A 72,089-nucleotide genomic window follows, 5' to 3' on the forward strand; every position below is an offset into this window, starting at 1 on the left:
ATATTTTTATAACAACTGAATAATACTATCATCTGAATTGTTATTTACAATGAAACAATGTATATTTCAGAACTAAAAAAAAAAAATTCACAAAATGAAAAAACAAGAAAAATTTGTATTTGAAGAAATATTTCAATTAAAGTTAAAAAGATTGAGAAGTAAAAACGATAACAATTTAGTTTTGAATCTACTCCAAAATAGCCTTTTATTCATTTAATTTAATCTTTTTTCTTTTTTCTTATTTTTTTAAATGATTGCCAGCTAGAAGAAGTGCTGAAGAAATTTTTAGATCCCAAATTTGTAACACAACAAGATCGTTCGTTTCATTGATATAATCATTTGGAGTATACGATAGTTTCACGTGTACTTGTGTACCTATATATAATTTTTCATATCTTTTACACACATTTAAAATTATAATTGCTTCTTTCCAAATATTTTTGAGACATTATTGTATAGCATATATTAATTAGATTCTGATAAAACGCAAAGTTATTTATTGCAATTTTAACTTATCCGTTGTAAAATGAAAAATATTTAATTAAGTAAATGAATAATCAATTATTTTTGCCATTTTGAGACATAAACTAATGAATTTATTTAGAGCGATTAGTAAAGATATTATCTTATTTTTTTACCTATTTTGTTGTTGTGTCCATGTGGGAACCAATAAATGCAACTGTTATTATTGCGACACACACAAATCAAATCCATTTCGTCGTTTTCATTGTCAAAATGAAATCTCCAAAAGAAAAAAAAAAAAACAGTAAGAAAAAAAAAGCAGGTATAAGTTGGTTAAATATTTTTAACTTTAATTTTATAAAAGCATTCTAAGTAAACAAATATTTGCTGAGAAAATAAGAAAGAAAAAAAGAAAAAAGAAAACACTTTGTACTTCTTTTAATATATTAAATTGCATATTTGCAATCTTTTAGGAAACATTTTAAAGACTAAATTATTATATAAATGAAAAAATTAACTCATTTGATAATAAAAAGTTAATACTCACTTTAAATGCTTATGGAACTGAACAGGTAAATGACGCTGATGCATAGTAATACCCATGATACCATCAGCTGATGATAAACTAAGTGAATGCATAACCAATATCTAAAGTAATACATCGCTTGTTATGATCATTTAATAAAATTACAACGATATCTCAAAATGCTAATCGTTAGCAATGTTAATTTTACAAATACTCTTTGTAGTAATAGTGATAGTAACAATAATAATAGTGATGATAATAACAGAAATAGTAATATGATAGTATCGGTTGCTACCTTGAAGAAGGATCCATCTCTAAGAACTAAACTATCCTTTTGTGATCTTTTTGATCATTGAAATAAATCAATTTTAAGTTAATTTTTGCATGCAGACTAGACAATCAGTTCACATTAAAATTTATTACGTGGGATTTTTTGGATGAAAATGTCGTCGCTGATAATAATTCCTTCGATGAAACAATTAAACACATCTAAAATAATAACCAATTCATTTAAAAAATAAGAAAAGAAAAAAAATGAAACGAGATAACAAATCAGAAATTTTGATATAACTCGTGGATAAACCAAATATTATTTCATTTGCTTTTAAAGTAAATAAATAACATCAAAAGGTCATTGAATGTATTCATTCTGTTGCAGTGTTGCAGATAAAATATAATCACTGATAGTCTGTTTGGTATAATAAAAAGAATAACTGATAAAAGTTTAGAAAGATAAAAGAAAAACAGAATTTTATAAAAAATTATGCAACTAAATACGTTTCGATCAATTTGACCAATGCGATATAAACAAATGTTTGATATTGGGAATGTATTAGTATTATCTGTGAATTTCATATTATGTTCCTTCAATAATGTCATTGTCCAGCATTGAATTTTCATATTTAAACAATCAAAATAAGTTTCTATCGAATCCATAATCTATAAAAATTATTTGTCAAAATTAGAAAAACAGGAAACATTTGTTCAAAATTGCAAAGAGATATTTTATGTAAATATGATGATAACGAATAATCACCGCTTTTTTTGAAAAGACAACTTTTAAGATGATAATATGATGATATGATATGATGTGATATATATATATATATATATATATATATATATATATATATATATATTAAGAGTATTTATTGTTCTCAAATCTTTAAAAACAGAGCAATATGGGAGAATAATGTGTAAAGATTTAATATAAATATTGAAATGACAACTTGATGATAAGCTAAAAAATAGAATTTCTTAAAAGATTTAGTTGATGTGACAATTTTGCACTTTTGGCAAAATTTAAAATTTCGAAAAAAAATTACGCAAATTAAACCTTGCAAGCTTGTTCGTGTAAATTATTGTTAGGTAAATCCTTGACACGTCTTACTTCAAAACCATTTAAAATCAAGTGTAATACCTGAAATATATAAGCAACAGTAAATTTTATTTGCGCTAAAAAACTAGTAAAAACGAATTTTTTTTTAAAAAAAAAAAAGATTCTATGAGAATGTTTCGATTTCAATAAGGAAAATAAATTAAGCAATTAAAAAATTGGTTCAACAAATTGAAACAATTTTCTGACTAGTAAGTTTATAAACTAGCCGTGTCACAAATTTGCTAAAATTTGTGAAAATATATCTCATCACCAATTATAATTAATTAAACTAAACATCAAATTAACTTAAACAAATGCGGCATATGATATTAAACAGTATTTGTGTGAATTCAAAGATTAATAATTTAAACAAAATTAACTCACTGCTTCTTCATTTCCATTCATTATGCATTGCTGTATAGGAAGATTTTTTGCACAACTAATATTAATACCTTAAAAAAATAAAGAAAAAATTAAACCTTAAAAATATACTGAGCTCGTTTTCATTGATAAATTAATCCTTGACTAATAAATTAATTCATAATTAATGACAATTTTAACAGTAATAATAAAAATAGATAAATAAATAATAATTTATTGTAAGTGGATACAAAAAGATGTGGGATAAATTTTATTTGATCATAACTATTTTTATTATTACAACATAGCTCGCTTACTAATTAATCAATGAATTTAATTTAAGTTTCATTTCCATCTTTTGTATCATTAATCTTTTCTACTTATTTGTAAATTGTTATCAGTATATCAAAGACATAAGTATTCCTAGATGCATTTGTTTGTTTTTATACTTTAAGTTACCGTATTTGATCAATGTATCAAGAAGACAAAATCCGCCACCGTTGCAACCAATTCCTATGACAATATCCAAAAGCTTGCGTTTTGTTTCATGATTTAAACGCTCAAACAATTTAGCTCGATATTTTAATGAAAGGCATGACAATAAAATTTTGAAAATCCTGAAAGACTGATAATATTTATTAGAAAAATTGGTATCATTTATTAAATTGCAAAATAAAAAAAGATATTAATTTAAGTATTTACCAATATTCATACAAAATATTAAAACGAATTCTTACCTACATCTATGATGTTTAGGTGCACAGCAATTATTTGATAACATCTGGATAAATTTAGAAATATTTTCATTAGTTGTAAATAAGGCCTAAAAATATTGAGTTAAATTTATAGATGTTGTCTACTTATTCTTAATTATAGTGTTTATTTATTTATTTGTTTATATACTTCATTGTTTTAAACGCTGACTTTTTTTTTGCTAGCTTTTATCTTTACGACTTTTACTAATTGTAATTTCTATTCATGTATTTATTGCCTGTTAAGTTTTTTATTTTTTCGTTGATATGGAAATATTTTGTTATTTGCAAGCTATTTTAATGTATTAGATAAAAATTCATTTCAAAACTAATTCAGAATATTTCCATACATATTTCCATATATATTTTTTAAAATAATATACTAATTATTCATTCTTAATGATAAGGGTAATAATTCTCCCATATCAGTATGTAAGGAAAAAAAGAAGTCATATGTAATCCGAAGTTCATAGCTCTTTTTTTTTCCTATCTTGAAAATTTTTAAAATATAATTTACAAAAATTATTTCATCGAAATTTTCAGAAGCTGAAATACACCACTCATTCATAACTCGTAACTGCTTCAGAAATTCCAATGCATTTTGCTCACTTAAACATTTACGCAATAGGAAATAATGCTTTTCGAAATTTTTACTCTGAAAAAATGTTTTGTTTTAAAGCAACTAAAAAAGAGGTATATTCTAAGTTTTTTTTTTCGACTTCAATGAAAATTTTGCAATACCTCGTCTTTAAGAAAGAGAGAGAGAGAGAAAGAGGAAAGTTTAGATATCACTTTATCACTTTAAATATATTCTTCAGTTCTATTAACTGAAATTTGAAGTTAATTTTTATTCCAGAAATTATTTAACTAAGACAACTGAATTATTTCATAGATCCCAGTAATCCAATTCAATTACTTAACCCACACAGTCCATTCATTAAGATAGTTAGACTATTATCATTTTTTTTAATTACTAACTACGATGCTGTAGGATAAGAAAAAACTAATCATTGATATTATAAAAAAACTAACCTCCTTAATAATCCTTAAAAGAGTATAGTCCAATTCATATGCTTTTGCTTTTCGTATTTGTCGTAAAGGTGAGTGAAGATTGTATTGATGAATTTTCCTGAAAATAGGTAAATATACATTCGGAAAACAAAGTAATTCAAAAATAAAGCATTAGCATTGTTCATCTAATTATTATTTATTAAAATTTGCTTTTACCTAATGAAAATGCTTAAATTAATTTGATCTAACTGCATTATAAGAAAAGATGGGAATTTTTGATGCAGGCAAAGTAGAATCTGATGAAAAAAAAAAGAAAAACAATAAGAGAATTCAACCGGTATAAACTCTCACCCAACTTGAAAAGGAAAAAGAAAAAAAATTCAATGTAATTAAAGACTAACTTCCAATAATTGCAAAACAAGCTACTAAACAAACTCATATAACTAATAAAATTTGCTTTTACCTTTTTTTTTCTAGAAAAGAAAAGGAAGATAGTTAATATAAATAATTAAGGAAAGCCGAATAGTTGTTGCTTTACAGAGAAGGCGACGCCTGATCAATGTTTATTTTATTGAGATAAAGATTATCGTTGATCATAGCTATTGAGCAATATTAGAAAGCTTGAGAAAGTAGCTGCAGGAAGGCAATGAATGCCAGCAGATTGCTATCCCGAAAACCTGACCTCAATAAAGGAAAGGTAAGCATCAGCTCATAACAAGGTGATTTACCGCAAAGGAGGTCAGCTAAACAAAGAACTGTTAACCTTGTCAAATTCAAATATAATTTACTGTTAGTAAAGAACCGATAAACAACAAAAGGGATCAATTAAATAAGAGCTGATAATAGTAGACAATCTAATTAGTAACAAATTCCAACACGTATTCTTAGTTGACAAAAAATGTAAATAAGTTTAATTACATGAAGGTTTCATATTAAATAAATGATTGCTTACATGGCACTGGAAGATTTGTCTAAGGAATGTTGAAACAAGACAATCTTCAGTTTTATGAATTTAATATAAAATTACATTTCAACATATAATAATTCGATTTTTCCAATAGAAAAATCCGAAAGAAAAATGACGTAACCTACATCCAAAACATACGAAGAATACAGCCTTCTTCTAGTTTTTTTGCCACAAATGATAATTCAGATTGTGCTATAGCAACGGATATTTTTGTTCCTTTCAGAAAATTTTGATCATCACGGAAATTTTCATCATCAATTACACCATGCAGTTGTTGTTTCTTAAAAGACAAATTTATTTGGTAAATTTTCATTTTGCTCTGAAATATATTCCATTCATATCATGTAATACAAATAATTCTTGCAAAATTTTCTGAAACAACCTCATTTACTTTAGATTCTATTCACTACAAAAAAATTTTAAGAATGAAAACTTAATTTTTTTCTCTTTTCTCCTTTATCGTTTCCTTTCAGTATGTAAACGATGAAAAAGAAGAAAAATTTGTTAAACTAACAGGAGATTAAGATTACAATTGAAATTAATCAACTAAAGAAAAAATAGGTATAATTTTAGAAATAAATCACTCCTTTTTTTTTTTTTTTAAAATGCATATGCCATTTAAAACGAAAAAAAAAAAAATGAAAATAGAAGCAAAAATAAAATAATGATAATGCATTAATGAAATTACTCGTAACACTTTATCAATAATTGGTGAAATAGATCGAGTACGATTAGTTGTTGCAGTAAATCCATCTTTGGTCATCTCAATGTATTTTCTAATTGATCTACGACACCTCTGATTGCTGTCTTTTCTTTCTCCCTGAAACTTTTACGAGAAATAATGTACTAATAAAGAAACTAGTAATCATAACACATAAATTTAAAAATGCTAATTGTTGTTATTGTCGCAAGGAACCAAATGACAACGTATGTAAACACTATTTCCAAATGAAATTTATCTATGTCAATCTTTATGCAACAAAATACTTTTGAATTAGAAATAAAAATAAATATGATCATATTCATAATAAATATGATTAGTTTCATTATTCATTGGAAGCTAAGCGAAGTGATCTCCAGAAGGTTAATTTCGTATAAGTGGATTGAGAAACTCGTTTGTAAGATAATCATACTTATGCAACTCTTAATGATTGCCTCATATTAGAAATATTGTGAGATACGAAGAAATTAGCAAATAAATGTATTTAAACATTAAATTTTCGAACTGATTCTATAAGTTCTATCAATAATTCAAATGCAGGATTTTGGCACTTTTTTTTTGCATAATAAAGCATTCAACCAATTACTTCTTCTTCTTTGTTCTTTTCGCTCTCTGAGATATTAACTTTAAATTTTTCTTTTATAACAAGCTACCTTTTTCACATCTTGATAATTTGACGTACAGGATACATTGTATTCCCTTTCATGAACGAACAATTTTTGATAACCAAATTTCTTTTTCTTCTGCAAGATAAATTTTTGAAAATCTTCATGCTCATATTTTCTTCTCAAAAAGATTAATTGATTCTTTTCAATACTAATCTAACATTGATTCTCATAACAATAATAATATGGAAACTAGTGCTCATACTTCTCGATTACCTTTGTAAGCTTATCAGAAGTTTCTTCTGTTACGCATATAAATCATATTTAATTCAAATTATAATACAATTAGGAACAACAAAGAAATCGGAGAATTTAAAAAAAAAAAAACTTTTTTTTCAAAATTTAAGCGTTTTGAAATGAAAAGAAATTGCTATGATCATTCTAATCCTTTATACATTCCATTATGCATGCGTATCATTGATTTTGTCTAATTGATGATGATAAAAGATGAAAAAATAAAACAGGAATAATTGTTAGCAATTTACATCGCTAGAGCGAAACCACCACGTCTTTTTAAAACTCATCTGTCGTGGACATTTCACTACATCATCATCATCATCATCATCATCATCATCATATTCATGACATTGACATTTTCGTTTATTTCTTCGTGAAATTACTATTTCATCATTTTCCTGGAATTTTAAATCGAATACATTTGAACAATATAAAGGAAAAAAATAAATAAATAAATTATTGCGACATCTGTGAAATGCTTTTTTCTTTTTATCGAAGAGGAAAGGATATTGATGAAGATTGAAGCAAATGATGAATGACTGACCGCAAAAAAAACAGTGACAGTAAGAAAAAGAAAAAGGAAAGAACACATTCATTAAGCGTATAAAACTATTAATTTCTAATAATAAAATTAAATCTGTGTGAAATTATCTCGTTTATCACTCCTTTCTTTTAACTCAAATTCATCTTAAACTTTAACAAATTTTATAAAAAAGAGAAAAAAAAGATCCAGGTATATGAAAATATTAATTTTAGATATATATTTAAAAAATTTAAATAAAAATTTAGGCATATATATATATATATATATAATCTCAAAAAAATCATAATTTCATATGAGCTTACCACTTAATTTTTTCTCGAAAGTTAAGATAAAAATTGCAAAAAAAAAAAATTCTAGATAAGACATAACGCAGAAAAATAGAATATTAAACAATTAATCATAATTGAAAAAAAGGATTTAAGATACTAACGGTTAAATACCTCTTCGGTTTCTGGATCAATCAAAATCTCTGCTTTTTTTCTTGGACATTTTCCATTATCGGTTTTAGAATTTCTTTCTCCTTCTCCTTCTATCTTCCTTCTTTCATCACTATCAGTGCTTTCTGTTTCACTGCTATCACTGCTAGGTGCTGAATTGAAAAAACAAATAAGTGAAAAAGATTAATTGGAAAAAAGAAACAAAGAAAGGGAACTGCTGGAAACGAAATTATAATGCTTTATACTAATACTAATTAATCATAATTTTATCAAAAGTCGAAAGTTCTGTTTTTTTTTCTCTCTCTTATTTATCTTTTTTAGAACGAGTAGAAATATTTTTTGCATGGAATTTCTCTTATTCTAATCTGATTCATTTTATTTACTATCCTTGAAAAGTTTTGAATTTGCACTCATTCATATATAATTTTTAATTTTCATATTTAATTATGTTAATTGAGGAAATCTTAATACTTTTACAGGCAGAATATGGATAAAAAACAATCTCCCATTGCTATTATTCATTATTTCACGGGATAAATTGAAATTTTAAACAAAGGTAGAAACAAGGCAAGCTTCAAAGAAAAAACTCAAATAAATGACATATAATACTTGTGATATTACTCAACATTATATACAGAAGTTAGTTGTTCTGAAAAAGATTAAATTTGAAATACTGCCATCATCTGTTTAACAAAATATCTTGTTATGTTTGCTCGTTGTAATCACTGATAACTTCAAATTTAGTAAAGACGTAGAAACTTTTTGACTATTAATTAAGATTAACTTTGATTAAAATTATGCATAATTCCAAAATGTTACTATCAGTTAATACATGTATCTATTTAAAACTTACGAATTAAATGAATGAGATTATGCTTGTGTGCATATTCTTTGAAGACATCAACATGTTGAATGGACTGTAACGGTTCCCAAGTATCTTGACCTGGAAAACCCTTCCAGTGAACCTGAAAATGCATTACATTCAAAGTTGCCAGTTAATAAATATAAATACCGAACATCATTTAATACAAAATAACTCATAAAAGAAAACAATCATCATCATCATCATTATGGATTCATAAAAGCAGATATCCGGTTTAGTAAAACTTCAAATGTTGAAAAAATGATAAAATCTCGAGTAAAATCATACACGGAAAAATGAACTATTATAAGAGACATTTCGTCGATCGATCAATTTTTTACGTCGTAACTCACCATAACTAAAATTAAAATAATGAATTCAAGTAATTAATTAATTGGAAGCCGTTGAAAAAAAAAAGCCCATAACTTTTTTATCATACTTTTGCAATACACAAAAACTCTTAATTATCAAACGAAGGAAAAAGTGGTGCAAAATTTCATCTTAAAATACAAATAGTATTATAATAATACTTACCATTTATGGTCAACAATTTCTTGAACAATAAATACTCCATCCGGAAGAGTTAATTCATCATCTGTTACTGATGAACTTGATTCTGATTTTTCTAATTCTAATCCAATCTTATCCATTTCATCATCCGATGAATTAAGAATCTTCATTAAGATTATAAATTTGCCCCCATTATACAGTTTCTGTTGTAAATAAAATCTTGTTAAAAATTTAAAAATAAAGATTTTGTTGCTCCACAGCATTCAAACATTAATTTTGAAAATAAATTAATCCACGAAAAGAAATAAAAAAAAAAAAAAAAGAAAAGAAAAGAAAAGAAAAAGAAAAAGAAAACATAATGAAGGATATCAATTAATGGAAACAAAATTATATTGTAACAATAATTGTGCACTCAAAAACTGATTAAAATTTTTTGCAAAATATTCCAAAACTAAGAAAACAAATTATCACTCATAAATCCATCAAATAACAGTAATGAATATTGTATATACAATCATATGTGTATACACAAACAGATTTTCATAGTTAAAGAGAAATGTTTAAATTTGATGAAATTCCATATAACATATATAATAATGGAAAATATTACGATTATCCATTAATTTACTTTATTAACTGACACAATCAAACATGATAGAGAAATATTTACGTAATTAATATAAATAAATAAATAAATAAATAAATATATATATATATATATATATATATATATGTATGTATGTATATAAATATAACATAAATTCAACAAATTAATTAATGCTTCCATTTTTTTTTTCGTACCACTGATTAATCAACCGTTACCTGGTAATAGATTAAGACTAAATTAAATTTTATTAAAGTAATTCATTACCACTGAGCAAAATATTATTGAGTGCTGCAATTTTTATTTTTTCATTGCAGTTGTTACGAGTTATTTCTTTATTGATTACCGTAATTATTTTTATCAAAAAATCATTTTGCATTGACATTTCCGCTCATGTTAATACAACAGTACATAGCATAAAGGCATATTTCGCTACACCCAGTTAATTATTTGATTTCATTTTTTTTTCACATTCATCTTTGATCACAATCTTTCAACTAAATATATTCAATTAATTATAAATTAAATCGTTTCAAATTTTTTTTCCAATATAGGTTAGAATTGACACAATAGCAAGCATACTTTTCATCTAGCTGTGTCTTTCACTATCATTTAACCATATCTTACATTATTTCAGTACAAAAAAAACTATATTTTCTTCAAAATGAATTTTGCTGATGTATTTATTTCAATAACCAGAATCATTATGCATCATTTGCAATAACTTCAAAAATGTAGTTTTTATTCTTTTCTTCTCCTTCATCTTAGCTTTGCCTTCTTTTTTTTCAACTTCTTTTCCTCTCTTCTCTATTTTTAGTGTTGGAAAATAACTTATACATATATTCATAATTCAAAATTTAATAAAAACAAAGACAATGAAAAAAGAAAGAGTTGGTGAAAAAAATAAAATTTAATGAAAAGGAAGTAAAAAAAAAATCAAACAAATCAATCTTTCGGAATATCAACAATCTCTCATTACTCAATAAAATTACTCATGATTCTGTTTTCCTTTTTTTTTTTCTTTTTTTTTTTTTTTTTTTGCATATTTTTTACAAAACATATTCCTCCAAAGAGAAGAAAATCTCATCGATTTAAATTATTACTTTTTGCTGCTCATTATCAAATTATACCTTTCTTTTATTTTCATGAAATCATTTATATTTTCTCACTTACTTTATTATAACTGCTGATTTTTGTTCATCTTTTATATCATCATCATTATCAATTTTATAACAAAACGGAAAACAAGAATGCTGTTCTAGAATTCAATAATTTCTCTCTCTCTCTCTCTCTCCATCATTCGTGTGATAATTATTCAATCCGTATTCTCATTACATTATAATGATGATCAAGATGAGAAGTTGTTTCATATTAAGCAACTAAATAATTCATCTCATTTGTAAAGGAAATGACAAAGTTAACTAGACAGATCAATGTACTGAATTTTTACCACAAAAAGACTTCTTTTTTCATCATTAAATTTCTTTCACCTTTTATCCCTATATTTCCCAAATCATTCCTTTCTTTAAGGAATAAAAGAAGAAAAAAAGCGCCCTTTTACAATAAATTTGTATAATTTATTTTCTCATGCATTTCTTACTTATTCAAAAATTTAAAAAAAAAAATTATGTAATTTAGCATTACTTTATTCTCTTCATTCATCAAAATAAACTATTTTAGCTTTCATATTTGCAATTATTACAAATTATACAACTACTGATTGGATCATTCATTCATTAGACCAAAAGAAACTGTTCTATTTAAACCGAAACTGAAGATGTTTATATATATATATATATGAATAATCTGAACCAGTAATACTAAGCTATGATCAATGATCGACTGATTATAGATACTATTTAATAGATTAAATGTTTTCCTTAATAGTAGAAAAAAAAAAAAGATGATATCATTTGAGAAATATCACCTAGTTCAATTAATAATTATGACAATTACAGCTGTAAGATAAATCACTTCTACGATCTTGGAAGTTACGAAAATTCATAACTGATAAAAATGTGAAGAATCTCACCGTTGCACTAATAACGATTAGTTTAAAATACGTACGAAACTACAGCTTAAGTAGAAAGTACGAAGACATCAGATTATCCATCTTTCTATTTCTTTTCATATCCATGATATTAATTGATCAAAATTAAACATAAACTTCTTTAGTCAATACATATCTATTTTCTGGAGAATATCATTTTCAGGAGATTCTTTTCCGGAACATGGATATGCTTTGTTTACATTGTTCAGTTCTTTCTTGATCCCTTACAATCGGATTTATCTAATCTTTTTACTTTTAAATGATAAAAGATAAGTTACTATACCATAAACAAGACTGATTATATCTAAGTTTATCAATAATTTAACAAGAAATATTGTGAAAAAAAAAAAAAAAGATTGTAAAGTGGAGAAGACATTCTATAATGCAATTTACTTTCAGGATTAAAAATATAAGTTCCTGAACAATTTTTTTTTTAAAAAAGGAGAAAAAATTATTACGAATTATTTTATTAAAGATAATTTAAATAAGAATTAGTATTGGATTTATTAATAATTTCATTTATCAAACTTGTCATTGTTATTGTAATATGTTTCATAACAAATTAATCAGATCAAAAGATACATAAAATATATAAATTACCTGGTATTTTGTGTCACAAAACATCAGACCTTAAAAAAAAAGAAAACTCATGTGGGGATTTTTGATAACAATAAAAAAGAGAAATTTTTTTTTGCAAGTAAGAAATCGTTAGAAAAAAGTAACACACTAGGAATATTTTTAGAAGTACATTTTATTTCTCTCATATTTTTTCGTTTCTCAACCAAAACATAGATAATTCAATATTTCTGTTAAGTATTATTCTTATTTTTTATTTTTTAGAAGAGAACTCTGTAATCGGATGAGAGTGATTTCAAATTTCCAAATCTTCAATTGCCTCATACGCTTATCAGATTTGTCCATTACCATAAAAAGTTATGTCCGAGCCTGAATAACAAATACACACGGCAGAAGAAACTGCTTAGCATTTTTTTTCTTAATTTTTTGCTTTCCGAAATGGTACGCAATTTATTGAACAGCTAAAGTATAACCAATCAAAACACTAATTTTCAATAAATAATATTAAAGTTGATTGATTGTTGATCTTGACTTAATAATGTCAAAGCCTCTATTGCTGATGGTACATGCATGGATTAGAGCAGATGCTGACACTTAACACTGCTCATAAATTGCAAACATAACAAAACTGAAAAAATTGTTTTCAAAATCAGAGAAAAAAAAAAGATTCTTCCGATACATCTCACAATTTCACTAGCCACTTATAATATAATGAAGGACAACATTGGATAGTTGTGCTTAATTAAATGACATCATGAAAGCAACCTTAAGCATATCAACATAAGTTCTTTTACATTATATTTGTGAAATACAAACTACCACAACTTATCGCTATAATATTTAATTAACTTAATTCTAATCCATTAGTCATTTTCCGCATCATTTGAACAAAATTTTGCCTTTGAAAGAATCAAAATATTTTTTAATAATTAATAAATCAAATCTTAATTTCTCTTCATAGATAGATGTCCATGATAATCAATGACAATGAAGACTGCTCTCTTGGCGATGATTCCATACACGTAAATTATCTCCCTTTACCTCATGATAATAGAAATTAACAATAGTTCGAAATTTTTTACATTTTTCAATACTTATTTATTGCTTACCTAGTCAGCCCATTTATCTATACCTTTAGGTCGACGTTCATGTAATGTACTAAGTTTGGGTATTGGGTATGGTATTTGGATATCACATCGTTAATTAAATGTACACATATATGAGTGCTAAGTACCCAGCATCACATTTGGCCATTTGCGCTCTGAAACTTGGCCAAAATACAGGTTTATTAAAGAGGAAAAAGAAGTTGAAAAAAAGTTTGCTTTTTAGACAGTCCTGCTCAAACAAAATTGTTACAATCCGAATTGTTCCTAAGATGATCGAAAAAATATTTGCATTTTCTTTTTTCGTGTTATCTTTTTTTCACATCTACTAAATTTCGATAACCACTGTCAGCCATCGAAAATCCAAATGAATGATCCAAACAATAAGAACAATGAAGAATTACCGTACTATCTTCAATTGAACTAAGATTAAGCATTGAAGAAAATTTGTTTCATTTGATACCAAATTGTACTGTAGATTTACAAAAGGTTAATAAGGATGAATCTATTCAGAAAGAAAGAAATTTGAATGCAAAAACATTTATGAATGAGCTAAGTTATTTGTAAACCCATCAAATTTAACGAGTTATTTGTTCCATTTTGGGCAACACTTCTGTAATGTAAATTACGTAAAAATATGAAGCGGTCAAAATATCTCACCCATCAAATCCCTTGTATAAAATTTTAAATATTATCGACCTCTTACTTTCTACAGCTTTTTCATTTCGAGTTCTATTCATAGCAAAAAAAGTCTTCACTTGTATTTGACATATTTTTTGAAATACTATCTCACTGTATATGTGAAAAAAAAGTGATAAGTAAAGATATGACAAAAATGATAAAAAGCTTAGTCATAATGGAAAGAAAAGATGACGCAGTAAAAATTACATCAATAAAATAAAGTGTATACTACTTTACTACACCAGATGTTGTCGAGATTGAGCCAACCGTTTATTTGAATGCAAAAACATTTATGAATGAGCTAAGTTATTTGTAAACCCATCAAATTTAACGAGTTATTTGTTCCATTTTGGGCAACACTTCTGTAATGTAAATTACGCATGAAAGCGCTAATAATGACCCATGAAAGCTTATGACCCATGAAAGCGCTAATAAGACAAAGCATAGCAACTTCAGTAATTTTCAGAATAACCTAACAGGAGTGTGAATAGAACTGGAAAATATTGCAGATAGGTTAACAATGAACCACAGAGGTAGGCTAATAATCTTATCCTGAGGAATACGGTAAGTATTGTAAATACTGTAAGTGTCCAGCATATCATTATAATTGGATAATAAACTGTCCTTTCCACAACATTATATCACTCATAGTTTAACATTCAAATTTCTTTTTCATTTGCAAAAGAATTAAAAATTTTAGAAAGTCTTAAAACCATCACAAAATAACAAATCTATCCTACCCAATCATCCCATTCTCATTCTTCTTATGAAGATTTAGGCAACCAGTGAGCTCTTAATAATATAAGCGGAAAGGATGCAAAAAACGTTGATAATTCAACACGTAGTATTTGGTACCGTTTGCCAAAATCATTTAGCGCTAATCTTTTTACTATTGATTTTGCATTTTAGCGTGGATTTTAATAGAGATATGTTATCATTGATGTTTGCGTGATCATTTAGCGCTACATGTGACTTATGATGTTCGCGTAGATAACACGTAAACGGATAAATCTGGTGTAAAACTAGAAAGAAACATATATCCGGATATTATCCATTACCAGCACAATGGCATCCCCATTTCACAAAAACCTGGTCTGTATCGCTCTCACTTATGACCGACAAAGTAATTGCGTAGCTGGTCGCTGTGCAACTCAAACATCCACTGCAAGCAATTCTCATATGTTGCGAATTAAATTGTACCCCTTATCAAAACCATATAGAAACGAATCCTAGGAAGTTTCGAAGTTTCTAGCCTCCAGGTAGCTCTAGACTCTATAATTATTCTTTAGGAATAATTAACCATCAAAAACCTACTCGACCCACCTCTTTTTTCCTAAATTTGTTAATTTGAAAACTCAAATCCGGAGTTGTATACAGCATGACTTCCCGAAGTTCTGTTGTATTCAGAAAACGATGTATCAGAATACCAGTAACAGTAGCATATTAGAATAAGCGTTTCAAAGGTAATACGGTACAATTTGATGGCTTCCATCATATGGAGGAATGTTCGAGGCAGAATAATAGGCATAAGCAAATAATTTGTACCATCCAGAATTTCAAAATTCTGGTAATAATGAACTTTTGTCAAATCTCGAGATTTAAGTGTTGTGCATTACGAAATATTGGGAAATCTGAAGTTAGTATGCTTTAGAAAAAGAGAAATGAACATCAATTACGACATTCGGGGAACATTGAAGATATGTAAAACGAGAAGTAATAATGAGGTTAAAAGAATGAAACCCAACAAAGAAAGGAACCAATGGATGCAAAATTTTGCTCCAAAAATTGTTGTCTAATAGCAATTCAAAAACCTCATTTAGAATAGCAAAGCAAAAATCCAGTGTTTTACAGGATGTTATTCATGAACATGGAATTTCCTACACATAGTATTTAGTGAAACATGTGGTATTTCGGTTTTGAAAAAACTTATCATAGCTGATTAACACTAATTTAAGATTTGTGATTCAGCACATAAGTTCAAATTACTCCAGTCTAACAAAATGTCACTATCAATTAATCGCTACTAAGCTGCATTTCGTAATCTTCATCGCTATCACTCTCAATCACTTTTTTATTACGTCTTTTCTTTGGAACCACAATTAAGTCATCCTCTGTCTTTTCATCCTCGCTGTCATCATCAGCGCCGTCATCAACATTGTAATTTACGCGAGTTCTTTGGCGTAAAGGAAGTTCTTTTCGTTCTGATGGTCCCGCTTCGTCGGAAGTTACTGGATCTGATTCATTAAAATGCTCCTGCTGCCGGTGTTGCTTTTTTTCAACTTTCTATAAAAGTGAAAAGATTTTAGTAAAGCATCAGACAAAAAATTTACCAAAATTACCAATTCTTGCAAAATTTTCTTCCCTACATAACACTTCAAATCTATCTAAACATAAAGTACAGTGAATATGCATACAGATACACGTTTGGTTTAACATGCAGTTATCAAAAATGCTAAAAAACTTTTCGACTGTTCGAACAAACCATGTCTATCAATAGCAACGTCTCTGTACGTCAAATATAATCACTAATTATCAATTTAACAAACAAAAAAGCACACTATCGACCGTCACTCTTGATCAAGTTCTCATGGCAAATTTTGGTCTTTCAGCTATTCTGACTTTAATGTTAACTTCCTAAAGCAGTTAAGATACTACAAAGTTATTAAATTTATTTAGAACTATTCCGCTATTTTAGCTTACGAATTGGATTCTTTCTAGCATAAACGAAACTACCACTGGTATCAAAATTTTCTTATCCTACCATTTCTAAAATAAATCAAATTCTATCTATTTGTAAAAAGCAAACAGTGAATACACACCGGCCCAAAGAAATCCTCCATGTGCATCACTGGAGAAGTCTGCTCTTGCTTCGACTTCTTAATCCTTTCTCGCTTACCACCCTTTTTAGTCCTTTTATTATCTTCTGCAGCTATATTTCGCCGAGCATTTTTCTTTTCAACCTACAAAATGCTACATTGTGTCATAATGTAAACACTGCCATCATACTATTATCATGCCAACTATAGAACGAAAACGACGAAAAAATGGAAGGTTATTTCACCACTCATAATTAGACTGCTCCATCTCGTCATTTTAAAACAGTTCAGCAACTTACATCATCGTTCTTAACGATGTCTTTCCTCTTATTAGATGGCAAAGCAATAACGCTATTATCACTGCTCTCGTGAACGGATAGTTCTTCGACGATATTATTTTCATCTGACTGGTCATCTTCTACAAACGAAAAACGATAATTATTTTAATGACTTAAAAGCAAAAACATTCTTGGATTTCAGTTTGCTTACAAACCTTATGTGCAATTAAGATTTTATCTAGAAAATTTTATTAGTCATATAAACCATCTGATTTTGTTCAGTGTATCACTCTATTTAATGCAGAACTATATATCAGATAAGATTATAAAATGCGGAAAAAGACTTTAGAGAAAATCGCGCCTCATTAAACTACTGATGAATTTGCTACCTTACTTCACTAAAATTAAAGAAAAAATGTACGAGGTCATTAGGTCAATGTATAAGCGCAAAGGTTAGTTTTAAATAATAGAATAAATGGTAACAAGAAAATTCAGTTGACCATTATTTGATTTTCTTTGCTTGACTTTCATTCCCGATTGACTTTCCTGCCCATCGTTTTTGTCTTGAATGAAAAATTTGCGTACATCAGTTCCTTTCGGCTTTGATTCTTTCACCACAGGTAGTTTGCGTCTTCGACCTTCACAAGCCTTTTTCTGCTCGTATTTTTCTTTTACTGCATCAATTTTTGGAACCACTCGCTCAGCAAATGGATCAGGTAACACTTCCTGCATATTTCTGAGGTAAAAAAGACGGAATCAGGTAAACTAAGGGATAGAGAAAATTAGATAAAGCTGGCAGAAGTACAAATATAGAAGAAGATGCAATTTTCAATTTATTTAAGTGCAAAAAAAGTAGAGCGAAACTTAAGTAAAGTAATAAAGGAAATATTTTTTCAGGAAGATTTGATTAAACCACAAGGTTTCCTTTTCTAAATCCGTTAGACATCAATTTTCAAGCATCGAAGTAAGAAGCAGGAATAACGAAATGTAGGAAATAAATTAACTTGCCCTAACTAGACCAACAGGGGCTTTCTTCCGATTAGCACCGATAACATCAGACTGTAGTTTTTTTGCCGCATTCTTAATCTGTATGTCAAGATCAGCTTGTTCTTTTGCTTCCTGAAATCAGAAAGTATCCAGCATTTGAAAGGTTCTCTTTTTTTGAAAGCAACTCAAGAAACTTTATAACAGTATTAACCCTCTGGATAACAGATGGATTTTAATGCAAGTAGTACACTTTTATCCATCATATGAAATATATATATTCTATCCATCATATGAAAGCAATTCAAGTTAAATGATTTCGCTTACCGACAAAGTAATACACATATACCATACCTGTTTCTCAAGCTCGGCAAGAAAACAATTCAAATCATTATTCCACAGATCTGCCCAAGTCATTTCTTCTAATGACTAAAAAATATTTTTTAAAACATTTTTTAATGCAATTTTTAAGCGGATTTTTTTTAATAAATCGAACTTCGAGAAATTGATCAAAAAACACTAGCAAATTTTGCTCAGAATAAAATTCTCGCTTTCTTGACACATATGTAGTTTAATTAAAGATTTATGTAGTCTTTTACTTTTTTTTTATTTTTATTTTTTTATGTAGTTTAATTAAGGATTTGTAATCTTTTAATTAAAGATTTATATATATTTCATTTCATTATATGTCACAGTACTTTAAAAAGTATTACTTATAGAAACGCTTATTTATAGAAACAAGTCAAGTATTCCTCATAGAAAGTCGCAACTGCTAAAAATGGGACTTATGCTAAAATAATAGGACATTTGCAAAACATACCTTAAGTTCAATCAATTTTGCTTCACTTTCCCTCAACAGCTTATCTTTTTCCTCTTCGGAAAGTTTCAAGATTGCCATACCCACCAAATAATCGTAATCACTTAATTTGTTGGCTAGTTCCTTACTTTGATACGCATCCTGCCGAAAAAATATTAATTACTGACTGTAGTAAAATAAAAAATTAACTGCTTACATCAGTAAATCATAAACTTGACTTTGAAACTAAATTAACCTCTTCGTTTTCTTCTTGCTCCTCCTCATCTTCATCTTGTGTTATCTCACCCGACATTATTAACTCCTGTTTTTTCCTCTCCTCTTTCCATTTCTTGACTGGATCCGGCTTGAAGCTCATTTTTATCAGCTGCTCAACAATTGCAGCTTTTCGCTTGTTTTCGATTAATATTTCTCCTTTTATTTTAGCCAAAATAAATCTTGCCTGAATTTAATAACTGATCATGTTTCTTAAATCTAACAAGCTGGATGAATTAAAGAATGAATAATTTTGACTTCAATTAGTATGAATCCTTTAGCGTAAGTTTAAGGAACTCCAGCCAACATACAACTCTCTTCTCTCACAATCATGACATGATTGCGCTTGTGTCAGGTAGTTCTGATAATGTGTTTAAAAGCTATGTAAAATATATTTCAATATAATTACATAACTTTATTGTTGAAAAAAAAAAAAAAAACTTATTTGAAAAAGAAAGGAAAAACAAATTACTTGATTTGAGAGTCGTTCACTCTGTGCTCGTAACAAGCCTTCTTGAAAACTTTTGCGCTCGATATATTTCTTCTTACGTATTTCAAAGAATTCTTTACAAATATCAGTAACATTTTCAAACCGTCGTAAATATCCAAATGGATCGAAGAGCACCTGGCAAACACGACTATAATGTTCATAGACCTATGAACTATAAGAGAAACAATTGTAAAATATAAAAAATCATTTCTTTTTTATTGAATCTAAAACCTTCCAACATTCAACTAAAATAGGATGATAAGATAATGCCATACCATTGAAGTAGTGTTAATAACAGTTTGCAACTTGAAAACTTTGTGAAGGCCTTCCTCTTTAGACGCTCGTAATTTATCACCATTCATTTTGATAACAAATTTTACAGTTGTATCAGTATGATATTCTTTGAAATCCCTAAAATATTGATAAACATTATTCATGAAACTTATTTACACATCCAAAAAAGCAAATAAAACCTTTATAAGTGCACCTGCTTATTTTATTTATCGAATCAATCTTTAGCAGTTAGGAAATGTGCCGAACTCATGTTTCCGGTTTAAAACCGGTCCATTCAACATTCATCTTTGATTTAAGTTTCAAGCACAACAGAACAGCAGAACAACAAATAGGAACTTCTACCGGACATAGTTTAAGACGATAAGGTTGAATATCAGATTCAGGAATAAAGCTTTTTTTTCTGTAGTAACTATTTAATATCTCCAATTGGTACTTAAAGTGTAGCACAAAATGAAGTTTACCACATCCTTCACCAAGAACTTATTAAAAGATTACAATTTTAGAAAAGGACTAAAATTACGTTATGAATGCTGGTTGCTTATCATTTCCATCCATCATAGGTACTAGTACTGTCTCTTTATAAGTTTGCGTCCAGGTGCGAATTGGTAATTCAGTTATTTCAATAGTTTCATTGTTAATAACTGCCACTTCACCATTACAAACAAATCTTTGGTCATCAAGCTGTTCTATAGTACCACGAAAATGTTTGTACCATGGTATCTACAAACATTGTGTTATTTGACAAGAATTGAATTTGCGACATTTGACCTTTTTTTGTATTAAAAAGAGAAAAATGAATTATACGAAACGATGCGTAAGTATGCATGCAAACTGCAACGAATTCCAAATATTCAGTAGTAATAGGAGTTAATCAACAGAGAGTGTGATATGTATAAAATCACAGGAGGTTGCTTATCTTTCTACTTCCTGAATTTTCCTTACCAAAGGTTTCGGCTCTTTCCCATCAATCAAAGCGCGCATATTATCCACTATTTCACGTGGGTTATAACATGGTACTTTTGTAGACCAAGCTGTACCAATACCTTCTGCACCATTAACTAATACGGTAGGAATAACTGGGCAGTACCTCAAATAGTTTTCATGAATAAAAAAAAAATCTTTTCATTACAAAAAATTATCTCACGGCTCGAAAATTCAGGAAAGTTTTGAAATTCCATTAACAGATAAATCCCCAATTATGAGTCAACTTACAATAACCGTGAAAAAGATTAAAACTGCATCACCGGTTACTAAGAAAATAATAAGACAAACTAAGTAAAGCAAATCATACCATTCCGGTTCGATCTTCTGATTTTCTTCAAACAAGAAGCGAAGAACGTTTTCATCAATAGATGGGAATAATGCTTTAGTTACCGGACTAAAATTATTTTGGATATAAATTAGATGATATTTATATGCTATAATTTTAATGTTTGTAGAAATATTTGCACGATTTTTTTCCATGAGATATATAGTATGCTTCAAATCATAAAGCAAAATAGAGATGCAAAAATAAAAAAAAGTCGAATTATAAAAAGCAGAAACCAAAGATATTTGCAAAGTCTCCACATTAACAATTGAGAACCTGCTTACTTAAGTTGAGTAAAGATATAACGTGGACTAGCGCTATCTTTGCCACCTTGCAAACGTGTACCAAACTGTCCAATTGGCAACAAAAGGTTGATATTGTTTGAGCCCACAAAGTCTTGTGCTAGATTCACAATCGTTGACATTAGCGATGCCTGAAATATCTCTAAAGTGTTACGGCATACTAAGGACTGTTACGAGATATTATAAAGCTAGAAATTCAAATTAGAAGTTCTAGACGTGAAATTTAATTGGTCATTAAGCGAGCTAGAATCGACGCTGTAACTTCGATAGCTTACAGACATAATCTTCTGGTTACAATAGTCTGATCTCCAAATTCAAGAGCCAAAAAATTTCAACACTTTTAAGCGCAAAATTATCGGAGGTTTTAAAATATAGCACATAAACATACCAAGTGCGAAGAGGACCCTGCAAAAACGATTGTAACTAAACTATGGTGTACTATCTAATTCCTGTTTTATTTTTTCCGCTTTTCTCCTAAATTATAATAATAGCTTCCTTAACATTCGGAAGCAATGGGTATCTATTAGAGAATGCAGCGTGCAGCGCTAAATTTTGTTGGAATTTCCTGAAATCTCAAAACAAATGAAACACATTAACCAAAGATTACGAATCCTAAGCCTTATCATCGACCAAAAACCATAAGTTTTGAGAAACTTGACACAAAAAAACTAACTTCACCGTGATGATAAGCAGACATTTCACCCACAGCACCAGCTAATTGAGCTACTTTCACCTCTTTCTTATCTGCCCGTTTAAAGCACGTAAACAAAACCTTAAAAAAGTAAATATTCCAAGTCACTGAAAATTATGATAATAAGACTATATAAGTAATCAAGTGAAGAATTAAATTGAAGCTCATATAATCTGAAATTAGAACCCATTTAAAGAACTTACTACAACTTTAATGTGGACATCATATAAATACTGTATTTACCTTTCGCTGTCCAGGTTTCAAACCATCCACCAAACTTGGAATCGACCTTTCGTTATCACAATTCGAAAAAAGGACAAGCTCCTTATTGACGAAATCTTTAAACGAAACAACGTAGGTGTTTTTATCATACAAATATTCCTCCGTTAAACCATCCTCTCGACGATTTCTTCGTTCCTGAACATGTAAGACCATTGAATTGCTCTTAAAATCCTCTTTCTACAGCAGTTAACCACAGCTTCTCAGGCGTCGGAAAGATTACAACATGCTACAAATGATACTCCTTAAATATTTTTCATTGAATGATAGCTTATCTAGCAAGAAAAGTTATCATTCTAACAACTTTTAAACGGAGACCAATAAACAAAACATACAGCCATCCAATTTGTAAGCCATATTTTCCGTTCTTCAACCTTTTTCTTGCTAAAAGCCATATCTAATGCCTGATCATCTTCTTCACCACTATATTTGAATTGTATTCTATGCCTTCGCATATCCATAAAATATTCCTTGGCTTCTTTCGATGTAGAAGTACCCAAACCTGTAAAAAGGCTGCTCACAAGAGAATGAAGACATTAGCTGTTACCTTTCGTACTTGGAGGGGATCTGAAATGAAAAAGAAAATTTTCGAAATTTGAATATCTTTCAGTTTCACTATGCACTGAACATACCTTTGTAATATTTAATCCGATACGTTTTCCAATTTTCTGTATTGTTAAGCCATTCTCTGTATTCTGGTAATGAAAAAAATGAAATCTCTTCCTTGCCTTTCGTTGCCTGTAATTTGATAAATGAGCAGGATTTTACATCTTGCTTTATTAATGTGAAATTCAACACTCTAAGATCTCAGACCTTGACAATTGGAGTAATGAATTCCTCAACGAAATTTCGCCTAACCAATGCTGGCCAATTATAATGTATGAAATTGATAACCAGTCCCTTGATATGTGAACCATCTTGATCCTGAAGTAATATATTCGGTTTACTACTAAGTTAGTTGTTGACAAGTATACGATGACGCAAAAAAGTTACAGTGATATTTTTGCTTCATCAACCCTTCTTTTTAAAAAACTTTCGGTCCTCAAAGCAATCTTAGCCCGGTAAACTTGTCCATATCAACATGCTAGCATACTAGCATATAAAACATCACTAACTTTGAAGATCAAAAAAAAACTGGAAATATGCCATAATCATATCAACGGCTTTCCATCTGGCAGAAATAATTTATTCTATCCAAAAAAATGACATCAATTAAAAATTTGACCATTTCAATGGTCTTCCATTGTCATTATTTTCTAGAAAAGAATCTGACTATAAAAAAATTTCATTTGAATAGAATGTTTTTTGATAACAAAACTTTTCAGAAAATTTACGTGACTCCATAGAACAAACCTGATCGGCCATAACCATAACTTTGCCATATCGTAGAGTTTTCATATCTTCGTCTTTGTCATATTTTAAACGATATTGCAAACCAATAATTTTCAGAAGAGCGTTCACTTCAGCGTTTTCCATTATCTGGAAAAATTTATTCATATATTGAAAAATAAAATTTTGATGTATGTTTCATGAAGTATTTGACAATATTTCTTCCTTTAATCTAACCGATTACCTGCTTATGATTGCCTTCTCGAACATTAAGCATTTTACCACGAAGAGGGAACACACCGTACTTATCACGTCCAACAACACCGAGACCTGAAACAGCCAACGATTTGGCTGAATCACCTTCCGTAAGAATAAGCGTACACTGTGCCGAATTTTTCGTACCAGCATCGTTAGCGTCTTCCAGTTTTGGCACACCCTAAATGAGCTAATTTTAATTTTGTTTCAGTAAAAATAAAACCGAATGGTAAAAAGAGATAGAATAAAAGGACCGATTCATCATTTTACAACAGTATCCATCTTAATTAAAAATAACTTTCTACTTTTCGCATCTAAAAATAACATGCCTTTAATTTGCTGGTCTTTTTAGACGAACACTTCTTATCTAATGTTTCCTGTTGCTTGAATCGCACCCATGCCATAATTGCTTCCACAATTCCGCATTTCATTGCTGCTTGAATAAATTTCTCGGAAAGCTCACATGTTGAACCAAAACTTTTCGACTGCAACGTCATCGTTTCCTTTGTTTGAGAATCAAATGTTGGATTTTCGATAAGTGCATTAACAAATATCCACATGTGATTCTTGATCTGAAATATACAGAAAAACCCATGGCTGTTTAACTATTGAGTATAAAATGCATATGGTAAAACGACTTACTAAAAAGGATTATTAGAAATAATCGTCATAAACTCATTTCTTCTAGATAATTTATTGGCATCAATTTCCGGGCTCTACACCAAAAAAAATAGTCTTTTTTTTTATTTCCTTGAATAAATAAAAGCTAGCTATAAAAATCACCAGAAGCTAGAATTACCTGAAAGGGCTTTACATTAATGCCGCCGCTTTTGCCAATTTTCTTTTTGATTACATCAATTAATTTGCTCGCAATCTGATCCACAACGTAATCAACGTGACGACCTCCCTAGAAATTGAGTAAGAATTAAACAGAGTATCTCCTTTTCTTTCATTTTTTTATTGAGATATCTTCTTAATATGAAATTTAAAAATAAAAGTGAAGGATGAGTTAAAAAGGGTGAAAGACATATTACGAAGCATTAAATGCAGAAAAGATCAATATTTTAATCATTTCCAAAAACTGACTATCTGTATTAGAAGAAAAATAAATACCTTTGTAGTGGCGATACTGTTTGTAAATGAGACTTGCTGAAAGCCTTTATCTGAAATTGTAAGTGCCACTTCCCAACGTGGGCTAACTGATTCATAAACTACTTTATACGCTTCACCATTACTGTCGACATTGTGTTTCACGTACTGCTCTATATACTGCTTGAAGCCTTGCACCTAGATTTTGATAAAAATGTGCCTTATGCATTTTAAACCATAAGAGAACCTAAAATATAGATCGCCTACGAATTAGGAAGAAAAGAATTTCGAAGTAGATAGGTCTCCTATTAATATTCTTATGAAAGTAAGAATATTATTCATTTAATGGAAATGATGGGATAAATACTAAGCAAATAGAACTCGCAAAACATTTTCAGAAACATACAGGAATCTGTTTATTGTTAAGGAAGACTTTTACACCACGTGTTGAACCAGCAATATCATAAGCCCTGCGACACATTAGTGCCACAATATCATCATCCAATTCAGTCATTTTAAACTTCGCCAAATCTGGCCTGAACGTTACACGCGTAAAATCTTCTTTGCTGCTGGTCGTTATCTTTGGTTCTCCATCTTTTGACATATTATTAACCCACGTCTAAAATTCAAAAAAAAAAAATATATATATATATATATATCGCTTAAATTAACATGAGTTTCGGATCTCGAACTCAGTTTGGATGGTGATTTGAAACAAAAGATTTAAAGACCTGTTTGAAAGCTTTTCCATATTCATTGGTAGAAGTTTCTAGCGTGAATTCTTTACTAAATATATTACAAAGTTTTGCACCATAACCATTCCGACCACCTATAATATAAATTCGAAAAAAAAAAAAAAAAAAAAAACATAAATTATAAACAATAACTGCATGCAACTCTTTGTATATTAGATTTTCACTTGTCGTATTTTTAACATTACTATTGAAGATTTTTGGGAATAGAAAACATTTCTGTGCCATAATAAAAATTTTTATACTCTAAAACGTGAAATAGATTGGCTTAGCAATCTGATCTATCTCATTGACAAATGAATACTCACCTTATTGGTTGTGAAAAAAATTAAAAATCTACCTGTAACTTTCCGCTCGCTATCGTCATAATTTGACGATGTAAGTAGGGTACCAAATATAAGTTCAGGAACGTACAATTTTTCAATTTTATGTAAAACAACTGGAATACCCCTGCCATTGTTGTATATACTAATTTCATTTTTCTCTCTGAAAATGCCCAAGATTACTTTATCAATTATCAATAAATAAGTTATCGCGTTGAATTCTAGTTCAGCTTAAGGATCAAGATTCAGATAGCTCTAAGTTCTTTCTCAAAACATCAAAAGATATGTTGCCAAGCAACATCACCAGTATTTACTTCTCATTTATTAAATATTTTGATTAAAAAATCAATATGACACTACAATAACTGAAAAAAAAAAAGTTAAATAATAAGAACTGGTCAATAATTACTATCAAAACTGCTGAATATTTATTACCGCTTATTTTTTTCAATATATTTTATAATCCCAATCACTTTATCACTCTAGATGAAATGATAAGGATAGGAATCAATAAAAGTTTGGAGTGATTACCAACATACTTGTTAATATTGACTTTAATAAGATTCATTTTCGGATCACGTTGCTTGTTATCAGCAGCATTCACCAATATTTCATCGAATATCTTGTACAAACCCGGCACATATGAGATTTCACGTTGAAGTATTCGATCAGTTTCAGTATCGTATACCCACATTGGCTATAGTTTTCGATAACTGCTTTTGCATTTATTAAAAATTTAGAAGTTTAAATTTATTGAAGATGAGTAAAAATGAATTCACACCGACATACCAATTTTTAAAATCTATTTGGTAACTCAGCACTCCTGGAAAACTTTTCTGGACGACTGGTTCTTTTTTGAAGACAAACAAGACCAATGACGAGTAAACAAAAGTAATACACTTACAGTTCGATCCGTATATTCCACGGAACCGATATATGTATCCGGTCGTAGCAGGATATGTTCAAGTTGTGATTTCTTCTGGTATATTTTTTCAATGCTTAGTCGTTTCCCTTTATTTTCCTTCTCTTCCTTTTCTAAATCCATAAAAACATCCATTGGATCTTCTGCAGCTGTTTCTGCTGCTGTAAAGAGAAATGAAATGATATAGAAATTGAAGTTTAGCAAAGTTTGTTTTAATATAGAAATTGAAGCTTAGCAAAAAAAGCTTTAATTATGTTCATTGTGAGAGCAGAATGAACTGATATCATGTGCAACTTACATGGTTTTTCAGCTTTTTTCTTTTCAGCAGGTTTTACTCTCTTAACGGATGTCTTTTTACTTAATTTTGGTGATGATGGCGGTAAGGCGAATGAATCGTCATCCAAATCAATTGACTGAAACGAAAAGTGCTTTATTTTACAAAAGTTAAAAACTGGCTTACAGACAATAGATACATTATTTGTATTCTAGAATATTTCAGTAAGAGTAAATGCTAGAAACTAACAATCCACGCCACATCTAGAAGCCTTAGGATAAATTGGTTTTAAAAATAACACCTCAAAAGGTTAACATTAGGGAAACAAAAAAAGTCGCATAAATCATCAGAATTAATTTCGACAATTTTCAGGAATAACTAACAATGATTTCTGATGAGTCGCACATTTTCCAGTGAAACCTACTTACTTATAGTAGTCCTTGAAAACTTTTTATTTCCAAAATACCTGAAAATAAATAATTAAGAAAAATTTTAAACCTAAATGTTGCTCACTCTTCTGACAAAGAATCCTACCTCTGAAGTAAAGGTATGAAGCTAATGACTGGAGCGCGGAAACGTGAAGCGTTTAAAAGCTTTGCATGAAGTTAAATACTATGTACTTATTTCTTATCAGTTAAGTACTCTGATACTTAGAGTTTTTAAGCATGTCAAAAATTCACTGTGTTTGAAGCAATATGCAGTACTGACTTCAGATAAATGCACGGTTAAAATTCCTAACAAAACGAAAGAGCAATAAAATTAAAATTTGTATGAAATGCTGATTAATTTACGGTAATTTAAATTCCAACAAGAAGAAATTAATGATGACAATTTTTCAATTATCGATTAAATAAAACTTCGCAGTCAAATTAAGCTGAATGATTAAAAGAAAATAGCAATTATGAATGTTCATTTCGAAGCTATATGGAAGTTCCTTGAGTTGTACTAAAACTCTCAACATTCCTTTAAAACTACGTAAGAAACAACTTTACATTTCTCGGAAAAATTAAGGTATCATACGAGAGCTCACGCCACCATAAACAAAGCAGCGTGAAATTGATTAATCAAACCAAACCAAGCACACGGTAATAGATATTAAAACGTATTAGGAATGAAGAAATTTCGTCCAAAGTATAATCTTGAATATAATATATATATGCAGGGAACCCGAGACATTTTTAAAACCATCCTTCCGAATTATATTTTTCAACAGATTTCAAAAATTTTAAATCGATCATTAAAGAAATATCGCTTATACAACTAGGTACGTAATAAATATCAGTGATATTAAGTTGTTAGCAATTTGAATCAAAAATTTTGTTCTATAAGTTTAGCAATAATATCAATCATTTGAAGTATCTATATTAATTTCTTGCATCAATAACAGTACTAGCATCAGCAACACCTTTCGACACTAATGTTTGGCAATATTTGATAAAGTCAACGCTTAAGTTCGGTTAACTTATTCTTTTTATTGTGTTAAAGAGAAATTTATCCTTACTCATCACGGCATACAATATAACCTACAAACTTTCATCATTTCTCATAAGTGACCGTTCAAACTGACAATTTTCCTATCTCAACATATCTATACAAATTTTTAGAAAATTGTAATCACTTCTGCATGCCAAATGAATGGGAAATGTGAATTGCTTGGAGCAAGACCAAAAAAGCAGGTATTCACAAACAGAAAAGAACCAAACTGACAAAGTGAAATTGGAAAATTTTGATGTTGTTGTAAGCTTTTGAAAATTTTCAAAATGTGCTAACAATTTCAATATATATATATATATATATATATATATATATATATATATATATATAAATATTTATTTTCCAACTGTATTTCGTAATAATCTCAAATTAAAAAAAATAAAAATAAAATCCATACATAAAAGAAAATAAAAAAATAAAAATAAAATCTAATATGTACCTAATAATTATTTCCGACAATAAAATGCCACGGCCATGGATTTATGTCAAATAATGTAATGGATAAAATATCAATTTATGCTCACATCGACCAACCAAATAATAAATAACTGCATTATATATTATTCCTTAGGACCCTCAGAGACGCCCCAAATAACGTCACTCCGATTCCTTCCTATTTGAACAAATCAAATCTCCCGCCAAGCAAACAATCGTTATGAGAACCACGGCTATTTCTATAGCTTGGCAAGACTATTTGAATTCAAATTAATTTACGGACGACTTAAAATTAATTTGAAATTAACTAACAAACAATGTGAAACTATTATAAAGTGAAAAATGAAGAATACACTAGTATTTACAAAATATACCTACCAATATTTACAAAAAGATAACTGACATCAAATCTTACATTGCTACAATTTTCAACAAGTAAACAACTTGCAATGAATTCCACAAAACTGATAGCATAAACTGAAAAAAAGAGAATAAAAAAAGTGATATGTTAGAAATATCCTCTCATTCAAATTTTGCTTCTTCTATTCAGGTATTCTTCCTAAACTACTTTCCCGTTTTATTTCTTTTTTCATTTCTTCAATAACTCATCTTGGGTATGTTTTCTTTTGATAAACTCTAACCAACCAAATTTCTTTTCATTCTATTAACTTTTTATAGTTATTTTCTACTTCCTTACAAAACGAAAAAGGGACTTTCGAGCTTAATAACTTAATCTAATCTACTATTGTGAATGGGAGACAACACCCTACCCAATATAAAATGTATTGAAAAAATTACAAAAACATGAATAAATGAAAAAACAAATGGGTTATTACAACATTTAAAATCTTCTTAAAATAAATCGAAGAATTCGAAAACGTACAACCAATCGGCGTACTATAGTACGACAAAAGATGACAATTATAATAAAGAAAATAATGACCCACAGCAAAAAGCCATAGTTTTGCTGATTTAAATCTAGCTGATGCGTTTGTTCAATATCATTTTCTACATTCGCATCGAAGAATTGGATGATTTCATGAAGCTGTAAAGATTATAGGATCAAAAATCCGAATTTTTAAAAATGATACCTTAGATCTGTAATGTGAAACATAAATAAATAAATGATAACCTGCGCAGAAGTTAACTCATTCGAAAACTTATTCCCGTCTGGTAAATCTGAACGATCATCCTTCAAATGATTGCCACTTAAATCTCTGAAACAATATATGTATAAAATTAATATATGAATTGGGCAAATTCATAAAGGAGTAGATGAACAATATCTTTTGGATTCATATGTTTTTATTTATGTTAAATTCGCTTATTTAATTCTATCAAAAAATCATCAAAAATTCATATTAACTCGGTTACTGCGAAAAAATTTTGATTTGTTAATTTAAAATTTCTATTTCTTCACCAGTGCTTCCTTTTAAATGCTCCATGCTTTGACGAACGGCAGCACCATTAGGAAAAGTACTTGCATCACCCAAGCAAGTCTTCTCAAGTAATTTGCTCACATATTTATTTAATATGGTTTTTTAAAAGAATCAAATAAGACTTTGATTAGCACTTACGACGAAAGGGTGACGTTGGCGACCGGTTGTGAAATAGCATCCCACAAAATCCGACATTTAGGATCTTCTCGATATACTGGTTCAGCATCTGCCGAGATGCCCATTATAACCTATAACAGTTTTTGGTAGCAGATTATATTACGATAGTTCATTATCTCACCTTTTTAATTTCTCTAGGAGAAAAAGTGAGTATTCAATCAAATTCTAAGAAATTTTTATGACATTCACCAAAGTTATTATTCAAGAAAAAAAAAGACTTTAACTTGCATCTCAGGTATGAAAAGTTAACTTTCTCCTTACTTTCGAATATTTAGCGAAGTTCGAAGTTGTCAATCTTTTTGGAAGTGGTAAATTCTGCGAATGCTTCAAAGATAATACGGTACCAGCCTGTAAATAAGAAAATGACTTCAAAAACTATTCCGAAGGCATTCGTTGACTGAAACAGATGACGAAGATTAGTGTTTAATAATAGGTTCATTAAATGTCTGATCTACTAACCAAAGTTGAAGTCAAATTTTTCTTGAAATAAACTCAGTGAACTACACCTTTTTATCTAGGTTCATATTCAAATTAACCAGGACCATTAAGTAGGAGGTACAAGAGAGGAGAAACAGCAAGTTAAAAAAAAAACAGTGAATTATGTGCGAAGCAAAAAAGAAATGCAAATGCGTTTTAATTTATAAACAATAGCATTGTTAATATATATCTTATCTGTCTATATTTACGAGTTCCTCTTAGTATTCTAGAACATATAATGTAGCTCGGTAAAATCTTCCAATTAGTCATTTTCTAATATAGCAATGACGACGAAACGATATTATATGAATAAAAAACAACAATAAAAATACTAACAGGTACAAGTGACTGACGCAAACTTTCGATCAGATCACCTTCCAAAGCACTTTCAAGAAGCGCTTCTAATAAAAAGATACAACTCTTTGTATCCGATGTTGTGCCAACTTCAAGGCATGAGCTATCACCAAAAATTGCCACAAAGCCAGACCTAAACGTTATTAAAATATTAAAAAAATTCTAGAGACTTAAAGGGCAAGAACAGAGAGTAAGAAAAAATACAGCTTAACCTCGACATATATTAATAGAATATGTACTTCTAACTGAAAATTCCTACTGTCAAATTTTATTATGATATTATTATGATCTATAAAATAATTGTGCCTGATTTATTTATCTAATCAAATCTAGCAGGAAAAAAAGAAGTTCAGAACACAAAGAAGAAGAAGAAGATTCTATTTATGTTATTGATGTGTTGAAACCTTTGGAACTTGGCTCAACTCTTCAACTTAAAATAAGCACAATATTCCACAGTTTATCTACCACTTGAAATCTAGTTAGAATCTACCTTGATATGCCTCACGACATATGTGAATGCTTTCTTGGCTGTTTTACCGTATATAAATATTCCATATCATAGATTACCACATATTATCCCATATAAATAAACAATCCAGAGAATAATGAAATAAAACTTTGGAAAAATTTGTTGTTGAACTCTCAAGAGTAAAGCAATCTCACCATTTCAAGTTTATAAAATAAGCTCAGATAAGTGGTAAAACTGATTAAATGCAATGCTAAGAAGCCTTTTGAAGTGAATCAGACTCGAACTTACTTTTTTGATAAAGTATTATTTTTATAGTACAGGAAAATAGCTTCTTTATATAGCTGGTCAGTTTTTCTTTCTGATATCATTTCTTCACCCTAAAAGAAGTAATCTTACACTATCAAAATTTGACCTGCCTAAAACATTACGATATGCTTCTAATACCAATTTTTCCGAGATCTTTCCTAAAACTTCTAAAATGTCACAGTAAGGTAAAATCTTCAAAATAACCCACCAAATCGGTTAAATCTGATAACGCAATGAAAGCATGAGGTGGGGCATAAGATATTGATGTTCCTGACAGATATTTCACTGGTGTTTGCCCTACAACAGCAATACCATCCAGAACCTGCAAATCAGTTTTCTTTCTCTCAAACGAAGCAAAAAACGAAATTTTAATGCCTTAAGTAAAGATGAGAAAAAAAAACCAATTAAGGTTATCCGTCTTTGTGGTTACAAGCAACTAATTTAAAGCTAAAACGTAATTGCTAGTAAATACTTTTTTTCTCGATTTTATGCCGAACATGATCTTCCAAGATAAAAGAGAATCTTACATGAGCGCTTAATGAAATATTCCATTTCTTAAGAAGATCATTTAAAGCTGGTAAATTCGTCCCACCTGTTTCTGGTTCCCACCATTCTCTGAAAGTTTAATTAATTTATCGTTAATACAGAATCGTTTCCTACGAAAGTTTAATATTAGTGAAAGCTATTTGTATGCTTGAAAATTACAAATTTTTGCACGTGTTCTCGAAATCATGCAAGCAAATTCTCTGACAGTACAATGCTATTCCGAAAAAAATTTCAACTGCTAATTATCAGATTATACCGTAAAAATCTCCATGACTTGTTCGATATCAATGATACGATATCTTTGTGAATCAAAATTCCTCAATTCAACTCAAAATATATATAAAATTAACATACTTAGTGTTTTCATCCATAAATCGAATTTTGTCAATTACAGATGTATTGTACCAATCCGCAAAAATAATCAAATTCAGATTAGCGTTATTTACTTCATTATAAAGCTTTTGTTTTTCACTAGGGAAAAATTCATCCTCCGGATCAACAATTAAAAAAGCTGAATACTGGCTTAGATCCACACAGGTTAGAGGTTCGCCCAATACCTCAAAAATTGGCATGGTTTAAATTGACACGTAATTAAACCACCATTTAAAATATATATCACTTTTGTTCCACATACAAACACACAGCACCGCTAAATCAATTAATTTAAAATTTAAAAACTAAATTAAAATTCTCATTCATAAAGTACCTCAATGTAGTAACCACTGCTGCGAAGATGTTGATAGAGAGGTTTGAAATTAGTATGTGGATGGTCGGCATTCCAGTCTAATATATTCGTTTTATCACGTAAATCATCACGTGGAAAATATCCCGGTGGATAACGAATGTTTCGATACTGATCCCACAGCAACCGTTGGCTATAATGTTTCATTCTTGACTTTTCTGCTTCCCTAATTTACATTAAAATACTGTCTTCTCCCATCCTTCTTTAGCATTTCCTTTTGTTACTGTAGTGCTTTCAGTTCATACCTGATTTTAATCTTAACTTCATTCATTCAGTCCAATAAATGAGTAGTTAAATTTCAAAATAAACCTAACTATTGGTACGATGAAACATAAAGTTTTAAAAATCACCTCCTTGGAGGCGTTGGGATGATTCGAACTCGGATTGGAAAAGCTGCTGTTGAATACTTTTGCCCGCCTCGTTCTTCGGACTGCAATAAAACTTAATTTTTTAATTTTTCAAGAAATAAGAAAAAAAAAAAAAAAAAAAAAAACGGCACATGCATATGTGGTATAAAAAGGCAAAATTCAAATGCTCTCTAAAAATGTCTGTAACTAAGATTCATGCTTAATATTTTATCGATCGTGCTTCTAATTTGAGATTCCAAAAAAGATTCAGTTGCACTAAGATCAATTAAAAGTTCTGCAAAATAAAGCACACAAATTTACCACCACTGTAACAGTAATTCGTCCACTTGCAGTTCCATCATAATTACAACCATTTGGTACAACACTTACTGCAACTGCCATATAACCAGACCATGGCCATAAGAGATCAGAATATATTATTGAAACATTCAGCAAATCACCTTTTTCTTCCAGAAATGGCTCCCACATTGGCTAAATAATTTATTTCGTTATTTGCTAAAATGCTACATTTAATTCCGTTTAAATAGTACACATACCTCCGCCACTATTCGGCCAGATACACTCATCCCATTCACGATCGTAACCTGCAATTTTGTACGACATTGTAGTCATGGCGGTAGTTTTGAATTAATTTAGTAAGCTTTATTTCTCAACAGCAAAACTACTGTAAATAACCGTATAAAATATATGCATTATATGGCATCTTCCTGTATCGAATAACTTACATTAATGAAAGTCGGTATACCAGATGCATAAAGTGGCTGACTACAATATGGCCACATATAAGGACATTCATTGAAATCAATATACGGTGGAATGAAACTAAAATGATGTAACTGTCTTCTTAAATTATTTTATTTATAAAAGAAAAAAAAAAAAAACCTTTTAACTCTTAGCCTTATATGATACCCGGATGAAAAAATTTGCTGTCTTTTTCAATGCATGTTAAATTCAAAAAGGTACCAGTAAAATTTGGCATACTGCATTGATTCATATATGCCCTACACTTATAGTTTTTTTTTTTTTCGCTGAAAGAAAGGAGTTCAGCAAAAAGTTATCAATCTTTACAAATTAATACAATTATAAAGGTTACAGTATGATATACTTACATTTAGCTCATTATTTAATTTAAAATAGCCTAAATTCAGCCATGCATTAATTTAGAATATATGAAACGAAACAAAATTATCACGTGATTCGTGGAGAATATCGTCGCATGAACTGGAATGATGCAACAATGTTCATTTTACCAGCACCTTGTTCAAACATTGTTGCCACATTGGGAAGTCTGGTTGCACCCTCCACTAATGCCTGCTTTACAACTGCGGGATTCCATAAACGTTTATCTTCTATACCGCTGCAAATCTAATGAAAGCTAATCAATCAAAAAATTTTCAAGTGTCCATGTCCCATATTAGATTCTACTTGGAATTACTTAATTTCGAGATCCTCAAAAATTATTTTTTTCTGAACATAAATTTCTCCGACTTAAGAAAAAAAATATCCATCTTTTTGAAAACCATTTACGAAAAAAATAGTCCCTCATATAACAACTTACCTTAGCATTACAGCTACCGCTCCAGCAACTACTGGTGATGCAACAGACGTACCAGAAAGAGCACGGCAATTCCCATCTAACGCAGAACCATAGACTGAGGAACCGTAAGTAACTATATCCGGTTTAACTCGTCCATAACCACCTGCAGAAAACAAGAATTCTGTACATCGAATGAGTTTCTATTATTCAAAGCTTTAGAATGATTTTTTACGGGAAATCACCTCACCTGGTAGTTCCCAAGTGGTCATTCCACGTGAAGAAAAACGTGCAATTTTAGAATCAACATTTATACCACCAACACCAATAACATCCATTTGATCTGCTGGATTGTTCAAAGTGCTGAGAAATAACTTCTTAATGAGGAGTAAGAAAATAAACAAGCTTCCATTACATTCTCACTCCATATCATATTTATGCCAAAGTTTTAAGATTTGTCCGATATTTGTTCTATTCCATCTTTCAATTAAAAAAATTGGACATTCTTCCATCAAAAAGCTTAAAAAGTCTTACCCGAATTTTGGTCCATCATTTCCAATTGCTGAAATGAGAATAATTCCATTTGCGGTAAGTTCCCATACCTTATCCATAAATGGAACATCAGTAAAATCCGGACCACCAATGCTGGAAACAGTCAAATTATTGTTCATTTTACTTCATATTATTATTTCCAAATACATTTTGGAACTTTAATACAAAATCAAAGACTTTTTTTCAAATTCCACTTTACTTTTTTCATTCTATTCAACGACACATGGAATTACCTAAGATTCAGAACATTTATGCCTCGTAATATGGCATGGTTGAAAGCATCAAGAAACCATGAAGTAAATGAAACCTGAAACCAGACACTGCATATAAAATCTTGTAAAAGTTCTTTGTTGACATGAATTTTTTTGATAAGCAGGACAATTATCAGGCAAGTATATAAATTTATAGCTGTTTTAACTAAAGAAAAGTTAGCAGTTAATGAGAATGCAACATAAAAAACTATCTGGCAAGCTTAAACATTTACAAATGCATCAAATAATAAGCATTTAATAAGCACATTCATAAAACAATTTGATCCATTGATTTCGGAGGAATCCTAAAACTAACTTGTTTCTTTGTAAAGACTTTATAAGCATAAATGCTAGCAGCAGGAGCAAATCCAACACATCTATGATCTGAACTTGCAATTAGGCCAGCAACAAAAGTACCATGCCCAAGGCCTAAATTGTAACAAATTGTTTAAACCATTTTATTTTAAACTCATGAAAAAAAAAAAAAAAAAAAAAAAAAAGGATAACATTTGCTATAATCACCATCATCAGCAGTTTTCTCGTTTGTCCAGTCAGTACGTTCGACGATTTGTCGGAAATGTGGATGATGTTTACCAAGGCCTGTATCAAAAACTGCAACCTTTACACCTTGCCCTAAAACATTTTGCCACTAAGATCTAGTAATACTACTAAAAATATTTTACTACTACGAACTACTGAAATTAGCATAGTTTCTCTACTCACATATGAAACGCCTAATTTGTAACATATTCCAGTATTACAGAAATCATCAAGCTTGTCTTAATTACTAAAATCAGCAGGTTTACTATCACGGAGACCTGCTCCATCATGAACGTACTGCTATCGACGTTATTGATTTTATAAGACATTTAGAGTTCGTATATTCTGAATAAACGCACAACAGCAAAACTAATCATTAAAAAAAAACCATCATTATATATATTCTTATCTGCAGATCACACAAAAAATTTAAAACTTTATTTAAAAAATATAAAAGCTCGAAAAGCTTAAAAACACCTTTATATCCCATATCCCATAGCTTATCAACATCAAGTAGCTTAGTAACATGATGAATTTCAATATCACCAGAATATCTTCGACTTAATAATTGTTTTTTAGGTAATGTTGCCGTGAAACGATTATTGCTTGCAACACGTTTTGTATGAATGGACTGTTGCACTAACTGTACAAAGGTTGTTGAATTCCATGTTGATACCTAAATGTTTGCATCAGCATGAAGTTAGTCAAAAAGTAATAATGCTTTCAACTAATTTCAAGCTGATTATTCTTCTCGGATCTTATTCACCATTTAACAATTTATGTATAAATCTGAAATGCTTATGAATTCAAATTAATTTTAAAGCAGCTAAAATTGAAAATATTTACAAATATAAAAAAAAAATGTAGAAAAAAAAGTGCTACCTCGACAACATCAAAATCGCTCAATAAAATAGGCCTAGGTTCGACATTTACCGTTATTTCTGTTGCTTGCTTAATTATGTCATAACGAATGTTCGCTGTATAATAACCATCATATGTTACGATGTATGCTGTAATTTTAAATCGTTGAATCAATATTCGAGGGAAAATGCATTGAAATACTTAAATGATTATTCAAACCCCAAAATTCAATTCTTGAAACACTTAACGATAAGCATGGTACAATTATTTTTTTACAATTGGATTCGATCATTAATCAGAATTCTCTTGGAACTTTCTTATTTATCCATTCTCATGTTTGGTTTGTTAGGCAGATTGTTAGATCACCAATATTTACTCAAAAAAGAAGAAAATTATTCAATTTGAACAGCCTAACAATACTATTCAACTCGACTCTATACTACTTTTTCTTTTTTCGCCCTTTTTTTTAATAGAATTATAATCCAATGCACTAAAAAAAAAAAGGACTCAGACATAAAATAATAAACGAACATGCTGACTCGATAATCGAACACGATGAGAGGATAAAATGATTATGAATGGAAATTAGTATGATGCATGATGCAATCCAACAAGTAAACATCAATTTCTATTTTCAAAATAAAATTGTTCGTTTTTTTTTCTCTTCGTTATCATTGACCTTAATCAATTCCTTTGCTCCAGTACTTCGATACTGAGATTCAACCACAATTCTGAAGTTATAATTTAAAGTAGTTATTTCGTTTAACCAAATAATCATGGAAAAACATTGCTGTTAACTGAAAAAAAAAACTGAATAGATTCCCTTGATTCAGATGTTGAGCTGACTGTTTTATGCAAAACCTGTTATATTACCTAATAAATTTTTACGTACAAATTTCCAGACTTGGAAGCAATTAACGGTAGATTGGTCTTGATAACAAAGTCTTTACACGTTTCAGATCTATATTAACAATACTGATAATTCTTAGGTTTGAAATATAGAAGTCAGTTTTTCCTATCATTATCACTACTAACTATATTACTGTTATCATTTCCAAATATCATCTAAAGTAAATATCCCATAAATGTTCACAACCATCTCTTAGTGCCAAATATCCATAACATAAATTGTTGATGACCGTCTAGCATTCCTTTCCATTCCACATATGTTTCTCTCGACAAAATATTCCCGAACTTTTATGGTCTATTTATACAAAAAAACATATATACAAAAAAAAAAAAAAAAATGAGCTTTAACTTTACTTTCTTTTTCCATTGCAACATCTAATCTTTTCCGGATAAACAACATTTGGCTATTACTATTTTGAATAAACAACGCTTGGTTGCTATCCAACATGAAACAGTGTGGGAAACAGAATACACGCATTTTATTGAGGTTGAACGAAATGAACACGCAAACATACTACACACCCACATATGCTTATGTACATACGTACATACACATATACACACACAAACACACACGTAAATAAATATAGATTATATACATACAATGATAAATAAAATCCTGAGAAATCTGAAAGAATATTTTGAAAAACTAGTCCATATTCATACGAATATACAATTATCGTTTTGCTGTATCGTTTTCTTTCCCTTTTTTTCTCTCTCTCTTCTGCCATGGCAAGCAAACAAAAGATGTTCCAGAACTTAGGAAATTTTAACTGGACATTCATTGCAGCATTGTTGTGACTCGTTAACATCAACGATCCAAATATCGTCAGAAGATGAATTCCCGAAGTTTCCATAGGTAAAGAAGATAATGATTTAATGTACTCCAATGACAGGCCATTGAAAACCTGCCTACCAAAGATTCGAATAAATAAATTCCACTAATGGCTAACAAATGAATTCACAAGGCAGTAGAAGTCACGGCAAAATGAAACAGAGTATAATTCGAATGACAGCTGATGTCATGTAGTTCAACACACATAAAATGCATGAGTAAATCAAGCATTTTTCCAATTTAGAGAAAATAGCAGCCAAAATGAAAAGAAAAAACCAACGGCATATAAAATTCATGAAACACTACATGTTAGCAACAATGATAACCTAATCATATAAAAAATTTTGTCACCAAGTACTATACGCTAATAACAATGATAGCCTATATCAAGAAGGAAAATGAATATCAGGGAATAATTTAGCTTCCGCTGCTTAAGCAAATTTTAGGTCAGCAAATTAGTATAAAAATGGTCTCAGATAAACTAACCAAACTTCACATTTGCATTCTCTCTATCCATATAACGGACTAAAAAAAGACCACAATATGCAAATGGTACTGTTAAATGTCCCAATGAAAAACGAAAGTGAGCAGAAATTTAAGCCTAATAATATGGGTGACTGAACTAACAAGAGGATGAGGATATATTCTACTGCAAACATTCTTCACAAATTCAAATTTGCAGAAAACATTTAATACTTCAAGAAAAATCAGCAAACCACAAATAACCAAAAATATTCCTGAAGCACTGTTTTTTTTCTAAAATCATACTCTAAATCAAGCATAGTAATTCCATATATGCGGACGAAACTGATAAAAACAAAACAAAATAAAAAAAAAAAAATCATGTTTCATGGGTAGCGACTTCATTATCCTTCCCTGAAGATTTAGACATACTTCATTTGCCGATGCAATGTTCGTTCAGAATTTGTGACATTGCCGCATGTATGACATCTGGACATGATACAAAACAGCAACGACTTTCGTCACCAATAACTTGTTTAACTTCCTCACGCAACGACATTTTTGCACCAACAAATATGGCCAAAACACCCTAAAATTTAAAAAAAAAAAAACATAAGCGGCTCATTTGAATCTTGCTTATATAGCTATATTTCCAGTAACTGACACACTCTAGTAAATGGTCAGCAGGTGCAGCACCATTACTGTAAGGCAAATCTGGAAGAAAATGAGGAAGAAATTCCTTTCAATACAGTCTACATTTTATTATTAGCAGTGATTTATGGGTTTAAAAACGACATTAAGATTAAACTCAAAGATTGAAAAATCCAATAGATTGCATTGCTTATTTTATCACTGCACAAACCCTTACATTTCTATTGCATTCTAATTGTGCTTTACATATGCTAGAATACTGGTAAACACCACAAATGCTATTAATAAAAATGAAGACAAATTCATTATTCAATTCTTTCAAAAATCATTCATATATAATGCACATATATTCAGCTCTATTTTTTAAGCTTTAATCAGCGTTTTTACGTTCCAAATATAAAAAAAAAAGATAATGAAAAAGAATCTTACATCCGGATTTTGTTTTACTGCTTGTCGAACCATTGGGATATCCGACAAAGTGTCGCCGCAAATCAAAATTTTCCCCGGTGACTGCAGTGAATCGCCTAAACTTTTTATCAAACGCTCTACACCATTGCCCTTATTCCATATTATTCCCGAATTGTGTGCAACTACTTCAACTTCTAATTCTGTGGATGGATCAAATACCAAAATCTGAAAAACGACGCCAGTCTGTATTTGTGTGGAAAAATCATGAGCTGAACTTTTGAAATTATTTGATGAAAAAATGAAAAGTAACAACGAATAGATAAGCATAAGCTATTCTGCGTATTAATTAAGTCCATCTTTGCTGCTTCATAAATATTTTCCACTTGGATTGGGATATCGAACTTCAAACAGCTAACCTGACTGTTAGGATCTACGCGATGCATCCGTTCTTTTACAGCCATTTGATATCTGTTGGATAATTCAGAAGTTACGTGATGGCAAACAGTTTGGACACCTAACGTTAATCTATCCACTTTTCGTTGCACACCACTTCCAACAAGTGCAAATGGAGCGTAATCGGAGGTATGCAACAAATCTTTCATCTGAAATGGTTTAATCAGCTTTATTGCCCCTTTACAATTCACAAAAACCAATGAACAACGTAAAATGATGAATAAACTGAACTGTAAGGAAGAACAGATAAAACTTTTTCTGTAACAAAAAAAAAGTTTCAGAAACTTAAAACAAAATCAGCTGTAAACCTCATCATCTAAACGCTGCAATGCGTTGAAACCTTCATCCGTAATACCATCTTGATGAACAACACGTTTTCCAGATAGCCACCATTCACGACCCCAAGAACCGCTGAACATTACAGGACCATCAATTGGCATGGCTGTTAGATCAAGTATACCGGGTCCACGCAGTGGTCCTGCTGTTAACACTGCGCTAATACGAGTAAAAGAAGCTGCGAATCGTGTCATTCCAACTGCACTATACACAGGCTATAAAATAGAATTTGAGAAAAAGAAAAGAAAGTTCGTAAATTAGAATCTCCTGAGCTCTAGATTCCGTAAGCTCTGAGTTAAAATTTCGTTACTCGCATCAATGCAATCTTTTCATCCTTCTTTATTTAGATGGAAAAATTAACGTTCGTGTATAATCACCAATCAAAATTTGTTCCAAAGAATTCTCCATTCACAACCATCTGCATAAACTGACTACAAGGTAAAATCAATGATTTCCTAAAAAATTACCTGAAGATTTGTTGCATATTGCGAACAATAGTCTTTCATTGTACCATCCCAATCCGTGATAAATATTGGTTTCTTACCGGTAATCGCTTCCGAACTAATAAATGTTTTGAGAAATCTAAAAGAAACATTATTTACTAAACTTCCTTTTCAGAAATAAGTCCCACCAAACAAAAGTTTAAAACATATAAGAAATAGCTTAGCATAAAAGACAACAAACAATACCAGAAACTTACTTCACAGTATCTTCATATTCCTTCAAAAATGTTTCTTTGCCTTTCGGGTGGTAATTTGCAAGGATTGAAAATAAATCAACTCGAGACATTATGATTGGCCACAATAAGTTTGGTTCTTCTCTTCGGATATTCATCAATGCGTCAAGATATTTCAAATCTTTCTGCAAATAAGATATCTCCCAGAGATTATATAACGCGCTGTTTGCGAAAGATGTTCTCATATTCGCGAAGTGACTTTTTTTTATTTTTGCAAATGATAAGAATATCTTTCTTTGCAAGTTTTAATAAATCACAGAGTATATTCCGAATAGAAATGTTGATAACTAAATAAAAAAAATCAACAATGATGCAATGAGAACTGAACAATTTAAAGCTATAACAGTTATAACATTTTAACACTTAAAAAATATATACTTCAAGGCCTCTTGTTTCATCTCCGATATTTACACTCAATTTTGTCGTAAGTGTACACATCTCACGTTGGAAAGAATGCGTCTGATTGTCAGTTAGCTTTTCATAAGCTCGTTTTAATATCTCAACATCATCCTTCGTCAAATCCTTTTCATTTAGCAATGCAAATACTATCGCACGTCGCGTTTCTTGCATCTGGAAGTGCGGATTACAACAATAACCGGTTATAAATATAAACACTGTCACTATATAAGAAGGTTCTCAAAATTCATCACTAAGCAAGTGTGTTGCTATCTGAAGAGTGAGCGATACTAAATCTTGGAAATCCTCCATAATTACCACCAAATTGCATGACTATTAAAGTGCTGACTGCAAAAAAGATGAACAGGATACATGAAACTTTGAAAAGCATGAAACCTTATACATGAGATTCTTAAAATCATCAACGGTTTGAACATTATCATTATCGATTACATCAGGTTGCCCCACTAATAATGATGAATTTTGCTCCGCGCTTTTATCAGTTCCTGAAGAGTATATTATTCACAGTTAAAGATAAATACTGCAAACCAAGATCTGACTGATTTGGTAAGTACGCGCTCACAAGAACAAAAATTAATCTTCAGTTACTTGCCAAATAATGTTGAAGGAAAATTTAACTCGTCTTCTTCTAACCTTCTCCTAATCCAGCCTTTCCGTCTTCATCACCCATTCATTACAACAACTGTTGCGGTCTAGATATCACATCTTTAAATTAGCTATTTTCAAAAGTTTCAACAATTTAAGTGCCTGCGTATTATGCAACATATTAACGGGATTAAGAAACCGAAAGAGTTCAGTAAACTTACTACACAAAGCAACTGTAGTTAACCACAACAGTCATCAGACATTCATTTTTTTGACTTAAAATATTTAAAAAAAGAAAAAAAAAAAACGCAATAAAAGGAGAAAAAGCTATCCAGAAACACAATTACATTGCATTAATAACTTCAAAAGAAGATCATGTAACATAATTAAAACGAACAAACCTGATTCAAGTGTTTCTTTCCCTTTTCCCTCCACTTGCTCATCTTTTGCTGCTTCATTTTTTTGCAACTTGGAACTTCTTTGCTTCCCTTGATCTGTAACCGTTTCCGTCATTAAGTACCCTCACACGAACGTCTTCTGACGCCACCCTACAAAAACAAAAAATTAAAATTAATTCAGCGAACAAAAGCTGGAATTTGAAAAGAAAAGAATCGAACATTGTTTGTTTGTATACGCTTACTTATATAAAACATGACTAAACATTATAAATAAACTGATATATTAAGAGCCTTCCCATCTACATACTGCAGTCATCAAGTAGTCCGCTGAATGAATACAGTGATTCCATAATCCTGATAAAGAATCAAAAGTGAATGATAACTAAAGACAAGAACAAAGATTCATATGGAGAAAATATATTTATAATAATCAAATATAGGTTATATCAATAGATTATATTTATACTAATTAAAATTACTATAAAGTAAAGGACTGGAAAATTGGTTTTAAACTAGTCGTTAAACTAGATTTGACGATATGGTCATTCTCACTCCATTTAGGAGCGCGTCTCGCAATGATTTATTTTGCATAAACGTGGAAGAAACATATATTAACCAATATTTGGGTGATTTAACAAAAATCTACATTGCTGAAGTCAACAATATATATAGCAACTGTATTTTAGTCATAAAGGCATATTAAGTTTCAAGTTTGAATATTTAAAAGTTTCGACTTTCTACCCTAAACTTTAAAATACCGTTTGTATACATCAGTTTTTAGATATTCAGATTAGCTGAACTAAATTAAACTTAAATAGGAATTTTACTTTTTTAAATTTTCTCTCTCTTTGTACCTAATTTAATTTATACCTAAAGCAACTAATCCTTTGATCCTCTGCAACCGCTCGAATTTCTGGCAGATGATCTTGGATGAGACAATAAAACGAAGATACCACTTCCTGGGTGGCAATCTTAAACAGCAAAATATATGGTAGAAAATAAAACAAATAGTGCCAAATCGTTAATTATCTCCCTGAAAATTTCGGCAATTTTCAATATATTTCATATTTGCAAAGTTCTCGAAAAAAAAGCGTGAATATAAAAGAACAAATGAAGTGTGGCAATGTTGCGCAAGTGAATGTTACCATACAGAAAAATATGGTATAACGCGAGTGTATAAAAAAAAATTAAGTGAAATATGCAAAAAAAAAATTCAATTGGACAATTTAATCAAAATGTTCCGTTCCTTTCAATCTTTATAAATTAAAACATTTCTTATATTATTTTGCCTATAACAAGATAAACGATTGCTCATTATATAAGAAATGTTTTCATTGACATTTAATCATGCCAAATGATTTATATCATTTTATAAATTGCACATTTTTTTCTAGTCTTTCTCTTTCATATAAATTATTCTGTGCTAGCATCATATATGAATATCTACGCTTTCATGTTTTAAATCAAATTAATGTTTACAATTGAACACTTACAGCAAAAAGTGAGACTTACGAAGAGATAAGAAATACATAAGACAACATGACTGTTTATTTTCCCATGGAATTATACACTTTCCACCTGAAATGACTCGTCAATCGCATCCAATAAAAGAAATTCCGTCTTTTAACATTCAACGCTACGTCACGTAGATACGTCTACCACCATTTCTTGAAAATATCACAATTTAAGAATCAAATAGCTCGAGAAACAAAACAAAGACATAAATCAACTGACCTGTAATTCACAATTAGTATGGTTTAAATGAGAGTAGTCACTATGAAAAATTTAGAACCCAGCAAATTTAAAGTATATTGAAATTAAAACTTTTAAACAAATTTCAACTTTGAATTTGAATTGAACAAAACTTTTAAGTGAAAGTTAACGCACAACTGTCCGAAAATTTATTCAAGTTTACTCCAGTAATGTATTTGAAGTATTATAAAATATTCAAGTTGAGATTAATTCAAAATAATTAAGCTTAATTGTGCTTAACTAAAGTTAAATTGGACTACGAGACTGTAAAACTGGTTAAATTTTTTTTGATGCTTAGATATAAAAGATTTTGTTACTTCTGCTACATTGCAACTTGCTGAAGACAGAATATAATTTTCGAGCGGTAATTGATAACGTTTTCAACATTCTTTCTATTTTAAACATTTAAACAAATTTATATATATTGTCAGGAAATTTGAATGTGAGAAATTCTGGAAATTCAATTTGATGAAACAACCACTGAACTTGCATTTACTGCAACATTTTCGATCTAATCGATAGAATGATACACTATCATGAAAAATTTATTCGTTTAAAAGTAACAAAAAATATGATCAGTTTATTGATTGCTTACAAATGGTCAATAATGTTTATTTATCAAATTGGTTAATTGGCATTTTAAATTAGTTGTTCATATGCAGCTTTTCAAATTAACTGATCAGACTTGTATATCTATTTCGGATTAATTGATCACATTTGTATATCTGTTCCAAATTAATTGATCTAAACAAGTTCATAATCTTCCAATGAACAATGTATTTGTAAATAATAATGGATGGTTTTGCGATTCTCATAAATTGCATTACTTCTCTTTATTATGATGATTATTTGTAAATATATACTTACCCGTAGCTATGGGTGAAAAAAAAAAAAAACATCAAATATAGTTCACGAAAAGACAACAAAGCCTTAACTAATAGTAATTAATATAATTATACACAGTGACATATCACATTATAACTAATACAATAAAATTTACCGACATATCGTAACAATGAATTAAGGAATTCAAAACCGAACTTAACTAATTAAAATGAAGTAAATCATTATCTTACTGAAATTCATAATAATGAATAGTCATAAAATCCAACTTATCAAATTGAATTTATCAAAATCATATCAATTATTTCATACATAGATGGAGAAAAATAAATGTGATATAAAAAATTTTCACACATAATTTGAAACACATAATTTAACATTTAAGGAAATAGAAAAAAAAAAAAGAAAAATTCAAATGATAATTAAGAAGTAAAAAAGAAAATGAAACATAATCTCAAATTTTGCAAGAAAAAAAAGTTAAATATTGCAAAAAAAAAAAAAGAAAATTTGCTACTGTTTTAATCATGTCCTTCTATTCTACATTTCTATTATTATAACTGAAAGTAAAATGAATGATAATTAGTAATAGTAACAATTGTTGTTATCAATGATTATTTTCATAAAGATTAATATTACTGTGTTGAAATATTTGATTTCAACAAAAATTCTTTAGAAATAAAAAGAAAAAGTAAAAAAAAAAAAAGAAAAGAAATTTATGATAAAATAGGCAAAGAAAAGAAAAAATAGTTAATTAAATACAAAAAATGGTAAAATACCATAATGAAAAATGATTTCAGTACTATTCGAGAATTATATTTATATGAATTACTCTGACAAATTACAAGCTTAATTTCACTTAGTTATATATTGCAAAAATTTCTATATGATAAGTTTATAAATAGGTTCAAAAAAATGACTCGTAACTTCACTTTATTTAATATCATTATTATGTTTTATTACAGGTTTAAGATTTCAAATATTTTCATTGATTGAAATGTAGCTACACCAATTAACATCATTTGATATAGAATTAACCAATTTATACGGTATTTATAAAAAACAAGGATTTGAGAAACTGAAGGAAAAAAGTGAAAGAAAATTGTAAAAGAAATGAAATCACGCAATAAAAGGAAATTTAGGAAACTGCATGGAAAAAAATTGAAATTAAATCAAAATTTTGCACAAAAATAAATAAAATAAAGTAAGGGAAAAAAGCATTGATTGGAAAATTTTACAATTTATTATTTAAATGAAATCATCAATGAAAAATTCGCCGTTATTTATGTAAACTAAAATGTTGTTTATCGAATCCATTTTCTTGAAAAAAAAAAGAAAAAAGAATTTATTGACCGAATTAAAAGGAATAGCAAACAAAAAGAGAAAGCTTTAAAATAATTTTTGCGTTATAAACTTTGTTACAATGAAATGTCGAATTAGAATATTTACAAGCAAATTCTACTGTCCTAAAAATGAATATTATCTTTTCTCTTTAAACTCAATTAATTTTAGTAATTTCAATTTAAATAATTTAAATGCAAGGAAATGTATTGCTAAACACATTAGAAATTGTTACATTAAATTTGGTTCAAAGAGATCAAAACTACAAAACAATTTATCTCAATTTTTCTGTAATCTTACGAAACTTTTATTTCAAACCTGTTTGAATTCAAGTCTCTTTATCTTTTAAATTTAAAAATGAACTTAAATAAATTTTTTAAAATTCAAGTCTCTTTATCTTTTAAATTTAAAAATGAACTTAAATAAAATTAAATTTAAACAAATTTAAAAATGTGTAATTTAGCACATCATTTCATATATACCTGATAAAACCACATATAACACAACGGAATACAAACCGATACAAACTACGTATCACAACGGATAGTGATAAAAACTAGGCACCGGAATAAAACTTGAAATAACTTCTCAAAAATGGATCCAAGAGCAGTCCAATTTCCCTTAATGAAAGAAAAAAAGAAATTTGATACTTACATAACAGTAATCTATTATATACCAGTATTGGTAATTTATCATAAATTAAGAAATATGCAATTTGTTTAACGAAATTGGCAAATTTTATACTTATGTGATAAAAAAATCAGCAAAAAGTTGAGACTTCAAGAGTAATTCAGAAGTTAAAGTAATAATTAATTTTTATTATCATTTGTAAATGTATTATTCATCATATCTAATAGCAACAAAATGGCACACAATCAAAAGCTCTATTTTCTTTCTTTTTTTTTTGACAGATACTTGTTTTATTAAAAAGCAAAAAAGAAAAAAGAATTAAATCATAAGAAATTGATTTCCACCACAAAAATCAATAAAAACTATGCCAATAATTTCGACAGCTAATTTAATCATTTACATATCACACTGTAGCATTGATAATATAAGTTACAACATATCATTATCTATTGATTACGTTAGCTGCTAACATGCTTAACACACATATTTATTTGTATATGTATAACCGGTAAGGTTAAATTATCTTTGTAATAATCAATATAAATAAGTTTTCTGACATACGCAAACTGATGGTACTAAATATGTTAACAAAAAGTAACTGATAAGCCTTCCTTAACTCAGCATACAATGCTCATACAGTAACATATATTTTTGAAATGATAAAAGTGTGAAGCAGTAAAGCTGAATGAGTGACAAAAAGCATAGAATAACCAACGAATGAAAAGGAAGAAAAAAGGAAGAAGATGAAATATTGATTAATCTTATTCGAATCAATGAGTATTCAATTTCAGGAAATCTTACTTCACTTTCTGGCACTGATAGCAAATTTATCGGTAAACAAAAGGAAATTTTGATAAAAGCAATGTATTTAGCAAAACACAATAAAATAGTAGAGATTAAATGAAAAATTATTTATAAACAGGCATTGGAAGTACTTTCAGTGCTTTCAAAAAATTCCGGATCATATGAATCATTATTACAATTACAATCAGGTGGCATTACAATACCCAATATTCGACCTTGATCATTAACATCAAAATCCTGAAAAATGCTATCCTGTGATCCATTTTATTAAAAAAAAAAAAAAAAAAATCCAATCTAATTTTTTTTTTATATTTTCTCAACAATTGCAGGAGACTTAGTTGAACTTTCCGATAGTAAAAATTATAGTTAAAAAAGAAAAAATTTTCTAATTTACACTATCATGCTTAGTATTTCGAAGAAATTTCTAAATAATTCAATTTATATTTTTTCTTTTTCTTTAATTTATATTTTTTATATTTTTTCTAAAATAATTCAATTTTAAAAATACATGTTGCTAATTAATTCAGAGATAATTTTATCAGTTATTTTTTGTTTCTTCATCGGAATATTATAACAGCAATTGATAAGACATGATGGTGAAAAAATTTTTTCTTTTTTTAATGTGTATTAGTATTTAATATTTCTTGTTTCTTGTAGAACTTGAAATTAAAGTTTAAAATCATTTTGAAAATTCCAAATAAATATATTGGATATTCTTCCCTAGCTCTCTTTACAATTAAATTCTGATACTCTTTTATCAAATTTCAATATTTATTAATTACTAATTTCTCATTATAAAAAAAGTGACATAAAAAAAAAAAGAAAAAAAAAAAAAAAAAAAAAAAAAAATGAAACAAATGATCGTATAGTCAAAATGCCTAATTAAATTATAATTTCCATTACTTAACATTGTAAAATGACCGATTATATCGTTGTTTCCAAATTAACTGTAGGAAAAAATACAAATGAGAAAACAATAACAAAGTGTAAAATAATTTTTGTTGATTAATTATTATCATTGAGTATTTTGTAGAAATATCAAAGTAATCAAATGTTTTTTTTTTTTTTTTTTATGTATATGAAAATGAAAAAAAATAAAAAAAAAATAAAAATAAAAAAAAGAACAAAAGGAAAAAAAAAATTAACCTGTAAATACAATGTTTTCTTCGTTTCCATTTCCCATATTATAATCTTTTCACCCGTTTTACTGGCAGCAAATTTTTTCGGAATAACACGAATTTCATAGTCTTTAATTATATCCCAATACTCATTAATTAATATGTTGTAAAATGATTGTGATCGATTACATTTTCGTTTCCAAATTATCTGTAACAAAAAATAATAATCGGAAAACAAAAATAAAAAAGCGAAATATATTTTTATTACTTGTCGCTTTTCTTTTTTAAATGAATATTTTAACCTGAAGTGATTTTGACATCCTACTTGGAAAATTGGTAATAAAATTTAAAATGCCAATATCCAATTTATCCTCCTCACAATTTATCAATGATAATTTTCGTAAACGTGGAGCCATCTGAAAAAAGCAACAGTTATTAAGTTAACAAAATTGCTTATCATTACACTTTTCTTTTCAAATACATTATCATAATTTTATTTTAAAAATAATAGAATAGTTTGGACAATTTTAATTAATTAAAAGCTCAAAATGATTGCAAATAAATATGAGGAAATTCCATTTTAATTAAATCAATAAATTATTGCATACTAAACATAATAAGATTCTCGTTGATAATGTTAATATTTCATAATTAATTAACAATTAATAATTTGATAATAATAATAAGTAATAGCAATAAATAATGAGAAATAATAATAGTAATAAATACTGATAAATGATATTATCAATTTATTTCGTTGCAATTCGAAGAAATAATTTGATACTTATAATATTAATTCAATTTAGCAAGATATTTTGAGCAGTCAGAAAAATTCGATAATTACAAGTTTAAGTAAATTCAATTTTATTTTAAATTTCCTTTTTTCTAAATATTTTCTTTTTTTCTTTTATTAATAACATCCTTCTATTTTCCGATTAAAATTGCTTGATTTTTTTAATAAAATATGAGAATCGGATGACAACAAAAATAATTAAATCTTTCATAATCTATTCTAGCATTGTTATTAACCATAAATTAAAACTTTGTATATTTTATTGAACTTTTTTTTTTTTTTTCAAAACCTTTTCTCTCTCTCTCCTTCCCTCCATCTTTACCATACAATTATAAAATTATTCCAAAAGATTAATTTAAAAAAAATTAATTAATAAAACTAATTTAAAAAAATCTGCTGTACAATTATAAAATTATTCTAAAAAATACTTCTTTAAATTAAAAAAAAAAAAAAAAAGGTTAAATATTAGAATTGCTTTAAAAATAACTTTTTTTTTTTTTTTTTTTTTTTTTTTTTACATAAAAATAAAGAATAATTACCAATGAAAGATGTAAAAGAATTGCTGGTGTAATAGCTGATACTTGAATAAATTTAACATCTGTTAAACGTGGCAATGGGTGTGTCAATAGTAAATTGCGCAAAAGTATTTCATCGGTAAGAAACGATGCTTCAAATCGTCCTAATACCATACCAAATGATGCAGGCGGTAATTTCATCGAATTTAACAACATTTCCTCTCTTCGTCTAAAAAACAAAATATGCTATGAAATGAATGGTGAAACTTTGTTATTGAAAATAAATTTGAAATGAAATGAGGTGAAAAAATTCCCTCATTATTTATTCAATATTTAAATTTGACAAATGAAGGAACTGAAGAAAATTGGAAGGATGAAAAAGAGTTGAAAATTTTTCCATTCATGAAATTAATCATTTGTTTTATATGTTATTCTCTTAGTACTTTTGCGCTTTCCTAAATTATCATCATTTCTTTCTTTCACATATTATTTCATTAATACTTTTGAATAATAATCTTCCTAAAATTATCATCATTTCTTTATTCTTCAAACTATTACCACCGCTACATTAAAGCTATCATTATATCACATTAATCTTATCGGTTATAATCACTGTGCGATCACTTAAGAAATATTCCTTTTCTAGTTTACCATAATTTTATAACTATCAGTATAACATATCAACAAAAAAAAAAAACCATTTTATCAAGTAATTCTATCACATCCATTATCAAACTGGTTATGATTATTATATGAAATGATTAATTTGAGATTTTATTTTATTTCTAATTTTTTATATCATAATCCACATTGCTTTTCTGTTTATCATTTATATTATTCAATCATATATTTTCCCCTCTTCTTATTTCTTTTTCCCCTTTTTTCTAAAAAAAAAAAGAAAAAAAGAAAATTTATTGCTTTTCTAAAATTTATCATTAAACATTGATAATATTTAATAAGTAATAATGAAATTGTCTAAATTGTTGAATTTTTTTTAAGAAAGCTTTTTTCGAAAAAAATAGCTAGCAGTGATCATTTTTAATGTTCAGCGATTATGATTAAAGGTGATTTACTATTGACAATGATAATCAATTAAAATCATTACTGATCAGCTTGAAATTTAATTTAGTTCAAATAATTTAAATGGCTAAAAATTTAAATATTTAAACTTAAACGCTTACTCCGTTCTTGTATCCTTTTGTAGTATTCCAAAATGCAGCGTTAATTTTCTTCCAGCTATTAACGATGATAAATCATAGATTCGTTCGTAATTAGTTTCTTCACTGATTACATTTAATGATACTACCCGCATCGCTGAACTAAACATCAAAAATTATGAATGATTTATTTTTTATAAATGTTTTGTTTTTGTAAAAAAAAATTTTTAAATTTGAATTTGGAATACAGAAAAGATATGACTGAAAAAAAAAAAAAAAACAATTAATTTGAAAATTAGTGAAAACTTTAAACACATGTGAATCCTTTGAAGTAATTCATTATAATTATATGAATTTTTTTAATAGCTAAATTCATTTCTTTTTTGATGATTGAATAATTTACATTTAAATTAAAATTAATTACTTAAGTGAAATATGTTTGAAATATCAGCGTCATAAACAAAAGAGAAATAAAACTTATAATAAATAAAATATTTCTAATGGATTTCAAATAATGCAAGTTGTATGACAAAAAATAAAATATCAAAAAATTATCGAAAATTTTAAACAAAAACAAATATTTTGAAATAATTAATTACAAATATATGAGCTTTATGAACAAATTAGCAAAACAAATTTTTTAGAAAAAGAGAAAATAACCCCGTGAATGAAATAATCCGTCGGATGACAAAACCAAAATCGGTATAGCATAAATCTAATTTAATCATTTGAAGTGAATTAAGTTTGATGTCAAGTTCACATGCACGTTCAGTTAGATCATTTTGTAACTGATGTTCATTACCATTATCATTATCATCATTATCATCGTTGCTATCATCTGATGATCTAATCACAACAGTTTGTCGATGTGAATCAATTTTGCAATAACGAAATATCTACAAGTAATACTTAATTTAACAATTAATTGCCTTTATTTAAAACAAAACTTTATTTTCTAATGGAAAGAAAAAACTTTGAAAATTTATTCAGAAAATAAGATAAATTAACAAGTTTAAAAAAATTTTCCACTAGTTGCTTGCAGTAAAACTAATTAAGCTTCAAGACAAAAAAAAAAAAAAAAAGATTTTTTTCCTACTTTATTTTCATCACACAATAAATTGAAATTCCATGGGGAAATTGATATTCAATTTAATTTTTCAATTACAAAGTCTTGCAATATTTGAAATGTTAATTGCATATGAAATATTTCAATATTTTATTATACTGAATGCGTTATCAGTGATTTAATAAATAAATTTTATTATTTCGTATAAACAAAAAAAAAAAAAAAAAATCAAAAAATCAAACGCACACAAAGAAGATGGAAGAAACAAATAGCAGTAATAATTTATAACATTAATTACGATGCGTAAGAGGAAAAATACTAATTAATTTTAACTAATTAAAAAACAAAGAACTTACAAGATATTGCAATTTGGGTAAATTTTCCGAACTGATTACTTGAAGAAATGAATCAAATTCATTTGTATCCAAAAATTCCGCATGTCCTAACATTAAATATTCCAAATTTACTAAATATTTTAGTTTTGGCATTATACGAAGAAATTTTCCACTCCTATTCAACCATTCCAATGTTGTCAAACTTTCTGGTAGAAAAACTTCCGGCTCTATAATAAATAAAAAAAAGAAAAATAGTTTAAAGGCCATGTTAATAAGCAGTGAAATAAATTCTTAAATGTAAAATTTAATTTTGCAAATAAATTACACCTAATATATATATATATATCACATGTAATATATTTAAAAAATTATAAATAACTTATTATGAATTAATAATTCGATTAGAGCAATTTAACAAAAATAAGAATTTATTAATTGGACTACACTTCTTACTCAACTCCTACCTCTCTCTCTCTCCCTTTCTTTGTTTTTTGGAAAAAATACCAACTAATCGATATTGTTTTAGCACATTTTAATTAGTAATTTAAATTTTGAGAATAAAAATAAGTATGTACTTATTCATTTAATATATTAATTCACAATTAATGACACAACAAACATACTTATATTAAATCCATCTAACATAAGTGTATCCATTTTGGTAAATTTTGGAAATGAATACATATCTAATCCAGACCAAAAAAATTCTTGGCCATGTGGTCGCATTGTCATACCCGTAAGATCGGGAAATGAACTGAAAGCTTGTTCCAATGCTTTTTCCTAGAAAAACAAGCATACTTTTAAAGTATTTCAATTTTTCGAGAAATAAAAAATGAATTGAAATAAAACGTATAAATTTCAAAAAAAAAATTTAAGTGCTAGCAGCACTATTTTAGCAAATTTGTCATTTATTAATTGATGAAAATTTATTTTCCCAAACAAATATATAAATAAATGAAACTTACAGTATTGTATGGATAAAGATCCAAACATCTCATACGAATTTTAGCTTCTTTTAACTTTTCTGTAAAAAAAGGAAAAAATCATTTTTAAGATTAGCAGCTTATTATACTTGAAAATTTAAATCTTGAAAGAAAAAAATTTCATTTACAAAGAAAATAGCAGAGATATTATTATAATTATATGAACTAATATCTGAACTTTTGCAATTTTCTCATTTGAAACAGAACATTAAAAAAAAAAAAGTGTTTCAAAGATAGAAAACAGTGAGAAATGAAAGAATTTTATGATTAAAAAATTTCCAATCAATCAAATATATTATGATAAGATTAGATATAATACATAATTAAACATAAATCTCAAATTATTTTGGTAAATTTATCTTAACTGATTCCATAAAATTATTAATAATTTAAAGTTTTCTTTAAAATTCAAAATAATAATAAAAATGAAAAAGAGAATTAATAACTGATACTGAAAAAAGTAAAATGCATTTGTATAAACGTAGAAGAATATGTACACATAATTATAGTACTAATTAGTGCTAATTAATTAATTGTATTAATTGGCAGTTAGCACAAGAAACGAAAGAATGAAAGTGTAATTAATAAATTGCAAGATAAGTGATAAAAATTTACTCAATACTTTGCCAGCAAAAATAGCATCAGCAAACCATATTTTAACGCTACTTATTATTCGACAATGCTTTAAAGCAATTAGCAAATAGCTATCGTTATCAATATGATAACATTTCAATCTGCAAAAGTTAGAAAAGTTAACAATAGGCATAATAGCTTTGTTCAAAAAATTTTAAGCTAATTTAATAATTTATAAAACATTTATCATTTATTACTTGAATCGAATATTCGAATGATTTCTGATTGCATTTGTCAGCCTATCTGATAATTCGTGCAGAATTCACAATTTTAATGTAATAAAATCCATTACTTAACTTAAAAAGTAAAACAATAAGTAAGAACTGAATGTGACGAACAATTGAAAATTTAATATTCTCCAAAATTACAAAAATTAATGCAATCAATTTTAACTTAAAATATGCTAAAATGCTGAAAAAAAAAAGTTACAAACGTCATCCCTTTGTGCCAATCGTATCATTAATTAAATAAGATTAGAAATAATCACCCAATATTTTTATTATTACTAATTTTATCTTTGTATATTTGATGTTGGAAAATATTAAGTACTGTTACATCTTCCATTGGAAATCTACAGGTCAGAAGATAGTGCCATCGTTTGCATACCTAAAATTGATTTAAGCATACTTTCAAAAAAATGTCAAATTAAGTTAAAATACTTGAAAAATTAAAGCTACAAAAAAAAAAAAAAAAAAAAAATTGACGTTAAATTGAAACATTTGAAAATATTTTAAATCTGTAATCAATCAGATAATTTATAACTATTGTGATTAAATCAAAATATCTCTGTAATTGTTTGAAAGAAAAGATAATTTCATTAGAAATTCATAGAATTAATTTATTTTCATTATTTAGTTTCAAGTATCAATTTAGTTTCCTCAACAAAGTTTTGAAACAGTTCTCAAGTTTACACTAATCAATTTAATTTTTTGCTAAGATTTTAATACTACCAAAGAAATGATAAATATCATGGCTTTTTTGAAAATAAAACTATAAATATAAATAAAAATGTCTAAAATTTTATTCATCAGATTAAATTAGGTTTGAAAAACATAAGTTTTTTTTTTTTTTTAATCAAAAAAATTCTCATTTCTAATTAAAAATGAAAATGATAAATAGTGTTTTATTTCTATTACTAAATCAATCGGTTCATTTCATTTTCTACAGCTAAATTCCTGATCAATCAACCAATCAATCAATAAGCCATACAACAGTATGATAATTTTTATTTTACCTGAGATGCCATACAACGATCACGAAGACTGAATGATTCAAAAATACATTGCATCACTAAATCCGGCATATTACCCAACATAACTTCATCACCACAATCCGGTTCATTGTATTCCAGATACGATTGCTCATTTAAATGTAACAAATCCCATCTTAATTCCATACATATATCCTTTAAAAAGGAAAAAAAAAAAAAATCAGAATATATTATTATAACTTCTGTTTACAAAAATTTTCAATCATTTTGTTTCAAAATTATTTAAATTTTTAATTTACTAAAGAATTTTCTCAGTGATTAATTTATAAATTACCTCAAAATTTCTCACTATATAATACAATGTTAAAATATACAACTTATATTTACAAATGATACTTCTTTAAAAAAGCAAGTTTTCATATAATTATTATATAAATTACTAATTATAATAAATTATTCATTATATGATTTATTAAAATTATTTATTCTTTTTTTTTTTTTTTTGTAATTTCATCACATCTATATTATTACCATCCTGAAAGAAAGTTTCAGTGATAATATTTTTAGTTAATAATAAAACCGTATCAATGAAATAAAGAACTGATATGAACAGTTAATATTCCGATCACACACAATTATTTGGTATTATCACTCAAAATAATATTACCAGTACTAACACTCAAAAATAAGATATCACCGGATGATTCTGATAGTTGACACTGGTATCATCCCCACAGTTGAAATAGGAATAATTTCAATTGAGATAATTCTGATAACAGAATGGAAAAATATATTTTAGCATTATGCATAGATAAGTATAAATTTTAATCGAATTTAGGTAATATTAGCAAACAAATCATTACTGGAATAAAAATAATAATGCATACCTTATCAGTCGAATCATTCTCGTCAATCTTTGATGAATTATCACTTGTTATCAGTAATGATGATGAGCATACTGATGTAAATTGACCGTTTAAAGTATCATCATCATCTATCAAATCCATTTCATTAGATATACAATCAGCCCTTCAAATCTCAAACTTCAATAGTTATTCTGAAATTTTTTCTTTTCTTTTTTCTCTTTTTCTTAGCATTTAAAATTTTAAGTACACTATTATCGTTATTGAATGTAATAATACGTTTGTCATTGTTTTTATAGTGAATATTAAGCATAATTAAAATTAATTAATTAGTGAATTTATAATGAATTAAGCTAATGAAATATCAGACAGTTAATATGTTTATTACTGATATGTTCCTTTATTTCAACTTTAACCAGCCATACCGATGAAAAGATTAAATAAAACTTAAAATATGATGAAGCATTTAATCAATTCATTTTATCTCAAATATAGTTATTTCATTCCTAAAATTTAATTTCCGAATTTTTGCAGCCAAAAATCTTATTCAAATAAAGATATTGCTTGTTTCATTCACCTTTCTTTAAATGATAAGGTAAATCGGTTGTATGGAACTGTTCTAAGTAAACTGGAGCGAGGAATTAAATTTAGTGATGCTAAAATGAAACAGAAATGGCTTCAACTGAAATAAATAAATCATAATAGTTAGTTCTAACTTAACAATTAAATAAGTAAAAAGTAGAATAAAATAGGTTAGTAAATGTGCAATACTAAATTAAAATACATTGATTTTACAAACAAGTAAATAAAACTGAAAAATAATGGATATAAGCAAAATGTATTCTTTTTCCTTTCATTTTTGTACCATTTTTTTTTTTTTTTTTTTATAAAATAAGAAAGAGATCAGAAGAAAAGTTCTTTAAACTCTTTTTTCTTAATGAAAAAATTAAAAATTAATTTACTATTACTTTATGCGATCAAATTTTCCAATAAATTAAAAATGAATGTAAGGTAAAAAGGAAAGCACAAAAAGGGTAAAGAAAAGTGCAAGTATAGATTTTTGGTAAATCAGTAACAGCTGGCATATAAACATAATTGATGAAATCAATTTTAATAGAAATTAATTAATTGACAAACACATTTATCACATTTTAAAATACTTTTATGGAATATTATCATAGCTACTAGTAAATAAAGCAACAATAACATTAACAACAACAAATAGCCGAAATCTCGATATTCTAAACAAAATGATGTGTGATTTTAATTCTGTTACTTTAATTCCTAAAATATTACCTCATGACAGATCAAATCCACCCTGGAAATATCACTACAGTAAGTTTTTTTTTTTTTTTTGTTTGCTCTTAATTGGCTAAATTTTCGCATTTAATATTTTTCTTACAGTAAATTTCATGGTAAGAAAACTTTTTTTGCATTTTTCACATTATTTGCAAGCATTTTTCTAAATTTCTAAATTTTCTGAAAAAATTTAATGCATCATTTTTAATAACATAAATTTCTGCTCGCTTTTTTTTTTTTTGATTTATGATTTCTCATGAATTTTTAAATGTATCTTTCCTTTTTTCGCTCGTAAAAACTTTGCAATCAATGTATATTCCTTAGAGAGATATTGTCAGAAATTCGGAAAGAAAAGAATTTTTTTTTATAGCATTTCAAACTTGTTGTTCGAATTAAGCATGGATAATACTACTAACAAACGATATGCCTGATAACTGAATTTAATGATAACTATACAAAATATAATAAAATTTTTGCAATAATTTAAGTCACAATAAAATAATCTAAATTAGCTAATTAAGTTTCAATTACATCCAATTTGTCAAACTCCCTTGTCACTTTCACTTCAAAAAATGATAAATGTCATTTTTAATTTTAACTTTTTACAAAAAAAAAAAAAAAAAAAAAAAAAACTTTACACTTTCATTTTTTTATCTTTTTCGGTGAAAATCATACATACATTTGATATATTTGATCAAAATTACATTTTTCTGTAAAGATAAAAAAGAATTGACTAACAAACTTATTATCAACCACTGTACCATTTATAAAAATTTCTCCCATCTACCACGCTATTATTCACTTCAATCGATTTTGTTTCTCTTCTTTCTTCTAAAAAGATTTAAATGATTGCTATCAATCGTCTGCCGAAACTTTAGATAGTTATCAAATATGATTTTAACGATTCACATAATTACATTAATTACTATTTGACGAATATATATTATAACAGTATAAAGATTAGCGTATATAAGATAAAAACTTACTCAAAAATCGAAAATTAGGCTTTTAATGCTAATTGAAGATAAAAAAAAGAAGAAAAAGTGCTTTAATGTTATTATGAAATTAGGAAATAACAAACAAACAAAGACATAAATGTAGATGGCTGATGAAAAGTTATATGTCATCGAATTATCTTGACATTTCACAATTTTTATTATATATTCGAATAACACTTTTGTTTTTCAATTTGCATGAATAAAAAAAGTAGTGATAACAGACAAGATAGATAGCTTTTTTGGACGGCCAATAACTGAATGATAAATAAATAAGCTTCTAAATAATTTCGAGATTGAAATGAAAAACGAACTCACTTAAAAATGCATTAAATTTATAATTGTTAGCAGTTAACAGTTAAAGTTATATATCTCAAATGATAAACAATCGATAATGGATACAATGTTTGTTTAATAAAAGTATGAAATAATGTTGGTCAATAAATTTTACAGATCTAATAATGTACAAGAACTAAAAATTTTCTAAAAATTAAACTTTCCCATCTACTTTTTTTTTTTCATAAATTCTTCCATATTAACTCATCACACTGTAAACTTATCATTAAATATTATGAAAATCAAAAAAAAAGAAATCGAAATTGTCCTTTCCTTAATAATTACTATTTAATATCTTTCAAAAAAAAAAAAAAAATATTTGAAAATCTCATTTATATCTAAAGAAAGTAATCATTGCAACAGCTTTTTTTTCCATAACATTTCCATCCTTTTCATTCTTTCAACAATTTCCCTCATTGTAAGGTTATAAGAGAAAATTTTATCCCGCGGTATCCCAACAGACCGATGTATTTGTGAATTAAATGGGGAAAGAAACTCATTGTAAGACAGCCAGGAAATATAGCTATTAAAATTTTAGAAACTATCCTTTCTAACTTCCCACTTTTTCTCCCACCCTCGCTCCCTCCCTCCCTCTCTCTCTCTCTCTCTCTTTCTCTCCATACCCTCGACTTTCAATTAATTGTTTGAGATAGTGAAGGAATCATGCCAGCAAATACAAACTACTACAACTACTAGCCGAAAGAATGAGAGAGAGAGGAACTTCTCTTCCTCAATTTCATTTAATTTTACCATCATCGAGAAAGCACAGAGAGAGAGGAGACAGCAGGGAGAGAGGGGAAGGTATCGGAGAGAGAGGGAGGAGGAGTACCTCCATCGATTAATGTTGTTGTTGTTATTGTTTTGTTGTCGCGTTTATTGTGATTGTTATTCCAATCATTTGACAATTTCACTATTACTGTTTTTACTGTTGCCATTATTATCATTATTATTACTTATGTTGGACGACACCAGCAATAACAGTAATGACAACAATAAAATAACAATAACAATACGGACACATCAATGGCACATTACTGTGATATAATTTAAAATATAATTATTAAATTACTTTCGCACAGCTTACATTTAATGATATGTAAGACAAACGATTATATTAAATAAAAACATATATTACACATTTTCCTTGCAATTATTTCCCCCGTGAAAAAATGCCTGTTAATTAAATAAGGTAAGAATAATTTAGAAAGTCTACAAAGCATAACACATAAACATTACCACTCAGAATTGCTTGTGAGTACTCCGGAAATCTATTCCAGTCATTCTAGAACTATTCTTTACTTGTAATCCTTTTTGCACCATTAAAATATGAAATAACTGTAAGAAGAAAGATTCGGAACAATAATATGGCTAAAACCAAAACATCTGGAATAGTTTTTAATGTCTCCTCCAGATATGTTGAATTTTTATGGTTCGAATTATTTGCTATCATATAGAAAAGAAAAAACTACTCTCGTATTCTCTCCCTCTCTCTTTCAACCTAATTACTGAAATATTCTGCTACGGAATTTATGCGAACAAACAACGCTCTAAATTTTACTCGACAGTAATAGAAATATCAGATATAAAATTCAATATAGTGCTGCACTTTCTTCATAGATACTATAAACGATTCAATTCCGCCAAAATTTCCAGTTTGAATGATAAGGAAACATAAAATGCTTTGAGACGAAGTCTGTTATTAGAAAAAAAAAAAAAAAAAAAACTACAGGGTTAATTAATTTACACTACACAAAAGCTAAATTAATCCCAATTTTTTCACCACAATTTGCACAAAATTAAAACCTTTAAGAAAGAGCAAAAAAGCGACTAATTTTTGATAATTAATTCCACAGAATTAAAACAAAAAAAAAAAGACTCTAATATTTCCAGTAATTAAATATATATATATATATATATCAAAATTAGATGAGTGTAATCCGATTATCTGCAATCATTGCAATATTTTCGGTTGTTAGCTGTTCGAAAGCTGCTTCAAATTCTCCATCACTAAACGGTAATCGTCCAGCTTGCTCCTAAAAATATCCAAACGACAAGATACACATTAATAAATAAGATTAAAGCATTATTCAACGTTTCTGTAAAAAAAAAAAAAAAAAAAAAAATGAAATTGTAATTAAAGTGAGAAAGAACCTAAACAAATTCGAAAAGAAAAAGTAGAAATACTAAAGTGACTGATCATCTGCTTTTAGTAATTTCCTGCTCATTAAATTTATTAAAATATGAATGCAGTAAAATACTGCAGAAAAAGATGAGACTACGTGAATCAAATCTTTTTTTAAAACAACCACTATAAGTCGTTAAAAAGCTAACTTGAATTGCATTGCGGATTATGGAAAGTTCGATCATATCATCTGGATTACCACAGTCATCGAAAGCTTTTCTCAAATATTTACGGAATGTTTTATACCTAAATATTTCATCCAACAGATTTTTAGCAAGAAGTATTAGTGAGTAATATTGGAAAGATCGTAAAAATTTTAATTTGATATTAAGTTACGAAAAATTTTGAGACACAGAACCAATATCTACATAAGAAGCCAACTCTTACAGTTAAGCTCTCCATGACTGCTTTGTTACAAATTCCGTATCTGCTCAATATTAAAAAAAATAAATTCCATAAGAGTTTGTTAAAGTAATCAAATTTGGCAAATTGCAGCAAGAGAAAGTGAATAACCGATCGATGCTAATAGATGGTGTTTCATGACGTGGTCGTTTTGGACTAGGACCATTCAGCTCCGAAGTATCCATTGTTTTATCCATGCTAGATTCACCCAGACGTGCTGTAGTTGTTTCTGAATCAGTAAGACCAGATACTTGAGTATCGCCACCATATCTAAAAATGAAACACAGACATACTATAAGGGAACATGAGTTGAACACATTTTGAGAAATAATGCAAAAATGAAAGTAAAATACCATTGTGAATAGAATTATTTAATATCATTACAATTGCACATTTAATAAATGAAAACATATCTAATGACTTAGTGTAAGAAATAAAACCTTTTCGAGCGTCGAAATGAAGTCTGTGTTGCCATTCTTTCTGTCGAAGTTAAATTCTAAATTGGCACTTTTCATTAACAAATTTTAGCACTAAATGACTCATCAAGATATGTCAAAAACTAAAAGTCAGGAAGAAGCTTAACCTCCAAATCCTCAATTTCTTCATCCTCTGCTTCATCATCATCATCACTTTCTTCGTTTGTTCCATGTTTCCTTCTACGTTTTTCTTCCAATTCCAGTCGTTCTTTTGGCTTTTCTTTAAAGCATGCGTAATGCAATAATTGATAAGCCTTCTCTGCATCTGATCGTTCCACATCCTTTGCTAATCGTGCTTTTGCCATAGCTGTTGAAATACGAATCAATGTTTCCAATTGCCTTACTGTCACTGGCATAGTCTGCAAAATTTCACTACAAATTAAGGGAGAAAAATATTTAACGGTATTAGTAACAAAACAATAGATATATTTCGCGCAATCTTGGTAAGCATCTAACTGTACGTCTTATCAAATTTAATTTTTCATTTGGAAATATAGTTAATGTCTCAAAGTGCAACTCGTTCATAGAACAATAATAAAATGATAATATGAAAGGGAGCATGGGATGATCAAAAATAATTTTCCATAAAGTAAATATTTTTATCTAGAGATTCGTTAAAACTCAAATATACCCGCTCGCGATCGGTTTTGGATGTATCAAATGAGCGTAGTTCAGTATAGCATTCGCTTATATAAGCAGAAGCTTCCTCCGTCAATTTCGGTTTCACGGATTTTGCCATATGAATGTACTTTCGTACAAACTGCATTGTAAACAATTTGTCACTAAAGGCAACATTTTTTAAAATTTGCAAAAAAGTGCTCTTTTTGATAAATTAGTGTATTGATTTATTTTTTAGCAGGAGTTCACTAACAAAGAACTTTTACCTACTTTTACTTACTATATCCTGAATTACAGCTAATAACCAAACTTTTGTATATAAATATTTAATAGTTAATTATACTAATAGATAAGTAATTAAATTTTTGACAAAAGACAAAACTATCCAAAATTCTTATGTTTCCTTCCGTTATTTCCTGTTTTTTGAACGCTTAGAGTAACTGATCAAAATTACGTCACGTTAAAAATTTCTACATTTCTCACTTTAAAAATAATAATATATATATATATATATATATTTTAAATAATAACATACCTTGCCTTACCAGCACACCAGTCTTTATTTTTTTCGTAAGTTTCGCTTGTCGTGGATACTTCTTCCATATCAAATGTCGTAAGTGTTTCAATATCAACTCCCATTGGTAGCACTGCACCATCCGGTTCACCGGGCGTACGATACTGATGAAGTTTCAGGATATGCTCCGCAACATTATTATCATGATTTGGATCGTGCTGAAAATACTATGTCCACTTTTCAATTTTTATTTTCTTTCTATACATAAGTTATCAAACAAAGTTTAATACTAATTTCACAATTGTGTTACAATTAACATTCAAATGCAACTATAATGGTATGAGTATCAGGAGAATTTCACGCTTTATATTCAACACAATTATTTAATATACTGTAATATGCAACAAGGTACGATTTGTACATCTTATGGTCATAATAATAGAAACGCTTAGTTTATAAACTCAAAAAAGAAGGAAACGCTGTGGCAATTTGATTGGAAAACACTATGGCAATTTTGAAATATTTTCATAAAACTATAATAAAACGAAATTTTACCTCATCCATCAAGACAAATATAAGATCGAAACGGGACAACAGTGAATCTTGCATGCCAATATTTTCCATGGGTGTTTTGAATAAATCATACTGCAAAATATTTCAATTGAAAAAAGAAAAATTATAACACCATACAAATAATAGTGTAAAATCGTGAAGAAAAACTTATTGTTTCATGCTTACTCTTCCAAATACTGGATTTGCAGCAGCAAGAACAGAACACCTCGCATTCAATTTTGCATGAATTCCAGCTTTAGCAATTGTTACTCGTCCCTGTTCCATCACTTCGTGTATTGCTGTACGATCAATATCAGACATCTGAAATTTGTCGCGATTCTTTCATTATTAGCAGCAAAAATAAAAGCTGAGTATAAAACTACAGAAAATAAAAAAAAAGTTTTGAAAAAGGAATGAATTACCTTAATTATTGAATCAATTCAACAGCATAATTTTATAAACAATGTATACAGTTTCAAACGAATAAAGTTTCAAAACTTTCTCGGAATATTGTGATGTAAAAATGAGTCGTTTAATTACATTACTTTGTCAAACTCATCAATGCAAACGATTCCTCTATCAGCTAAAACCATTGCACCAGCTTCGAGACGGCGTTCTCCGGAATCAATGTCAGTTGTAACTGCTGCCGTCAAACCCACGCCACTTGAGCCACGTCCAGTAGTTGCTATGGCGCGTGGTGCGGTATGCAGTACATATCTTAAGCAGATGCTTGTTACTATAAAACATGCAAGAATATTTGATAAATAATAACATTACTACTCATTTACACTCTTCCGGAACTGCTCTCTTTAACTAAACAACCTTCCAAAATGATTTGTTGCGAATAAACGAAGAAACAGAATAATCAAGACTATAACTAGGATTTCAGTGCAAATAATTTTAAATTTTCAGTTAAGTTTTTCAAGTTATGTGAAGTTCACAAAATTATTGGAAAACTTACTTATAACAAATTACTTACTAATAACAAAGCACTTTAACTATTACCTCAACAACTGACTTTTTGCCACTGATGGATCACCAATCAAAAGTATATTAATATCTCCTCTAATATGTGAACCATTCTGCAGAATCTTTTCATTTCCACCAAGTAACAGGCAAAGTATTGCTTTCTTCACTTCATCGTGACCACAAATCGATGGTGCTAACGACCTTGCCAACGTATCAAATATATTCTTAAAAATAATGACAAGCTTCAGGATGTGGGCTCAGAAAGACACAAAATACAGTTTTGACAAGAATTTTTACAAAAGTGATATAACTACACAAAGAATAACATATTCTAACTTTTTGTCGGCTCATTTTGCGAATATTTTTAATATCATCTGGTAAGAAATTTGGCTGCATCTCCTTGCTTAATAATTGTATATTACTGGAAATAATAATCGATCTGCAATACATCATTTTAACGAATAAATTGTAACGATTACAACTATATAGTCCAATTGTAACTATTATTTATAATTAGCATAACAAATAGGAGTAGTATTTGTCAAGTACTGACTTTTCTATTTGGAAATATCTGCTTTACTTCACTCTGTTTTTCACATTTCAACAGAAATTTTCTTTTTCCTTATATTGAAGCAACGTGAAAGATCTCATGAAACACAGCTTAGGACAGGGGTAAATTTATGAGATCATTCAGTCAAATATTTCATAACAAAGATTGCATCACAGCAACACCTGTAGGCCTTATCAACACTGTTGTATATCATCCATATATCAATTTCATAAAGACTGCCTCATAAATTTATAAAGATTGTCTCATAAAAAAAAAAAAATATTTACAACATAAATGTTTAAGATCTCAAGACAGAAGTTATATAAAAAGTTTGAAACAGAATCGATTTCTATTAGATGTTTAAGAATCTCAAGCTACATATAATTCGCAAGCTAATATTGAGAATTTCAAACTTATATATCTCAACAATTACCATTCCTATCTAATTCTTCTTTTTCTTTCTATCACATACCTGAAACTGCCACTGGTATAACCATTTTGTTTGTTCGGTAAACATCTGTATAAGCCTATAACACGGACACGATCGCCAGGCTTACAGCTGTCAGCTAAATCATCATCGGCCACGACATCTACTGAACGCGGTAGTTGCCCTGGTGGCGCATACTCTGGCAGCTCCTAAGTAGGAAACTGTTAGACATTCAGATTTTTAATATTAATTAAAAAATATGTTTCCTTTGCGCTACTCTTTACCTTTATGTAAATGTACGTAAAATCTAGCTTATGTACTTGGTAAAGTGCTGTTTAGAATAATATATTTATCGGTGAAATGACTGAAAATTATTCTTAACTAAAAAAAAATTTATTTACAAAATGATCGCATATGCATAACATTAAATTTTTTTTGTTTTTGTTTTTTGTGGAAAAGTAACCAGAAAAGTCTAATTTCGAAGAAAAGCAAGCAATCAGCAGTTCAAAAAAAAATACTTGTATAGAAAATGTTTGATGATCTCGATAAGTACTTAAGCCATATTCCGTTTCGAGTGGATTCTTGTTCTCATCCTGAAAGCAAACAAAAAGACGAACTAAAAAGCAAAATGATATACTGTCGGTAAAAATAAGTTTTTGCAAGCACGTACCTCAGTAGGGTAAACTGTGCTACACGGGAAAGCATCGTATGATGTTAAATCGGTGTAACGACGTTCAAATGTCTTTTTAGTTGCAGGACAGTAATGTACGCTACGAACCACTTTTGGACGTAACGCAGAACCTGAAAAAGCCATTTTAACATATCCGCTAAATTAGCAATGGATAATCAGATTATTTCAATGCAAAGATTTGCCATATACTCGTTGTAACTAAGTTGCTAAGAGTTTCCTATATTGACTGAACTTTTTTTCCCTGATCATTTCATTAACGGTTGAAGTATAATTAAATTTCTAAGCGTTATTTCCCATTTCAAAACTCATGGTGTGAAGCAGAGGAATTTTCTGCACCAAATAAGTAGAATTCTCTCTAGAAAGTTATCAATTGCATAATTCATAAAAACTTATAATATTGCTTTCATTTATGTCCCATTAATTTTCTAAACATATCATTTCGCATAATCAATCTTCAAACATACTTCATTTCCTAATAAAATTCAAATTTGAAACAGCTTACATTTGGTGACGATACCTTCACAGCAAACCATACTACCCAGAAACTGCGACTTTAATGTTCGAGGATTTACATGTCGATCACCAAAACTGCCTTCGAAACCAACGGTGAAATCCCGAATTTTTCCATATTCCGGATCTAACCGGCTTACGTAATCCTTCATCGCTTGTTGCAAGCATAGAATTTCAGGCACAAAATTTCGCAACAGCCTAAACTACAATTTCTTCGTGATTCATTGGATGAATTTGACAAGCTCTCACCGATTATCCAATAAGTAATGAAGAGAACCCCATCATCATGTTTTAATCTACTAATGCGAAAACATTATCGTTTTGAAATTATCAGGATACTTTCAGACACTTAGAGAAAATATTTTGAAAAAAAAAAAAAACTGACCCATTAACACGCTGTGGAAGTTTTTTCCGAAGTTCATTTAGATTGATGATAATTCTTGATCCATTCTCCTTGATCATATCTTCACATTTTTGCATGTAAACTTTGTCATCACCCTTGAGTACATATCAAAAATTTAATACAAGAAATGATTTGATAACAAACATCGAATTAAGCTGTTGTTCACCGTTACATTACCGTTAATCTACACGAACTTTTGTTATTTCATTGAAAGCATATCTTGTGAAAGTTTATCATATCTCACTAAAAGTCAGTCACTCCACATGGAAGGTTTCATTAAGCTGAAAGTTGGGTAATTCATTATAAAATATACATACAAATAGATGCTGCAAACAGTATGTATTTTTTCTCAAATTTATAAAGGTAAGAAACGAGAAAATTTTATAATGGAACATACAGAATCATCCAGGAAGTTCAGATATTCCAATGTGATTTCACGCGATCGATTCTCATCTTCATGACTGATTAAATCCATATTATTCGAGGATAGATAACTGTAGAATATATCTGTTTTGAAAAATCTTTCCTCCTCACTGTCGCTTTTAAAAGTTTTCTTCCATGTCCTCATATTCACAAGTGTCTATTCTAAGAGGACTTTTACTACTTTCCGGTTGACTACTCTCATTAAGCTACTTAACACTTCATACAAAAATATTTGGATTAAGAATTTTACCTATTTATAAATCTAAAATTTCAAAAAATACTTCACTGAGTAATTAATGTGTTCATCTACTTAGCTATGAATTTTAAAATCTAAGCAACTACTAAGTAATTATTATCAAGAAGTGCAAAACACCAAAATAATCAAGTAGTCGACATGAATTATCATGTTACAAATTACACAACATTTAAATAATTGACGCATATTGAATGCTTGAATACTAATTATAAGCAAAAAGGCCAGTACTTGAATGGAAACAAATCAAACATTACTACATTGACACTTTTTATACGTTATAAACCAACGCAGTGAAATAATTTTAGTAATTCTTACTTCCCATAAATTTTATTTAAGGCGCCAAAATTTTGAATTTAAACCCCAATATAAAACAATTGCAGCATGACAAGTCATTTGTGATAAATAACAGCTAAATTAATAAATTTCGATATAATTACAGTATGGCTTTTGAATAGTAACATTATTTTGACCTTTGGCTCATACAGGAGTCTTATCTGGGATATGGTTACTTCTGATTTAACTTAGGGAAGGATTGGAGGATCACTTTAGAATATGGCTAGAAAAAATAACCTAGGATAGCGTGTACAGGTATAGGTAACTGAAAAGTTGAAAAAAATAAGAAAATATTTTAGGAGACAAGGATAAATGCTTTTTAATTGTAATTAGCAATAACTACAAATTTATTCTATTTTTTCAGTGTATCACTTAAACATCATTTGTCATTTAGTAGTTTCAAAAGTTTTAGTAATATTTTTCTACTAAATTACTTACTTTCATACTTATTTTTAAAAAAATTCTATAACGAAGGAGAATAAGGCTTCCATTATTAAATATTAGCTTATTATTTAAGAGTTTATTCAAGAAATTTTTTCTAAAACAAAACAGGTAAAAATTACTTGTCCACTGACAATGCGGACGTTGAACTTGAACTTCAAAAATAATATTTTTAAATCAATTAAAAGAAATGGATCAGATCTGGAAAAAAAGTAATTGTCCCACGAAAAACCAAAAAAACTAATTTCGTTTAATAAATTCAATCCATTTAAAGCTCTTACTAATTTATATACTTACATTCCCCTACGCTCTTTGATTTCTAATTAATGATTCGTAATAAAAGCATAATTGAATTTAAACTTCATACTGCATTCTGCCGAAAAATCTTAGAAAATCACGTAAAAATAACAAATCATTTCAGTAAATCATCTATGGCTCGAGAAAAACTGGAATTATAAACTTGCTGTAGGACATCCTGTTGCACAGTGTCTCAAAATAACTCGGGAACTGGCCGCATAATCTTACTGGCCTACCAAGAAGCAACTGTTTCTTGAAGTGGGCTGAAGTTACTGTTTGGGTTGGGGTTGGCATCTGGCGTTCTTGTTGGTAGTTGTTTGTAAGCCTTGGGTGGTTTAACCTTAAAGTTAAAAAAAAAGTTATAGAATTAGTTTTAGTATGTTATAATGCTTTGTAGGAATTAATAGGACGTAGCTAGATTTCCTTCTTTTTTTTCAGGAAACAACAAATTCTTGAGAAATTCGTCTGTAAAATGTCAGTTGATTTGACAGATGATTGCTATTCCCATTCCCGAAGCTGATAACCTTTTTATCGCGGTTACGGTATCGTTATTAGATTCATGAAATCCTGCTAAATCGATAAAAATGCAAACATATATCTATTGTTTTCAAGATCCTCAAGTTGATTGGTGATGGGTATTTCACGTGATAATTGGCATAAGAGACGTGCTACTGGTGGAAAGAGATGTCCGCCACATAAAAAGAGGAAGTTCGAGCTCGGGCGTCCTGCATCAAATAC

The 72,089-nt window shown here is 28.5% G+C and overlaps 7 protein-coding genes across 8 annotated transcripts in view; 1 reads left to right on the forward strand and 6 right to left on the reverse strand.

Moving 5' to 3' along the window:
- Positions 1 to 238: 238 nt before the first annotated feature.
- Positions 239 to 9,602, reverse strand: Bm7858 (Uncharacterized protein; the record flags this gene model as incomplete). Its single annotated transcript, XM_043075513.1, has 19 exons — positions 239 to 375; positions 639 to 742; positions 1,010 to 1,110; positions 1,412 to 1,477; positions 1,766 to 1,927; positions 2,325 to 2,408; positions 2,751 to 2,818; positions 3,186 to 3,343; positions 3,464 to 3,549; positions 3,996 to 4,133; positions 4,511 to 4,607; positions 5,582 to 5,736; positions 6,145 to 6,276; positions 6,831 to 6,920; positions 7,328 to 7,477; positions 8,064 to 8,212; positions 8,914 to 9,025; positions 9,211 to 9,280; positions 9,457 to 9,602. 19 exons carry the CDS (start codon positions 9,600 to 9,602, stop codon positions 239 to 241), a joined length of 2,205 nt encoding a protein of 734 aa, XP_042931447.1.
- Positions 9,603 to 16,459: 6,857 nt separating this feature from the next.
- On the reverse strand, positions 16,460 to 28,309 carry Bm7859 (DNA topoisomerase II, alpha isozyme, putative; the record flags this gene model as incomplete). The annotated part of the gene is made up of 31 exons (XM_043075514.1): positions 16,460 to 16,729; positions 17,266 to 17,406; positions 17,562 to 17,680; positions 18,041 to 18,266; positions 18,549 to 18,659; positions 18,879 to 18,953; positions 19,345 to 19,482; positions 19,577 to 19,780; positions 20,066 to 20,218; positions 20,359 to 20,494; positions 20,898 to 21,097; positions 21,320 to 21,464; positions 21,669 to 21,755; positions 21,971 to 22,119; positions 22,662 to 22,760; positions 22,923 to 23,096; positions 23,294 to 23,460; positions 23,591 to 23,696; positions 23,772 to 23,882; positions 24,312 to 24,437; positions 24,532 to 24,723; positions 24,872 to 25,114; positions 25,342 to 25,449; positions 25,656 to 25,829; positions 26,038 to 26,250; positions 26,363 to 26,460; positions 26,724 to 26,869; positions 27,246 to 27,403; positions 27,611 to 27,789; positions 27,927 to 28,041; positions 28,286 to 28,309. 31 exons carry the CDS (start codon positions 28,307 to 28,309, stop codon positions 16,460 to 16,462), a joined length of 4,587 nt encoding a protein of 1,528 aa, XP_042931448.1.
- Positions 28,310 to 30,672: 2,363 nt separating this feature from the next.
- Bm7860 (Membrane-bound transcription factor site-1 protease precursor, putative) lies at positions 30,673 to 39,069 on the reverse strand (the record flags this gene model as incomplete). The annotated part of the gene is made up of 24 exons (XM_001893175.1): positions 30,673 to 30,876; positions 30,964 to 31,048; positions 31,409 to 31,518; positions 31,709 to 31,795; positions 32,261 to 32,411; positions 33,036 to 33,124; positions 33,262 to 33,375; positions 33,581 to 33,668; positions 33,954 to 34,156; positions 34,306 to 34,474; positions 34,692 to 34,771; positions 35,010 to 35,180; positions 35,246 to 35,293; positions 35,435 to 35,531; positions 35,902 to 36,066; positions 36,268 to 36,409; positions 36,494 to 36,606; positions 36,778 to 36,888; positions 37,029 to 37,102; positions 37,363 to 37,475; positions 37,569 to 37,679; positions 38,064 to 38,262; positions 38,469 to 38,596; positions 38,979 to 39,069. 24 exons carry the CDS (start codon positions 39,067 to 39,069, stop codon positions 30,673 to 30,675), a joined length of 2,943 nt encoding a protein of 980 aa, XP_001893210.1.
- A 2,017-nt stretch (positions 39,070 to 41,086) lies between these two features.
- Bma-gob-1 (trehalose-6-phosphate synthase, putative) lies at positions 41,087 to 44,752 on the reverse strand (the record flags this gene model as incomplete). The annotated part of the gene is made up of 9 exons (XM_001893174.1): positions 41,087 to 41,242; positions 41,734 to 41,937; positions 42,129 to 42,314; positions 42,474 to 42,716; positions 42,969 to 43,083; positions 43,202 to 43,362; positions 43,616 to 43,807; positions 44,030 to 44,139; positions 44,641 to 44,752. The coding sequence occupies 9 exons, from the start codon at positions 44,750 to 44,752 to the stop codon at positions 41,087 to 41,089; spliced, it is 1,479 nt and encodes a 492-aa protein (XP_001893209.1).
- Positions 44,753 to 50,112: 5,360 nt separating this feature from the next.
- On the reverse strand, positions 50,113 to 58,821 carry Bm8604 (Uncharacterized protein; the record flags this gene model as incomplete). The annotated part of the gene is made up of 13 exons (XM_043075515.1): positions 50,113 to 50,241; positions 51,151 to 51,330; positions 51,425 to 51,538; positions 52,455 to 52,659; positions 53,612 to 53,749; positions 54,248 to 54,483; positions 55,010 to 55,215; positions 55,612 to 55,768; positions 55,954 to 56,012; positions 56,587 to 56,705; positions 57,092 to 57,210; positions 57,839 to 58,009; positions 58,702 to 58,821. The coding sequence occupies 13 exons, from the start codon at positions 58,819 to 58,821 to the stop codon at positions 50,113 to 50,115; spliced, it is 1,953 nt and encodes a 650-aa protein (XP_042931449.1).
- A 4,408-nt stretch (positions 58,822 to 63,229) lies between these two features.
- On the reverse strand, positions 63,230 to 70,169 carry Bma-mcm-3 (DNA replication licensing factor MCM3, putative; the record flags this gene model as incomplete). 2 transcript variants are annotated; one of them, XM_001893659.1, is made up of 18 exons in its annotated part: positions 63,230 to 63,340; positions 63,639 to 63,735; positions 64,003 to 64,161; positions 64,332 to 64,387; positions 64,475 to 64,726; positions 64,999 to 65,149; positions 65,521 to 65,717; positions 66,055 to 66,144; positions 66,238 to 66,372; positions 66,597 to 66,768; positions 67,057 to 67,244; positions 67,357 to 67,459; positions 68,043 to 68,206; positions 68,516 to 68,590; positions 68,668 to 68,798; positions 69,191 to 69,396; positions 69,584 to 69,696; positions 69,999 to 70,169. In XM_001893659.1, the coding sequence occupies 18 exons, from the start codon at positions 70,167 to 70,169 to the stop codon at positions 63,230 to 63,232; spliced, it is 2,571 nt and encodes an 856-aa protein (XP_001893694.1). The 2 variants fall into 2 exon arrangements, with proteins under 2 accessions (XP_001893694.1, XP_042931450.1); XM_043075516.1 differs by having other exon boundaries at positions 69,999 to 70,076.
- Positions 70,170 to 71,982: 1,813 nt separating this feature from the next.
- Bma-rps-8 (40S ribosomal protein S8, putative) overlaps positions 71,983 to 72,089 on the forward strand; it is a gene marked incomplete at both ends in the record, with an annotated part of 1,690 nt that continues 1,583 nt past the window's right edge. Inside the window, one exon of the mRNA XM_001893658.2 lies at positions 71,983 to 72,089. This exon is cut by the window's right edge and continues 4 nt beyond it. Coding sequence (XP_001893693.1) covers positions 71,983 to 72,089 — 107 coding nt within the window.

Source organism: Brugia malayi (assembly GCF_000002995.4).
Source record: "Brugia malayi strain FR3 genome assembly, contig: Bm_v4_ChrX_scaffold_001, whole genome shotgun sequence".
Classification (NCBI taxonomy): domain Eukaryota; kingdom Metazoa; phylum Nematoda; class Chromadorea; order Rhabditida; family Onchocercidae; genus Brugia; species Brugia malayi.